Here is a 72,089-nt window from a genome sequence, read left to right as displayed (position 1 = left end):
GAAGGACATGATCCAAGGAAGGCCAACCAGGAATGCAACATACATGATCAGAACAGGTGATCAGGACAGCTTCCTTCACTCTTGCTTCTTATAGATCTCCAGATGTGACAGGACGCAGACCCATGGCAGAAGGAAACACAAGAAGCAGGAGGTGAGCCCAATGGTGATATCCATGTTCCCGAGCTGCTTCCGTGGCAGCTTGGAATGGATCTGGGCACAGAGCACCAGAAGCTGCCAGGATAGGCCTGTCAGGCCCCTCAGCAGCAGCGGTGTCAGCATGGACATGACCGCACAGAATGACTGCAGACAGTGGCCGGCAGGAGCCCAAGATCAGGAACCATTTCTTTATTTAAAAGTTCCTGCCCTGTGCCAGCCACTGGGATACATTCAAATATGAATAAGCCATGGCCCTCGCTTGTAAGCATCTTAGAAATAATTTTAAAAATGCTAAAAGAGTCAAGAGAAGGAAACAATCACTCATGATGTGATCATCAGGGAATGCAACAAGGAAGAAGTAAGACTTGAATTGGACTTTATATTGAAATGGGCACATTTAATGTAAAAACACAGTAATAGGAAGATGTAAGGTTTGGCTGAAGCAGAAACCATATATGTGTGAAAAGTGGGTGATAAATTAAAAAGTCAGAAGTAGCATAAGCTGGAAACTCAGAGCCTCAAGGCCTCTCTTACTCATGCAGTTTTTCCTTGATTGGACAGGCTCTAAAGCTCCCAGGGTCATCGCCATAAAATTTTGTCCAGCTCAGACAGGTGACAGAACCTGTGGTCTTTGGCACGAGCTGAGTGAGTGGAATATATAAGGGTAAGAAGAGGGTAAGTAAGAAGAGTATCTGCATGGAAGAGGGCACCTGATCTGGGGCTAGTTAATAAACATATTGGAGCCTAGAGTCCTGAAAACTAGAAATGGGGCATGAGATTAGAGGCAAAAGAAACACAAACTTTCACAGTACCACTCATAAATGCAAGCAGCAAAGAAGATAGTGTAAGGGGAAATGGAAAAACCATGGTCCACGGTTCTGGCTTTGCTGGAATTTCCTGCATGACTCTGGGAAGGCCATTGCTCCTGTCTTGGCTTTAGTTTCCCCATATGTGAAAGGAAAAAGGTTTTTTTTTAATGTATATGAAAATGTTTTTAATAGTTGTCTGGTATTTTTGAAGACAGGTGAGGGATAGAAAAGAAGGAGTAGCGATTGTTTCACTTTGATTAAATAAGTGTGGGGGAAAACTGACTCAAAGCCTGAGAAAGCACTGCAACCAGGTGGGGTCTCTGACCTTGGTAGTATGAATCTGTGGGCCTTCTTCCTAGATTGTTTCAATTACGGTGGCTCAACTGCTAAGACCTCCTAGTCTCTGTGACTCTCTCTTCTAAATTCTAAATTCAGGAGAGCCAGAGTCTGATTAGTTAAGCTTGAAAGTGAATGCCACTGTGGTAGAGTTTACCATGGTTCCTAGAAGCCAACTACCTCAACTGAGGGAGTCACTGGAAAATCCATGCAGTCCCAAAGATACCCTCTCTAATAGAAAGCAGGAAACAGAGTTTATGACAGAAGCTCCAAGAAGAGAGCTGCACCTCTTTCATACCTGATGATGGGAAGTCCTTTAAAGTTTTTCGTTTGCCAGCAGAGATTCTTAACATGCAATCTATAGAGTTCACGATCAGCAGTTAGGATGCGTTTTAAATCAAAGTTCTCTCTGCGAACTTGATTAATAGTGCCAGCCAGGGGTGAGATAAAATGGGGAAGTGCAAAAGTTGCCTGTTCAGCATAACAGATTATCTCAAATATGCTGAGAAGAATAGTAGGAAAGGGGAGTTAATGAATCATCGCCATCTAAAAATCATGTTGGTTCTAAAATATAGATTTTGTTTATCTTTGAGATTGCTGTTTCCTGGAGGTCTTTAAAAATAACCTAAAAGCCTATAGAAAATATCCTGTTCTTAATTAAGCAGGGAAATGCACTCCTCAGATGGTAGTTAGCAGTGCAGGTTCTATGATCTTAGAACTGTTCAAGCTTGGTTCTTTAATGTGCTAAATGTTGAACCTTTGTCAGGTACCTTTTTTTTTAATTTTATTTTTTATTTTTTAAAATTTACATCCAAATTAGTTAGCATATAGTGAAACAATGATTTCAGGAGTAGATTCCTTAATGCCCCTTACCCATTTAGCCCATCCCCCCTCCCACAATCCCACCAGTAACCCTCTGTTTGTTCTCCATATTTAAGAGTCTATTATGTTTTGTCCCCCTCTCTGTTTTTATATTATTTTTGTTTCCCTTCCCTTATGTTCATCTATTTTGTCTCTTAAAGTCCTCATATGAGTGAAGTCATATGATATTTGTCTTTCTCTGACTAATTTCACTTAGCATAATACCCTCCAGTCCCATCCACGTAGTTGCAAATGGCAAGATTTCATTCTTTTTGATTGCCAAGTAATACTCTACTGTATATATATACACCACATATTCTATATCCATTCATCCATCGATGGACATTTGGGCTCTTTCCATACTTTGGCTATTGTTGATAGTGCCGCTATAAACATGCGGGTGCATGTGTCCTTTGGAAACAGCACACCTGTATCCCTTGGATAAATGCCTAGTAGTGCAATTGCTGAGTCATAGGGTAGTTCTATTTTTAGTTTTTTGAGGAACCTCCATACTGTTTTCCAGAGTGGCTGCACCTGGTTGCATTCCCAAAAGGAAAAAGTTTATTCGGTAATCATTAAAATACCTTCCAGTTTTGACATTGTATGTTGGGTACTTGGAGACCAGAGTTGTGATGAAGGCTGAGCTTGTCTACAATGGGAGTAAAGGAGTGGGCCAGAGCAGCCCAGAAAGCCCCGGTGCCTGCCTGAAATCCATTTTGTAGAGGACAAAGCCTTCCATTCCTTTGTCATATAAAGCTAATGTCAGAAAAATCTTTCCTGAAACTCTGAAGGGTGGGATAAGTCCATAACATGGGGGCCTGTGTAACTCAATGGGCAGGGAGCAGCACAGAGAGGCCCAGAATGAAAGTGTTTGTGCACTTAAGTCAAACATCAAGTTAACAGTCTAGCTTTGGTCCTTTCTGTGATCCAATCAATCCCTCTACTCATTATAGCAAGTCAGTGGAGAGTTATCTGACTTCAACATGATTCCCAGAGGCAGGTGGACCTGGTATACCATCTAGTATCACAGGGTCAGCCCTACATATAGAAGGAATAGGTAGCCACATATACAACACCTATATTTGGAATTTCACCTTCATCAGGATTTGCCAAAATGCAAATATTTTGGGGCTTCCTGGCTGACTCGGTCATGTAGAGCATGTGACTCTTGATCTCATGGTCATGAGTTTGAGCCCCACATTGGGTATAGAGCTTACTTTTTTTTAAATATGAAATTTATTGTCAAATTGGTTTCCATACAACATCCAGTGCTCATCCCAACAGGTGCCCTCCTCAATGCCCATCACCCACCCTCCCCTCCCTCCCACCCCCCATTAACCCTCAGTTTATTCTCAGTTTTTAAGAGTCTCTTATGGTTTGGCTCTCTCCTTCTCTAACTTCTTTTTCCTTCCCCTCCTCCATGGTCTTCTGTTAAGTTTCTCAGGTTCCACATAAGAGTGAAAACATGTGGTATCTGTCTTTCTCTGTGTGACTTATTTCACTTAGCATAACACTCTCCAGTTCCATCCATATTGCTACAAAAGGCCATATTTCATTCTTTCTCATTGCCAAGTAGTATTCCGTTGTGTATATAAACCACAATTTCTTTATCCATTCATCAGTTGTTGGACATTTAGGCTCTTTCCATAATTTGGCTATTGTTGAAAGTGCTGCTATAAACATTGGGGTACAAGTGACCTATGCTTCAAAAAATTAAAAATAGATCTACCCTATGACCCAGCAATAGAACTTACTTTTAAAAAAGTTACAAAATACAAATATTTTATCTGAGAGTTGTGGACAAACTTATTAACTTATGATTGCTTAGTCATCAAAATCTTAGCTCTATTCCAGTTATCTGACTTGGCTGGATGAAATGGTGCAGAAAGGGTGGGTACAATTTGACAGAGGAGTTGGAGCTGAAGAAATGTCTGAAAGGTTCTGGAACATGGGACATTGGCTGTGTTCGATAGTATGCCAGAGTGCAAAATGGCATGAGGGAGGGGAGGGTTCCCTGTCCTCCTGAAAAAAAGGATGTACTTATTTATTTTTTGTGTAACATTATAGTTAATTTTATGGACTGTCTTCCCAGCTGAGCTGTGAGTGACTTGAGGTTCTAGTATGCTCATGGCTATTTCCACCAAGTGTCTAATCTGTTATCTCAAATTTCTGCTACTGAATTAGGAGGTAAGTTTCTAAGATCCAGATCTGAATGCCTTTCATGGACAAAGAAGCTTGTATTTTATCTTCTAAGCAGGCTTAGAAATGGCTACTTCACTTACTAGGGGGTGCTTTTTACCTTCTCCTCTCTGTCAGATTTTAACTTCCTGATGACTTCTCATTCATCTATGATCTGAATTAAGATATTAAGAGTAGGACTAGAAAGGAAAGGATGACCAGAAGAAAAGTTAGCAACTTCTTACCTGGTCTCTCTACTTGTAGTCTATCATTTTATTTAAATATTTACTTATTTTTAAAATTCCAGTATAATTAATGTATAGTGTTATATTAGTTTCAAGTGTACAATATAGTGATTCAATAATTCCAGACATTACTCAGTGCTCATCACGATAAGTATACTCTCAATCTCCTTCACCTGTTTCATCCACCCACCCCTTTCCTCTGGCAACCACTAGTTTGTTCTCTATATTTAGGAGTCTGGTTTTTTTTAAGTTACTTATAATTTAGTTAGTTAATATACATGGTAATATTGGTTTAAGAAGTAGAATTCAGTGATTCATCACTTACATACAACACTCAGTGCTCATAACTAGTGTCCTTCTTAATACCCATCACCCATCTAGCCCATCTCCTACCCACCTCTCTCCATCAACCCTCAGTTTGTTTTCTATCATTAAGAGTCTCTTGTGGTTTGTGTCCCTTTCTTCTCTTCCCCCTTCTTAAATTGCACGTATGAGTGAGATTATATATTTGTCTTTCTCTGATTGACTTATTTCACTTAGCATAATACATTCTAGCTCCATCCACATCATTGCAAATGGCAACATTCCATTTTTTGATGGCTGAGTAATATTCCATTGTATATATATACCATATCTTCATCCATTCATCAGATGATGGATATTTGGGCTCTCTCCATGGTTTGGCTATTGTTGATAATGCTGCAATAAACATGAGGGTGCATTACCCCTTCCAATCTGTATTTTTGTATACTTTGGGTAAATACCTAATAGTGCAATTGCTGGATCGTAGAGTACTTCTATTTTTAGTTTTTTGAGGAACCTCCATACTGTTCTCTAGAGTGGCTGCACCAGTTTGCATTCCCACCAACAGTGCAAAAGGATTCCCCTTTCTCTACATCCTCACCAACAACACCTGCTGTTTCTTGTGTTCATAATTTAAGCCATTTTGACAGATGTGAGGTGGTATCCCATTGTGGTTTTGATTTGTATTTCCCTAATGATGAGTGATGTTGAGCATTTTTTCATGTCTCTGTTAGCCATCTGGATGTCTTTGGAAAAGTATCTATTCATGTCTTCTGCCCATTTCTTTTTTTTTCTTTTATTTCAACTCTTTTTTTTTTTTTTTTTTTTTGCTGTTTCCCAACCCCCTCCCCCCATTTTACATCCAAGTTAGCCAGCATACAGTGCAACAATGATTTCAGGAGTAGACCGCCCAATGTCCCCCACCCATTCAGCCCATCCCCCCTCCCACAACCCCTCCAGTAACCCTCTGTTTGTTCTCCATATTTAAGAGTCTCTTATGTTTCGGGCACCTGGGTGGTTCAGTCAGTTGAATGTCCGACTTCAGCTCAGGTCATGATCTCACAGTCTGTGAGTTCGAACCCCGCATTGGGCTCTGTGCTGACAGCTCAGGGCCTGGAGCCTGCTTCAGAATATGTGACCCCCTCTCTCTCTCTTTCCCTCCCCTGCTCACAGTCTGTCTCTGTCTCTCTCTCAAAAATAAACATTAAAAAAAAGAGTCTCTTATGTTTTGTTCCCCTCCCTGTTTTTATATTATTTTTGCTTCCCTTCCCTTTCTCTGACTGATTAATTTTGTCTTTCTCTGACTGACTAATTTTGCTTAGCATAATACCCTCTAGTTCCATCCACATAGTTACAAATGGAAAGATTTCATTCTTTTTGATTGCCGAGTAATACTCCATTGTGTATGTGTGTGTATCACATCTTCTTTATCCACTCATCCATCGGTGGACATTTAGGCTCTTTCCATACTTTGGCTATTATTGATACTGCTGCTATAAACATGGGGGTGCATGTGTCTTCAAAACAGCACACCTTTATCCCATGGATAAATGCCTAGTAGTGCAATTGTTCAGTCGTAGGGTAGTTCTATTTTTAGTTTTATGAGGAACCTGCATACTGTTTTCCAGAGTGGCTGCACCAGCTTGCATTGCCACCAACAATGCAAAAGAGATCCCCTTTCTTCGCATCCTCGCCAACATCTATTGTTGCCTGAGTTGTTAATGTTAGCCATTCTGACAGGTGTGAGGTGGTCTCTCAATGTGGTTTTGATTTGTATTTCCCTGATGATGAGTGATGTTGATCATTTTTTCATGTGTCGGTTGGCCATCTGGATGTCTTCTTTGGAGAAGTGTCTATTCATGTCTTTTGCCCATTTCTTCACTGGATTATTTGTTTTTTGGGTGTTGAGTGTGATAAGTTCTTTATAGATTTTGGATACTAACCCTTTATCTGATATGTCATGTGCAAATATCTTCTCCCATTCTGTCGGTTGCCTTTTAGTTTTGCTGATTGTTTCCTTCACTGTGCAGAAGCTTTTTATCTTGATGAGGTCCCAGTCATTCATTTTTGCTTTTGTTTCCCTTGCCTCCGGAAACGTGTTGAGTAAGAAGTTGCTGTGGCCAAGATCAAAGAGGTTTTTGCCTGCTTTCTCTTCGAGGATTTTGATGGCTTCCTGTCTTACATTTAGGTATTTCATCCATTTTGAGTTTATTTTTGTGTATGGTGTAAGAAAGTGTTCCAGGTTCATTATTCTGCATGTCGCTGTCCAGTTTTCCCAGCACCGCTTGCTGAAGAGACTGTCTTTATTCCATTGGATATTCTTTCCTGCTTTGTCAAAGATTAGTTAGCCATACATTTGTGGGTCCATTTCTGGGTTCTCTATTGTGTTGCATTGATCTGAGTGTCTGTTCTTGTGCCAGTACCATACTGTCTTGATGATACAGCTTTGTAATACATCTTGAAGTCTGGAATTGTGATGCCTCCCGCTTTCTTTTCTTTTTCAAGATTGCTTTGGCTATTCGGGGTCTTTTCTGGTACCATACAAATTTTAGGATTGTTCTAGTCCTGTCAAGAATGCTGGTGTTATTTTGATAGGGATTGCATTGAACATGTAGATTGCTTTGGGTAGTATTGACATTTTAACAATATTTATTCTTCCTATCCAGGAACATGGAGTATTTTTCCATTTTTTTTTTTTGGTTTCTTCTTCAATTTCTTTTATAAGCTTTTTATACTTTTCAGTGTATAGATTTTTCACTTTTTTGGTTAGATTTATTCCTAGGTATTTTATGGTTTTCGGTGCAATTGTAAATGTGATCGATTCCTTGATTTCTCTTTCTGTTGCTTCATTATTGGTGTATAGGAATGCAACCGATTTCTGTGCGTTGATTTTATATCCTGCAACTTTGCTGAATTCATGAATTAGTTCTAGCAGTTTTTTGGTGGGATCTTTTGGGTTTTCCATATAGAGTATCATGTCATCTGTGAAGAGTGAAAGTTTGACCTCCTCCTGGCCAATTTGGATGCCTTTTATTTCTTTGTGTTGTCTGATTGCTGAGGCTAAGGCTTCCAACACTATGTTGAATAACAGTTCTTCTGCCTATTTCTTAACTGGGCTGTTTGTTTTTGGGTGTTGAGTTTGTTAAGTTCTTTTTAGATTTTTGGATGCTAACCCTTTATAAAATATGTCATTTGCAAATATCTTCTATTCCGTAGGCTGCCTTCTAGTTTTGTTGATTGTTTCCTTTGCTGTGCAGAAAAATTTTAACTTAATGAAGTCCCAATAGTTCATGTTTGCTTTCATTTCCCTTGCCTTCTGTAATGTGTCTAGTAAGAAGTTGCTCCAGCCGAGGTCAAAGAGGTTTCTGCCTGTGTTCTCCTCTAGAATTTTGATGGTTTCCTGTCTCACATTTATGTCTTTGAATTGGAAAATTAAACACAGCAAGTATGTCAATTTTCTCCAACCAATCTATGAGTTTAATAACAATCCTGTCAATATTATAGCACGTTTTGTAGACATAGACAAGATCATTCTAAAATTTATATGGGAAGACAAGCAAACCATATGTCTCACAGAGGACTAGAGTTGCTAAAATAGTCTTGAGAAAGAAGAGATTACAAGTTAGTTCTACCTGATACAGGCCTACTATCTATTTAGAGTAATCAGAATAGCATGGTATTGGCAGAGGGAGAGCCACATAGTTTAGTGGAAGAGAATAGAGAACCCAGAAATACACACAAATATGTCCAACCGGTTTTTGTTGAAGTTGTAAAAGCTATTCACTGGAGTGAGGATAACCTTTTACACACATGGTGGTGGAACAATTGGACATAAATAGGCAAAAATGAACCTTTGCCTGAGTCTCATATCTTTTATAAAAATTAACTCAAATGGATCACAGAATTAATTGTAAAATGCAAAACTATATGACTTTTAGAAAAACATGGGGGAAAATCTTTGGGTTTTAGGGTGAGGCAAAGGGTCCATATATTTGACACCAAAAGTATGACCCATAAAAGGAAATACCAATGCCACATCAAAATTTAAAATTTTGCTCAGCAAAAGACTCTATAGAGAAGACAAGCTACAGATCAGGAGAAAATATATGCAAACCACATATCTCACAAAGAACTAGTATCTAGTAAATAAACACACCAAACATTAAATAGATAATGGGAAAAAATATGAAAAGACATTTCACTATGGTGGCTATATAGATGGCAAATAAGTCCATGTAAAGATGTTCAACATTATTAGCCAATTCTGAAAAACAAATTAAACTACAACAAAATATCACTATACACCTTCCAGCTTGCTTAAAATGAAAAATAGTGACAGCAGCAGTTGCTTGTGAAGGGCCAGGGAAATTTGATCACTTATATATTGCAATTGGAATGTAAAATAGTAATCCACTCTGGAAAACCCTTTGGCAGCTTATAGACTACACATGCAAATATCACCTAGCAAATCCATTCTTGGGCATTTATTCCAGAGAAATGAAAACTCATGGTTACATAAAATCCTGTAAATGAATATTCATAACATCTTTATTCACAATAGCCCCAAAGTATAAACAATTCAGATGTATTTCAGTAGGTGAATGGCTAAACAAACTGTGATACATCCATAACATAGAATGCTATTATGCAATAAAAAAGAATGAAATATTGGTACATATGACAACTTGGATGAATTTCCACTGAATTATATTGAAAGGCCCAATCCCCAAAAGTTACATACTGTATGATTCCATTTATATAACATTCTTGATATGGCAAAATTGTAGATTAGTGGTTTTCAGAGCTCAGGATGTGTGTGGAGGGGGTGAGACAGGGAAGTGGCTAAGGATAGAAAAGGACAACAGAAGCAATTCTTCAAGGGATGGAAATGTTTTGTATTTTGACTATGTCAGCATCATTTTCTGGTTGCAATATTTTACCAAGTCTTGCAAGATATTACCATTGGATGAAACGGGGTAAATGGCACATGTTCTCTCTGTATGTCTCACAATTGCGTATCAATCAATCTATCATAATCTCAAAATAAAAAATTGACATGAAAAACTCATTTAACTCTTACTTACACTGAATTCTGGTTTTGCCTACTAGGTTTAGACCTCAGCTGGCATTCAGGGACTCGGAGTATCCTTACTCTTGCAAGTAAGGATATGTTTAATGAATGATACTAAAGAGCAGTGAAAAGATGGAACAGGAAGTAAGTTGCCAAGGGAAGGTGCACAAGGCTTGAAAAATGTGTACCTGTTTTTAAGGCTTGCAAATGGTTTTCGTTTTTCTTATTTTGAAAGTGGAAAAAGATTTCTGTGTGAGAGAGTATAAATTTGTCATGTTTCCAGGGAATTTATGCTTAAAGCCACTTGATTAATTAGAAAATACCCTTTTGGAGTACAACAAAATTTAAGTGGAACTGCATCGGAAGTGTTTTGCCTACTAGGTTTAGACCTGAGCTAGCATTCAGGGACTTGGAGTATCCTGTGATTAGGAGGCCAGTGCTAGAAATATGGTTATCTAAAGACAGGATTTTAAATGGATGGTAAACTCTGAAATCTGGAGTCCTAGGAGGTAGGAGAGAGGAGTCCCGGGCCACTATAGTGACATAGTCACCATGCTGTACATTAGATCCTCAGAACATATTCATCTAATAGCTGAAAGTTTGTAACCTAAGACCAACGTCTCCCCATTTTCCCCACCCCAGCCCCTGGAAACAGCCATTCTACTCTCTGTTTTAAAGTTTGACTTTTTTTTTGATTCTACATATAAGTGATATCATACAATATTCTCTGGCTGACTTATTCTACACAGCATAATGCCCTACAGGTTCATCCATGCTATTGCAAATGTTAGGATTTCCTTCTTTTTTATGGCTGAATAATGTGTGTGTGTATGTGTGCGTGTGTTCACAGATATGTACAATGACATTTTTTTCTATCCATTCATCTATTGATGGATACTTAGGTTGTTTCTATATCTTGGATATTGTGTAATAATGCTGCAGTGAACACGGGAGTGCAGATAACTCTTTGAGAAACAGATTTGACTTTCTTTGTATATATACCCAGAAGTGTGATTGAAGGGTTTTATGGTAATTCTATTTTTAATTTTTAAAGTACCCTCCATACTGCTTTCCATACGATTGTACCAATTTACATTCCCACCAACAGCGTACAAAAGTCCCCTTTTTTTCTGGGTGTTGAGTTGTATCAGGTTTTTATATATTTTGGATATTACCCTATATCAGATATGTTATATGCAAATATCTTCTCCCATTCAGTAGGTTGCACTTTAGTTTTGTTGATTGATTCCTTCACTGTGCAGAAACGTTTTATTTTGATGTAGTCCCAACAGTTTAATTTTGCTTTTATTTCCCTTACCTCAGGAGACATATCTAGAAAAATGTTTCTATGGCCAATGTCAAAGAGGTTACTGACTGTGCTGTCATCTAGGATTTTTATGGTTTCAGGTCTCACATTTAGGTCTTACTTAATCCATTTTGAGTTTATTTTTGTGTATGGTGTAGGAAATGGTCCAGTTTCATTCTTTTGCATGTAGCTGTCCAGTTTTCCCAGCACCATTTGTTGAAAACAGGAGCTATTTTTGAAGCAACTGTATGTAACACTTGTTTTCTATTACACTAAGCTGGTGTACAGAGCATACAACACTTTATTTTAGTTTTATTTTTAATGTTTATTTTTCTTGAAGGGGGAGTCAGAGAGAGAGGAGAGAGAGAGAATCCAAGCAGGCTCTGTGCTGACAGCACAGAGTCCAATGCTGGGCTCCATCCCACAGACCAGGAGATCATGACTGACTGGGCCATCCAGGTGCCTCCAGAGCACACAACACTTTTAATCTCAAAAGGTCAAGGGGTTAAGCTAGGATAATTGTGTCACATGTTACAAATTTTATAGAAATATGGGAAAATCAAAAGTTAGTTCTGGTCTGTGCCTCCAAGGAAGCATTCTTAGACAAGGTAAGATAGAATTAGGTTTTAAAAAGATGGAATTGGCATCTTAAGGTTTTAAGGTTTTACTGAATTTAAGGTTTTACTTTGAGTTATTTTTTCCCTTCCTGACTTTAAGAATCCACATTAGGGTCTCATGTGGCAACTTGGTGTGGTTGGCAATGCATGAGATAGGATAGCTTTTTTTTTTTTTTTTTTTTTTTTTTTTTGAGATAGGATAGGTTTTTAGAGACAATGTAAAAATAGTTCTCATATCATGGACTCTGGCATTAAGACAAACCAGGTTCAAATGTCAGTTCTTTCCATTTCTAATTTGTGTGATTGATCCTGGGCAGATCACCTCACATCCCTGAGATTGATTTCTACATCGGTATGATGAAGACTACTTATGATGCCTTTTGTAAGCATCAAGTAGAATAATATATTTAAAACTATTTCATGGAATATGTGTTCAATATATGGTGGTAATTATTATCATTGCAGAGAAAGGAAGACAACACAATCAAACAATTGGAGTAATTCTGATGCTGCTGGTTTGCAGGACCTACCACTCTTTGAGAACCACTGACCTAGTCTATTAGCCTATTAGACTGGTAGATATCAACCAAAAAACAAACAAAAAAACCCCACAACTATGTAGAATATCCCAATTTGAAGAGAATTAATCTGAGAGGTGATGAAAATAAACTGTATGTGGCTCTGAGCAGCATACATAGCCATTCTTCTTTTACTACTGATTGCCTGTACTACTCAGAATCAGTTTCTGGTGGATTATTTTATTCAAAGTTATGTTTAATTGTTGAATTCCTTTCTATGAGGTGAGCTACAATTTCTTCTCATCTCATTCTTTCTGGAAGAGTAAACTTTGATGTGCTATTGAATCACCTGGTGCTACACTATGTTTCTATTTTTTTTTGGCTTAAAACATCAACAATTTATTATTTCTCATGATTCTGTGGGTTGGCTAGGCTCAACTGGGCAGTTCTGATTTATGTGCCATTGTCTGGAGTCACTCATGCAGCTTCTTTCAACTGGGAGCTTGACTATGACTGGAAACCCAAGATAGCTTTGGTCACTGGTTTGGTACTTTAGCTAGGGTAGCTGGAATGGTTGGAAGCTGCTGGACTTCTCTCTGCCAGGGTAATCAAACTATTTAAATGGTGGGTCAGGGCCCCAATACCTCCATGACCTCTCCCATTTCTTGCCAACATTTTCTTTGTTTTTTTTTTTGTTATAAAATACATAATGTAAAATTTACCATTTAAATCATTTTAAAGTGTACAAGTCAGTGACATATAGTACATTTGAATGTTGTGCAACCATGTCCACTATCTAGTTCCAGAACATTTTCATGACCTTAAAAGGAAACCTCTTCCATTAAGCAGCTTTCCATCCCTCCCACTCCCTCCAACCCCTGGCAACCACAAATCTCCTTTCTGACTTTATGGATTTGCATTGTCTGGATATTTCATATAAATAGAATCATGCAATATGTGGCCTTTTTGTGTGTGGCTTCTTTGACTTAGCATAGTGTTTAAAAAAAATTTTAATGTTTATTTATTTTTGAGGGGGCAGAGGAGCAGAGAGGAAGATGGAGACAAAGGATCTGAAGCAGGGTCTGCACTGATAGCAGAGAGCCCAATGTGGGGCTTGAACTCATGAACCATGAGATGATGAACTGAGCTGAAGTTGGATGCTTAACCAACTGAGCTACCCAGGTGCCCCTAGCATAATGTTTTTGAGGTTCATCTACCTTGTAGCATATCTCAGTACTTTATTCTTTTTATTGTTCAATAATATTCCATTGTATGGCCATACCACATTTTGTTTACCCATTCATCAGGTGATGGACATTTGAGTTATTTCCATATTTTGGCTGTTGCACATAATATTCTTAATTTCTTTTTCAAGTTGTTCATTGTTAATGTATAGAAATACAACTGATTTGGTATCCTGTACCACTTGCTGAATTCATTTATTAGCCCTAATAGTATTTTTATTGCTTTAAGATTATACATATATATACCATCATGTCATCTATAAATAGAAAGAGTTTTACTTCTACTTTTCCAATTTAGATGTCTTTTATATCCGTTTCTTGCCTAATTACTTGGGTTAGATCTTCCAAGACAATATTGAAAGCAATGGTAAAAGTGGACATTCTTGTTTTGCTCTTGGTCTTAGGGGGAAAGCTTTCAGAGTTCCACCATCAAGTGTAATATTAACTGTGGGGTTGTTTTTTTTTTTAACTAAATGCCCTTTATCATGTTTAGGAAGTCCCCTTCTATTTCTAGCTTGTTGACTGTTTTTATGATGATAAAATGTTGGATTTTATCAAATGCTTTTTCTATATCAATTAAGATGATCATGTTTCCTTCATTTTATCAATGTGATATATTACATTGTTTGATATGCATATGTTGAAATACTTTTGCATTACCAGGATAAATTCTGATTGGTCATGGTGTATAAATGTTTTATATATGGTGATGGATTTGATTTGTCACTATTCTGCTGAGAATTTCTGCATCTATGTACATAAAGAATATGGGTCTGTAGCTTTCCTTTTTTTGTGGTGTCTTCGTCTGAATTTGGTGTTATAGAATGAATTTGGTGTTAGAAGATGTTTCCTACTCCTTTATATTTTGGAAGAGTTTGAGAATGACTGGTGTTAATTCTTTCTCAAAATTTTGGTAGATTTCCCAGTAAAGCCCTCTGGTCCTGGATTTTTCTATGTTGGGAGGTTTTTTTGTCACTGATTCAATTTCCTTACTTGGTATAGGTTTGTTTAGATTTACCATTTCTTCTTGAGGCAAGTTTGGTAGTTTGTGTGTTTCTTGGAATTTGTCTCTTTCATCTAGGTTATCTAAATTTTTGGCCTTCAGGGGCACCTGGGTGGCTCACTCGGCTAAGTGTTGGACTCTTGGTTTCGGCCCGGGTCATGATCTCGTGGTTTCATGAGTTTGGGCCCCACGTTGGGCTCTGTCCTGATGGTGCAGAGCTTGCTTGGGATTCTCCCTCTCTCTCTGCCCCTCCCCTGCTCATGCTGTCTCTGTCTCTCTGTAAATAAATATATACACTTAAAAAATTAATAAATAAATCTTTGATCTTCAATTGATCATAAGAATCACTTATTACTATGTGATCATAGTGGTCACTTATTATGTGATAATGGTAATCACTTATTACAACCTTACTAAAGTAAAAAAAGGTAAGGTCCCATACATAGGATCTTGAGCTAGTTAGAAGAACCTTACAGGTAGGGGTACTTGTACCCCAATATTTATAGCAGCACTTTCAACAATAGCCAAATTATGGAAAGAGCCTAAATGTCCATCAACTGATGAATGGATAAAGAAATTGTGGTTTATATACACAATGGAATACTACTTGGCAATGAGAAAGACTGCAATATGGCCTTTTTTAGCAATGTGGATGGAATTGGAGAGTGTTATGCTAAGTGAAATAAGTCATACAGAGAAAGACAGATACCATATGTTTTCACTCTTATGTGGATCCTGAGAAACTTAACAGAAGACCATGGGGAAGGGGAAGGAAAAAAATAGAGAAGGAGGGAGCCAAACCATAGGAGACTCTTAAAAACAGAATAAACTGAGGGTTGATGGGGGTTGGAGGGAGGGGAAAGTGGGTGATGGGCATTGAGGAGGGCACCTGTTGGGATGAGCACTGGGTGTTGTATGGAAACCAATTTGACAATACATTTCATATTAAAAAAAAAAAAAAAAAGAAGAAGATCCTTACAGGGCATGGGGCCTAACTTTTCTATCTAATGATTCTCCTCATAGCATACCCATGAAATACATCATTGGCTTTCCTACCTTCAAGGACTGGCATCTCACCAGTTCTGGGTGTAGTTTGTTCCATCTTTGGATAGCTTAGAGCATTCAGACATCCTTTTTATATAAAGTTACACAAAAAATATCTAATCATTTTCTCCCACTGTAGACAGTCCTTATGAATTGTAAAGAGTCCTTCCCCAAGTATTCTCATGTCCATAATATGTCTTAGTTCCTTTAATTGCTTTTCACTAATGATGACTTTTAGGGTCCCCACCAGTCTGTTAATTTGACTTTGAATGCTTTATGAAAATCCTCTTTAAGGGGCATGGCATTAAAGTCAAGGACAAACTCCCACTCAGGGGACTATTCAAATTAGAGGGATTTGACTATTTTTCTTTCACTCTTTCTTCTGTTACTGAACTTGTATGAATAAGATATTTCCCCCTTCAATTCAGACCTTAGTTGAGGTTGGTATTAAGAACTTGGCTCCTTTCGTGCAGTCGGGCTCAGTATTTCTTTGATAATTTCATGCTGCCATCTACTGGCTAAATCAGGTAGTTCCTGCCTTTTTGTTTTGTTTTTTGTTTTTTGAACTAATGGAGCAGAGGAGAGGAAGTATAGGTCAACAAAATACAAGGCTAGAAGTGGTATATTTGAGATCTATTAGGAAGAGGTCTTGATTTCTTCACTCCATATAATTCCTATTGTATGCCATGTATTTGGGAGCCCAAAGTAGAAGTAATGTGGACACAGCGCGGGTATAGCTGCAGAAAATGTGACTGGAACATTCCCATTCGGTCCAACTCTGACTAGCTAATTGAATTTGAGCAAGTCACCTATTTTTTGTGTGTTATTTTCCACAAGCTGTTATCCCAACAAGTTTATATGACAAAGCCAAGTAGCAGTAAAGGCAATGGAAGAACGTGAAGTGAAGGACTGAAGTCTCAGGGAGAGGGGGTGGGGTGGGGGAGGAATAAGTAAAGCCCAAAGGTGATAAATGACAGGAGAGAGCAGGGTTTCTTCAAAGCACATGGGACTTTAGGCAAAAAATTCAGAGAGTCTCTTCCTATTTAAGTAATTTGATTAAATATATTATAAAAGGGCCGCCTGGGTGACTCAGTCAAAGCATAGACTCTTGATTTCGGCTTAGGTCATGATCTCATGGTTCATGATATTGAGCCCCACATTGGGCTCTGCACTGACAGCATGGAGCCTGCTTGGGATTCTCTCTCTCTTTCTCTCTGCCCCTTCCCCATCAAAATAAATAAACCTTTAAAAATAATATAAATTATAATATTCATGAGCCTATATGAGGTATAGTAGTTACTGTAGCAATGAAGATTTAGAATATTGGGTAGTGGGGTGTAGCAATGAAGATTTAGAATATTGGGTAGTGGAGTGCCTGGGTGGCTCAGTTGGTTAAGTGTCTGACTCTTGATTTCAGCTCAGTTCATGATCTTACAGATTGGATCGTGAGATTGAGCCCAGCATCAGGCTCTGTGCTGAGCGTGGAGCCTGCTTAAGATTCTCTCTCTCTCGAGGGAGGGGAGGGTGGGTGATGGGTATTGAGGAAGGCACATTTTGGGATGAGCACTGGGTGTTGTATGGAAACCAATTTGACAATAAATTTCATATTTAAAAAAAAAGATTCTCTCTCTCTCTGTCATTCCCCTCTGCCCCTTTCTCCTGTGTGTGTGTGCTCTCTCTCTCTCAAAAATAAATAAATAAATAAATAAATAAATAAATAAATAAATAAATAAATAGAATAATGGGTAGAAAGAGGTAGTTACATATTTGTTTATTCAACAGTTCATGTGAAAATTCTTCCTAATGTCCTTGTACCATCTCTTCCTTTCCAGGTCCAGAAACCACTTGTTCAAGTTCTTTATTGTCAAATGCGCTATACCTGGCTAATTTTATACCTCCCTTTAAAAGAAAAAGTAGCAACACTGTGACAACATCCAATCCAATGACCTGTTTGTATCAAAATAGTATAGTTTCTTGCCTCTGCAGTTCTTTTATCTGTATCAACTGTTCTTAGTAGCCTAGAGCCTGAAAATGTCCTGTGTCTGATGTGAGTGACAGTCATCCAGAATCATCATGTTGTCACCATTTTGGCAGCCTAATCTCATCCAATCCCCTGAAAGAAATTACTATGAGAGCCAATGGGAGTAATCTGCTAGCCTGGCTGCTCTCCAGGAACCAGGGCCTGGCTGCAGAACTCCAGGATAACCAGTTTATATCTTGTCTTTTTACCTTTTAAGGTGTTTATGTGAAATAAAACATTTTAATTTCAGAAAGTCAAATTTATCAGTCTTTTGCAGTTGATGATCTGAGTCTTGTTTAAGAAAAATTTCTTTAACCCAAGGTCTAAAAAGTATAGAACATTACCACAATTGTAGAAAATTCTATCAGACAGAGCCGTATTAGGCAGGTCTAGTTATCCTAATGATTGGTAGCCTAGGCTAAAGACACAATAAGCTGAAACAGGTAAGTTCTAGAGTGGAGTCAGATTCCTGGTGATACTATTAGTTCATGGCCTATAAAGAAAGAGTTTAAGATTTGTCCAGGTGACCTGAAGCATTGCTGCTGATGGTAATTGGCTTGCTTTTTAAGTCCTACTGGTTAGGCTATGCTGAGAGCCCAGGTGTTAAGGGAATACTAATCATATAATCACCTTTTTTCTCTAATGACTGAGTGATATCAAAGTGGTTGTAGCTACTAAATTTTATAGGTATAATTGTTATTTTTCAAATATACCATGATCATTAAAGCGATTTAGAACTCCACACAAATTACATAATTCTCACTAGAGAGATCTAATACACAAGGCAGTCTTGTTAACAGAATTGTTTTACTAAAGCACCACCAAAGCTATGGGTCCAAGGACCTCTACTCTGGGATCCTCATGCTGTCACTAGCTTTTAAACCAAATGCAAAGAAATCAACATCCCTCAATCTCAATTTACTAACCTATAAAATAAGACTCCTTTACCCCTGTTCCTTTCACTAGAAACTTGTGAAAGCTTAAATTAGAATGAAATCTTAAAGACATTCAGAATTATAATCCCACTATCTGCCCCAAATCTGGAAAGCACAGCAGGTCTTGCTTGTAGGGGTTTGCTCCATAGTTAATTTTTGGGTATTCAGGAAGTCTCCTGTGGAAAATTATCTTCCAGACTGAAATTCTGTTACTAGATTCTCTTTGTGTTAAGCATTGTCTTCTCAGGGGTACCACATGTACAACACAATTTCCCTCATTTTGAATAACAAGTCAGATACTTTTTTGTGTGTGAACCAAGAGCACTTAGAGGATGGAGTGTATCCTAAAGGAAGACAATTTTACATACTTTATCATTTATCTGGAGACTGGAGGACATGCTTACCTGGTAGTATTTGCCTTAATAGTTACATTTTCCAGTTTAGCCAGTAGGAGGAAAATGTATCCTTTGACTTTCTAGGAGTTGTTGTGTGATATTTAGTTTACATTGTCTCCCTCTGGTTCTCCATTATTTCTTTGATAAACAATATAGGAGAGTTTATGAGATTAAATGCTTCTCACTGAAATAGCCAGGTTTGTGGGGTCAGCTTTGGCTTTTATACGAGCTTTTGCCTATCAGATACTGCCAGTGGGTGAACTTCACTTCTGTGCCCTCATAATTGGTTCAACGTTGGGGGTCATCAGATTCATGGAGGAAGTAGGGAAATACTAAAGATTAAGGACTCACAGTTAAAAAATTACAAACAGGTCACAAATAGTATAGCGTCTTGATTAATTAGGGGTCAAAATTACTTTCTGTGAATTACCTTCTGTTCTTTCCTTTGTCTTGCTCACCAATTGACTTAAAAGTACTTCTAATCTCTACGATCAGGGGCCATACAAAGGCTGAGTTCTGGAGTAGAAAAGACACTGGCTCAAAATACTGCTGTGTGACCATACGCATATTACGTAACAGCTTCATTATCTATCAAACAGGAATAAACCGGTATTATCTCATTAGATAATGGAAGGGAAAGTCCCTCAGAGAGGGTTCTAACCTTAATGTAGTGCTCTTCCTAACTTCCTTGGTTCAAGAGTTTGGTGGGGTAGTTATACATTCTGGCTGAAAGAGGTATTGGGATTCTTTATCAGCATATCAAAGCTTTACTTCCCCCTTCTTCCCATTTCAAAACCAAGCTGAACTAAAACCCTTTCATTTGTTATGCTGTTTGTGGAGAATCTTAGCATCCGTTATCTAATTTGTTTTACCTAACGTCCCTATGTATAGATAAGAACCCATTGAAAACCCATTGAAGTTGTGGTCAATAAATGAAGCCTACTTCTAGCCTAGTGTTGTCTTTCTAATATGTTGCTGTTTTCTCTAAATCTCCCCTTTTTTCTTGTTACTGGTTAAATTTTGAACCAGTTAAACCACAAAGATGTCTGGCCTTCAATCTTCTAGGCCACTCCTCTTCTACTCCTTCCCGCCCTCAGGTCCCCTCCCCCTCACTTCTTAAAGCACTGCAATTTGCTGCGGCCGCCATATTTCTTCCTTTCCCGGGGTGGAAGCTTGCTAACAGTGGATATCTTTGCCCGTGTGGTTCTTTCTGGAACATTTTCCAGCCCCGACCACTCCTTATGGCGTATTTCTTTTAAAAAATTCACGAAAATTCCATAAAATATTTTAACAATTCTAAACTTTCTCCGAGTGTTCTCTTGACATCTCCTCCCTATTTTTTCAGGTATTTGGAATATTTTTAGGTAATTTTCCATTTTAAAGGAATTTTTCACTGGAATGGTTTTTGGTTGATGCCTCTGCTTTGTCGTGGTTTAGTTTTTTTCCCCCCTTCTCTTTTCTACATTTTGCCCATCGGGGCTGTGGATACCAGGTTTTATTATCATTTTTTTCGCCCAACGGGGCTGTGGATACCTGCGTTTTAATTCTTTTCTTTTATTTATTTTTTTTAATTTGCCCATCGGGGCAGCGGATACCTGCTTTTAATTTTTTTTTTTTTTTTTTTTTACCCTTAGCCCATCGGGGCCTCGGATACCTGCTGTGTCTCCTTCCCTCCCCTTAACCCTCTGGCCCATCGGGGCAATGGATACCAGCTTTAAAAAAAAGTTCCTTTTTGGCCCATCGGGGCCTCGGATACCTGCTTTTATTATTTTTTTTCCCTTGCCCATCGGGGCCTTGGATACCTGCTTTATTTATTTATTTTTTTTCCTTTGCCCATCGGGGCTGTGGATACCTGCTTAGATTTTTTTTTTCTCATGGCCCATCGGGGCCTTTTATGGATGGAAATGTTGGCTTTTGTGGTTCGTTGTACTGTCTGGAATGTCTACAAATTTATGCTGCTAATCAATCGTTTGGTGTTGTGTGAGTGGACCTACGGCTTTAGCTGGGAGATGACTTAGCAGTTAGGCCAAGGAGTTAGGCTGGGGAGGAAAGATGGCGGCCACTTCAGCCGCTTGGCTGAGGGTTAGTTGTGCCAAGTATAAATTAGGGAGCTAAGATGGCTAGCGGGACAGGCAGAGGCAGTTACATGCATTGCATTAGCTACATGTTTTGAATGAGCTGATTTGGGGCTTGTTAGGAGCTTTGCATGAACTGTGGTATCATGAGGTAGAAAAACAGGATGGTCTTCTGTCATGTTACAAGAGGATGGTCAAAAATGAGAGGGAGAAGGTTAAGGCATAGGGTTCAAAATGGCGATTTTGGGTTTGCAGTATTGCTCAGCATGGCTCTCTGCTTTGTTAGAGTGTCCAAAATGGCGGACCCAGTTTTGCCGCAGTGTTCATGTGGCGGGAAGGCTACATCATGGTGGTGTCTTTGTTCTAGTGCACAGCATGGCGGTGCAAATATTCTGTTACATAGTAAAAGATGGCGGCTGGAGTACTTGCCGCAGTGTAAAACATGGCGGGCTTTTGTCTTTGCCGTGTGCATTTCCTAACAGGTTTTGCCGCAGGGACAATATGGCAGACCTTGTCATTTGGATGTCATGGCAATTTGTCACGTGGACGTCTTGGCGGGGATTTTTACCGGTACATTCTTGGCGGGCTTTGCACCAGATGGGCCTGCCGCATTGTTAAAGATGGCGGGCTTTGTCGTGTTTGCCGCGAAAAGTGAGAGAAAGGTGGGATGGCCAATGTTGGATTGCCGCATGACCCACCCAATCGGAAAGGGTGGAAGGATTGGGCACAGCCAATTACTGGAGGAGGGAGTTAGATTGTGTGAGTTAGCATAGCACTTCATCGCGGTCTTTATTCATCCAGTCAGGAGGAAGCAGAGGAGCCATGTTTGTACGTCTTCTCCCAGTGGGTGGTACTCAAGGTCTTTCCAAGGACACTTCCTTTTTACACTTCCCTCCCCTCTCACTTGCTCCCTCCCCTCCAGCATTGCCTCCTGCAGTGTTGGATATTTGGCTCCGTTGGCTGAACCTTACCTCCATTTTTCTGCATTGGTGCCATGGCCCAAGGCTAGTTTACTCTCCCCCCCAACCCCCTCCCCCCACCTCCTCCCCCTCCCCTCCCCCCACCTCCTCCCCCTCCCCTCCCCCCACCTCCTCCCCCTCCCCTCCCCCCACCTCCTCCCCCTCCCCTCCCCCCTCCTCCTCCCCTCCCCCCTCCTCCTCCCCTCCCCCCCTCCCCCCTCCTCCTCCCCTCCCCCCTCCTCCTCCCCTCCCCCCCTCCTCCCCCCCTCCTCCCCTCCCACCTCCTCTCCCCCCCCCCCCCCCCCCCCCCCCCCCCCCCCCGCCACCGCCTTTGCTCTTCTGCAATTTGGCCAGGGGCAGTGCTCCAAGCCACTGGGTGTGAACATGGTGGCAGTCCTGGTAAGAACCACAATGGATCACAGATGATGGTTGGCCAGCAGGTGGCAGAAGAGGAATCCCTGCCTTCCTCAAGAGGAACACCTACCCCGTGGCTACTGCTGGGGTCGGATTTTGATTTTTATTTATTTCTTGGATTACAGTCCTATGTAGTTTGATTATGTGGTCTGCTAGCATTAGTTTTAGGCTTTAAGTTACTATTCTGGAAATGTAGTTAGGGGCTTTGCTTATTTGTAGAATTCAATTACATTTAATGAGTTTTTATTTTTGAGTTCCTTAAAATAAGTTAAAATTTTTAATTTGTTTTACTAATTCCTTAAGTTTTTTTTGGCTTTAGATATTCAAATTCAAATTGCTATTTAAAAAATTTTTACTACTTTTTTACTCTGAAATTGACTTAATAAACTACATCTTTTTGGATTTTGTAAGAGTCTTATAGTACAGAAGTAGTTAATTAAAATTTTAACTTTATGACCAAATGTAATAAGGAATATTTGAAGGTCCACTCCAGTCCAGGCCTCGCTTTGTTCCCATCCTGAATGCTGCACGAATTGAGTAAAAACTATCATGCAGGAAACTAGACTTACTGTGGACTTGTTTCCTCTAGTGAAACGTTATATTTGAGTGTCAATGCCCATAATTTTAATTTTCTGTGGTGCCTTGCCTCCATAGTTCCCATTTCCTCCCCAGCCCTGCTCCCAGCAACCGCCCCCCAATCTAGCACCAGCCCTTCCCCTGCCCTGTGTCCAGCCCTGCCCCTGCCCTGTGTCCAGCCCTGCCCCAGCCCTAGCTCCAGCTGCCCAGCCCTATCACCAGCCCTATCCCTAGCCCCAGCCCCAGCCCGAGTCCCAGCCCCAGCCCCAGCCCCAGCCCCAGCCCCAGCCCCAGCCCCAGCCATCACCCTAACCCTGCTTCTCCCTAAAGTCACTCCAATTTGCATTGATTTGGTGCTAAAAGTTGTCCATTGCTCATCCATAAGACTGGAATGACCCTGTGTGCCTCTAGCATTTGCTGACTTTCCGAGTTGACTACCTGAGTTATCATTTTCAATTAATGTACACAGTCCCATTTGTCCACTGTCCCACGTTAGAACAATCAATCTGTTCACCTTTGTGTCAATGTTAGAAATGTTAGTTAATTGAGTTTAATATCAGATAACTATTGTTCATAATTTTAGTTACTCATCATCTCTATTCCCTGCCCTTAAGGAAGGAGAAACCATTCTTCTGTCATTGCTGCAGTAGTCACAGTCCCCGTTTTCTGGGCAGTGCTCATAATATTGTGCTGGTCACCTGAACTCTACCCTGAGTGAAATTTTAATTGTCCTGCCCATTGGATTAGATCCCAGTCCTTTTGCTGAATTCAGGACTGGGTGCAGAAAACACGAATCTTTTGTTCAATAGTTAACATGCTCAGTCCCAAATTGTATTAGCCTTGTCCATTAAACAAAGGCACCCTACCATTTTTGTCCTGCTTCTGGGATGGCCTGCTGTTCTTTGACAATTAAAGTACCAAACTGTAATTGTATGTTGTCTTGCCCAGTAATCAATGACCCTTCATCCCCTTTGCATTGCCATTAGGCAGTGCTGACTACCTGGGACCACGTTCCTTGAATGATTGATGAGTATAATCCCAATTGTCCACACCCCTGTTCATTACACAAGTCCTTTGCAACTCCTTTGCACTATAGCAGATGGGCTCATCTTCAAAGTCCTTTACTTTGGGATATTGATGAATACAATCATTAATATTCAAGATCCTGCCTAAAAGGTAAGACCCACCCATGCTCTCTTCTCTTTACTCCAGGTAGTGCAGACTACTTACTACCCTGCATTAATATGTAAAATCCTCATTGCCCACTGTCCCAACAGTTAGTCTAGGATATAACTTTATCTTTATGCCATTGCTTATGAGGGGTTCTGATTACCCAAGGTCACTTAAACAGTTGATGTGCATAATTGCATATGTCCATGGTGCTGCGCAATAAAAAATGGAATCCCACCCCGTCCTAACCACTTTGGGATATTGCTAGTGAGTGCAGATTATTCAGGAACTCAGTTGTTGGACAGTTAATTTGCACAGTTGGAGTTGTGCAGAGTCCTGTCCATTTGAAAGAGCCACTGTATTCCATTTGCATACTATAATGTGGGCTGATCACTCAAAGACACTTCTCTTGAATTGATAATTTTCATAATTGCATTGGCACATGTTCTGTGAACTAGCCACACCCACTCCCTTTGTATTCTAGCAGGGGACCCTTACTACTCAAGAACAATACACTAGGATATTTTATGTGTACAATATTAATTGGCTAGACTGAGCCTTTTGTATCAGGAACCCTGCACCATCTCTATATCTAAAAAGTGCTAATTATCTAAGGCTCTTCTCCTAAAATTGTTCATGTGCAAAATTGCAATCCCCAATGTCTCCTACTGTTAACCTAAAATCCCATTTCCACCTAACTCCCTTTGCATTATTGCAGAGGGCACTTGGGTCCTTTAAGGTGCTTAAGGCAGTTATGGTCCCTTCTGTTAGTCTGGGATCCCATCCCCTCCTACTTCCTTTGCATTACTGCAGAGAATACTTGGAAACGTTAATGTGCTTAACTGCAGCGATAATTCCTTCCATTAGTCTAGGATCCTATACCCTCCTACTCATTTTGCATTAGCACAGATTGTACATGGGACTGTTAATGTGTTCACATGCAGCTCTGTCCCTTATGTTAGTGTGTATGAGTCTATCCTCTTTAACTCCCTGTGCATTACAGCAGAGGGTAGTTGGGATCTTTAAGGCCCTCAAAGGCAGCTATGGTGCCTTCTGTTAGTCTAAGATCCCACCCCCTCCTACTTCCTTTGCATTTCTGCAGAGGATATTTGGGACTGCAATGTGCTTAATTGCTGCCAGAGTCCTCTGTTTGTCTAGGATCCCAATCTCCTCCCTCTTACTGAGTTTGCATTACACAGAGTACAAGGGACTGTTAATGTGCCTAAGTGGCAGCTATCGTCTCTTCTATTAATCTAGGTTCCCATCCCAATCTAAATTCTTTTGCATTACTGCAGAGGGTACTTGGGACTGTTAATGTGTGTAATTGTAGTTACAGTCCCTTCTGTTAGATCCTGTCCTCACCTACTCTCTTTGCATTATCATGAAGGGTACAATGAGACTGTTAATGAGCTTAATTGCAGCTATAGTTCCTTCTGTTAATCTAGTTTCCCACTTATTCCTGCTTTGCATTATAGCAAAGGGTACTTGAGACCTTTAAGGTGCTTAAATGTAGCTATGACCCCTTCTGTTTATGTTCCCATCCCCTCCTACTTTGCATTACTGCAGAGGATACTTGGGACTCTAAATGTGCCCAATTACTACTTTCCCTTTTCTTTTTCTTTGTCCCATCCCCTCCCACAGTTTGTATTATCATAGAAGGTACAAGGGACCATTAATGTGCTTAGAGGCAGCTATGGTTTCCCTTGTTAACCTGGGATCCTGTCCCCACCTAACTTCCTTTTGCATTATTGCAAAGGGTACTTTGGACTATTAATGTGCTCTAAGGAAGCTGTGTGGTTCCTTATATTACTGTAGGATTCCATTGTCTCCAACTCCCTATGCATTACAGCACAGGGTACTTGGACACTTTAAGATGCTTAAATGCAGCTATAGCCTCTTCTGTTAGTTTTATACTCCCATCCCCTCCTATTTCCTTTGCATTACTGCAGCAGCTACTTGGGACTGTTAATGTGCTTCATTGTAGCTACAATCTCTTCTATTAGTCTAGGGTCTCATCCCTTCTAGTTCCTTTGCATTAGCACACAATATACATGGGACTGTTAATTTGCTTAAATGCAGCTCTGTCCCTTATGTTAATGTAGCATTCCATCCAACTCCCTATGCATTAGAACAGAGGGTACTTGGCACCTTTAAGGTGCTTAAATGTAGCTGTGGTGCCCCCTGTTAGTCTAGGATCTCATACCCCTTCTACTCCCTTTACATTAATGGCAGGACATTTGGGACTGTTAATGTGCTTAATTGCAGTTACAATCCCTTCTATTAATCTAGTTATCCTATGCCTTCTCACTTCCTCTGCATTAGAGCAGATGGAGGATTTGGGACTGTTAATGAGCTTAATGCAGCTATAGTCCCTTCTGTTAATCTAGTTTTCCATGTACTCCTACTTCCTTTGCATTACAGCAGAGGGTACTTCAGACCTTTAAGGTGCTTAATTGCAGTCATGGTCCTGTCTGTTAGTTTAGGATCTCATATCTTTCAACTCCCTTTGTATTATCTTTGGGACTGTTAAAGTGCTTAGTTGCAGCTGTGGTCCCTTTTCTTAGTCTAGGGTCCTATCCCTTGCTACTCACTGCATTACCTGGGAGTGGATTTGGGACTAGTAATGTGCTCATTTGCAATTGTGGTCCCTTTGGTTAGTCTGGGGTCCCATGTCCTCCAACTCCTTCTGCATACAGCAGAGGCTACTTGGGACTCTTAATATGTTTAATTTTAGCTGTGGTCCCTTTCAGTACTCTAGGATTCCACACCATTCTATTCACTTTGCATTAGCACACAGTGTATATGGGACTGTTAATGTGCTTAAAGGTAGTTCTGTCCCTTATGTTAATGTAGGATTCCATCCTTTCCAACTCTCTATGCATTAGAGCAGAGGGTACTTGGCACCTTTAAGATGCTTATACATAGCTGTGGTCCCCCCAGTTAGTCTAGGATCCCATCCCCCTTCTACTCCCTTTACATTACATGGCAGGGCATTTGGGACTGTTACTGTGCATAATTGCACTTACAATCCCTTCTGTTAGTCTAAGATCCTATGCTTTCCCATTTCCTTTGCATTAGAACAGATGGTATTTGGGACTGTTAATGAGTTTAATTGCAGCTATAGTCTCTTCTGTTAATCCCATGCACTCCTACTTTTGTGTTATAGCAGAGAATACTTGAGACCTTTAAGGTGCTTAAGAGCAGGTATGGCCCCTTCTGTTAGTTTATGTTCCCATCTCCTCCTACTTCCTTTGCATTACTGCTGAGGCTACCTGGGACTGTTAATGTGCCTAACTGCCACTATAGTCCCTTCTGTTTGTCTAGATTCTCATCCTCTTCTACATGGATTACATTACCACAGAGGATACAAGGGACTGTTAAGGTGCTTAAATGCAGCTACTGTCTTTTCTGTTAACTCAGGTTCCCATCCCCACCTAATTCCCTTTGCATTATTGCAGAGGGTACTTGAGACACTAATGAACTTATTGTAGCATTGGTCCCTTCTGTTAGACTGGGAACCCACCCTCACAAACTCCCTTTACATTTTAATGGAGAATACACGGGACTGTTAATGTGCTTAAATGCACCCACAGACCCTTATGTTAATGTAGGATTCCATCCTTGCCAAACCCTCTATGCACTACAGCAGAGAGTAGTTTCTACCTTCAAGGTGCTTAAATGTGGCTATGGCCCCTTCTGTTAGTTTATGTTCCTGTCCTCTCCTACTTGCTTTGCATTACTGCAGAGGATACTTGGGATGTTAGTGTGCCTAATTGCTGCTACAATCCCTTTTGTTAATCTAGGATCCTGTCCCATTCCACACTGTTTGCATTACCACAGAGGGTACAAGGGATTGTTAATGTGCTTAAATGCAACTAAGATCTTTCCTGTTAATCTAGGACCCAATCCCCACCTAACTCTGCATTATTGCAGAGGCTACTTGGGACTGTTAATGTGCTCTAATGCAGCTGTGGTCCCTTTTGTTAGATGAGGATCCCATCCCTACCTGCTCCCTTTGCATTATCATGGAGGGTACCTGGGACTGTTAATGTGCTTAAATGAAGCCATGGTCCCTTAAGTTAGTGTAGGATTTCATCCTCTCCAACTCCCTGTGCATTACAACAGAAGGTACTTGAGACTTTTAAGGTGCTTTTAAGCTATGGTGCTTTCTGTTAGTCTGGGATCCCATTACTACCTAACTCCCTTTCAATTACTGCAGAAGGTACTGGAAATCTTTAAGAAGCTTAAATGCAGTTACAACCCCTCTGTTAGTGTTCCCAGCCCCTCCTACTTACACTTTGCATTGCAGAGGATACTTGGGACTGTTAATATGCCTAATTGCCACTACAGTCCCATCTGTTTGTCTATAATCCTAGCCCCTCCTAAACGTTTGCATTTCTACAGGAGGCACAAGGGACAATTAAGTGCTTAAATGCAGCTATGGTGTCTTCTGTTAGTCTAGGATCCTATCCTCTACCTACTTACAAAAGGTACAAGGTACTGATAATGTGCTTAAGTGCTGCTATAATCCCTTCTGTTTGTCTAGGATCCTGTCCCCTCCTACAGGGTTTGCAATACCACAAAAAGTACAAGGGGACTGTTTATGCTTAAAGGCAGCTCTTCTTTCACCTAGGATTCCATCCCCACCTAATGCATTTGCATAGTTGCAGAGGGTACTTGGGACTGTTAATGTGCTTAAATGCAGCTGTGATCCCTTATGTTAATGTAGGACTATCCTCTCCAACTCCCTATGCTTAATAGCAGATGGGACCTTCAAAGTGCTTAAGTATACTTACAGTGCCTTCTGTTAGTCTGGGATCCCATCCCCACCTAACTCCCTTTGCATTACAGCAGAGAGTACTCGAGATCTTTAAGATGCTTAAAATGCAGCTATGCCCCCTTCTGTTAGTTTATGTTCCCATCCCTTCCTACTTTGTATTACTACAGAGTACACTTGGGACTGTAAATGTGCCCAATTACTGCTATAGTCCCTTCTGTTTGTCTAGGATCCCATCCCCTCCTACAGAGTTTACATTATCACAGAGTGTACAAGGGATTGTTAATATGCTTAATTGTAGTTATAGTCCCTTCTGTTAGACTAGGATTCCATCTCCACCTACTCCATTGCATTATCATGGAGGGTACATGGTACTGTTAGTGTGCTTGAATGCAGCTACAGCCCATATGTTAGCATAGGGATTTCATCCTCTCCAACTTCCTATGCATTATAACATAGGGCGTTTGGGACCTTAAAGGTGCTAAAATGCAGCTATGGCCCCTTCTATTAGTTTATGTTCCCATTCTCTCCTACTTCCTTTGCATTACTGCAAAGGATACTTGGGACTCTTAATGTAGGTAATTGGTACTACAGTCCCTTCTGTTAATCTAAGATCCCATTCCCTCCTACTTGCTTTGCATTACCACAGAGGGTACAAGGGACTGTAAATATGCTTCAATGCGGCTCCTGTCCCTTATATTAGTATAGTATTCCATCCTCTCCAATTCCCTATGCATTACAGCAGAGGGTAGTTGGTATCTTTAAGGTCCTTAAAGGCAGCTATGGTGCCTTCTAGTAGTGTAGGATCCTATCCCCTCCTACTGACTTTGCATTACTGCAGAGGATACTTGGGACTGTTAATGTGCTTCATTGCCACCAGAGTCCCTTTAATTTGTCTAGGATCCCATCCCCTTCTATTTGCTTTGCATTAGCACACAATGTACATGGGACTGTTAATTTGCTTAAATGCAGCTCTGTCCCTTATGTTAATGTAGCATTCCATCCAACTCCCTATGCATTAGAACAGAGGGAACTTGGCACCTTTAAGGTGCTTAAATGTAGCTGTGGTGCCCCCTGTTAGTCTAGGATCCCATTCCCCTTCTACTCCCTTTACATTAATGGCAGGACATTTGGGACTGTTAATGTGCTTAATTGCAGTTACAATCCCTTCTATTAATCTAGTTATCCTATGCCTTCTCACTTCCTCTGCATTAGAGCAGATGGAGGATTTGGGACTGTTAATGAGCTTAATGCAGCTATAGTCCCTTCTGTTAATCTAGTTTTCCATGTACTCCTACTTCCTTTGCATTACAGCAGAGGGTACTTCAGACCTTTAAGGTGCTTAATTGCAGTCATGGTCCTGTCTGTTAGTTTAGGATCTCATATCTTTCAACTCCCTTTGTATTATCTTTGGGACTGTTAAAGTGCTTAGTTGCAGCTGTGGTCCCTTTTCTTAGTCTAGGGTCCTATCCCTTGCTACTCACTGCATTACCTGGGAGTGGATTTGGGACTAGTAATGTGCTCATTTGCAATTGTGGTCCCTTTGGTTAGTCTGGGGTCCCATGTCCTCCAACTCCTGCATACAGCAGAGGCTACTTGGGACTCTTAATATGTTTAATTTTAGCTGTGGTCCCAGTAGTTTAGGATCCTTTGTATTACCTTTGTATTATCAGATGGTATTTGGGACTAAAAAATGCTTAATTGCATCTCTGGTCCCTTCTGTTATAGGATCCCAATGTTGTCCAACTCCCTGTGCATTACAGCAGAGGTCATTGGGGCTGTTAGTGGGTTTAACTGTAGCTGTGGTCCCTTCTGTTAGTCTAGTATCCCAAGCCCTCCAACTGCCTTTGTGTTACCTGGGAGTGTATTTGGGACTCTAAGTTGCTTAATTGCAGCTGTTGTCTCTTCTGTTAGTAGTTTCCCATGCCCTCCTATTATCTTTACATTATAACAGAGGGTCCTTGGGATTGTTAAAGTGCTTAATTGCTGCTGTGGTCCCTTCTGTAATTCCGGGGTCCCATCCCCTCCTACTCTGTTTACCTGAGAGGATTTTTGGGACTGTTAAAAGAGACCACATAATTAAATTAGTATAGTTTCCCATGCCCTCCTATTCTCTTTGCATTACAACAGATGGTACTTGGGATTGTTAAAGTGCTTAACTGCAGGTGGGGTCCCCTCTGTTAGTCTAGGATCTCTTGTCCTTCCCCCTTTACATTACCGGGAGCAGATTTGGGAATGTTAACATGCTTATTAATTACAGTTGTTGTCCCTTCTGTTAATCTAGTTTCCAGTCCCTTCCAACTGGTTTTCCATTACCTAGTAACAGATTTGGGACAATTAATATGCTCATGTGCAGCTGTGGTCCCTTCTGTTCGTCTAGCATTCCATGCCCTCTAACTCCCTTTCCATTATAGCAGAGGATATTTGGGACTTTTAATGGCTTAATTGCAGCCCTGGTCCCTTCTGTTAGTCTAGGATCCCATGTTCTCCAACTCACTTTGCATTACCTGAGAATGTATTTGGGACTGTTTAAATGCTCTATTGGAGCTGTGGTCCCTTTTGTGTGTCTAGTTTCCCATGCCCTCCTACTCTTTTGCATTATAGCATTGGATACTTGGGGCTGTTAAAGTACTTAATTCCTGGTGTAGTCACTTTTGTTGATTTAGGATCCCATTCCCTTCTACTCCCTTTACATTATCTGGGAGGATTTGGGGGACTTTTAAAGTACTCATTTGCAGCTGCGGGTCCCCTTTGTTAGTCTAGGATCCGATGTCCTCCAACTCCCGTTGCATTATAGCAGATAGTGCTTGGGACTGTAAATGTGCATTACATACAGGTGTGGTCCATTTTGCTGGTCATGACCACCTCTTCCCTTTATATTACCTGGGATCAGATTTGGTACTGAAAGGTGCTTAATTGCAGCCTGTGTTCCCTTCTGATTAGGATTCCACACCTCCATCTCTATTTGCATTACAGCAGGGCGTACTTGGGCCTGTCACATGCTCTGTTGCAGCTGTGGTACCTTCTGTTTTGTAGGATCCCATGCCCATCATCTCCTTTTTACATTATCTGGGAGTGTATTTGGAACTTATAAAGTACTTAATTTTAGCTGTGGTTCCTTCTGTTCATATACTTTTCCATGCCCTCCTACTGTCTTTGCATTATAGCAGAGGGTACTTGGAACTGTTAAAGTGCTTCATTGCAGCTGTGTCACTTTTGTAGTTTAGGATCCCATGACTTCCCAGCCCCTTTACATTACCTAGAAAGGCATCTGGGACTGTTAAGGTGCTAACTGCAGCTGTGGTCCCTTCTGTTAGTCTAGGATCCCATTCTCTTGTACTCCCTTTGCAATACTTGGGGAAGGTTTTTTGGGACCATTAAAGGGCGCTGTTGCAGGTGTGGTCCTTTCTCCTACTGTGAGATCCATGCCCTTCAAACTTTGGGTTACTGCTGAGGGCACTTGGTACTATGAATGTGCTCAAATGCAGATTTGGTCCCTTTTCTTAGTCTCAGATCTCATGCCTTCCAACTCCTTGTACATTATCAGAGAGGGTGCTTGGGACAGTTTTTATGCTCAGTTACAACAGTGGTCCCTTTTTTAGTCTATGATTTCATCCCTTGCCTCTCGCCCCTCAACTCCCTTTGCATTACCACAGAAGGTACTGGAGACTGTTCAGGTGTATCTCATTCTCTGACCCCCTGTTAGCATTATAGTAAGGGGTGCTGAATACCAAAACCCCCTTTTTTTTGCATTGTTAATGTGCATAATTGCATTTGTTCATCTTTCTCTGCAGTCGATAAGATTTCACTAACTTCCCTTGTATTCAGCAGTGAATGCCCTTTATTCAAGACCTTTGTACTACAATAAAGTGAACCATGGTAATTGACCACACTGTCATTCATTTAAGTCCCCCGTACTCTCTGTATTAATTACTTTAGTTATTTTTTGGGGGGATTATTTGTAGCAAAATTCCAGTGTTTATAGTCCTTCACTTTTAACTAATTTCCCACCCTTTTTGTATTGCATCAGGGGATGTTAGTATCTCAAAGTATTCCTCTTAGGACTCTAAATGTGCATATACCCTCTTGATAAGCTAATATCTTTATTTCTTAGTATTATAGCAGGGGGTACTAACCACCTAAGGTCCTTCTTTTGGACAGTTAATGTGCCAGATTGCACATCCCCAAATTGGGGATCCCACCCCCATCACACCTTCTCTGTGTCAGGCGTGCTGACCAACTATAACTGCTTCTCCTTTATAGTTTAAATGTGCATAATTACAGTAACCAATGGTCCCTTATGTTAGAATGGGATCTCATTTCCTTGCCCAATTTACATTACTGTGGGGGCTTCTGACTAGCCAAGAGTCACTCTCTTGGACTGTTAATGTGCATACTTAAATTCACTCTTATACCTAGATAAGGATTCTCCCCATACTATTTATATTCCAGCAAGAGGTGCCTACTACTTAAGATTTTACACACTAATGCAGTTAATGTGCACAGCCTTTGTTGTCTTGTGCATACTCAGTTGTCCACAACTGTACCTTTTAGTTCAAGACTCCTGCAATTACTGAAGCAGAAGTGACTGACCACCTTAAAGCCTTTCTCTTGGGACTCTGGATGTGTGTAGTATTGGTTGTCCACTGTCCTTTGAGTTAACTTGGGTCCCTGAGTCTTTTCACAGCCTCTAAGCTTTACTTCATGGGGTACTTACTGTCCATTTAAGGCCCCTTTCTCAAACTGTTAATGTGCATAATGACAATTACATTGGGATTCTTCCCCTTTACACTCCCTTTGAAGTACTGCAGGGAATTCTGACCCATAAGGTTCTGTTTCATGGCCTGTTAAGATGCATGTTATATTTATCTGGGTTCTTATGTACTAGAGAAGAAAACCTCTCTCCACTCCCTGTATCTTCAAGCAGGGAGTGCCCACTGTACAAGACCGTGCCCTGTACAAGACTGTTGAGCAGTCAAGGAAGACAATTGTAATTGACCACAGCCATGCACCATGGACATTAATGTGCATAATTGCACAGGCTCATCCTGTTTGAATAAGATACTACCTTCTCAGACCCCAGAAGGGGTACTGATCATTAAGACCTTTTTTTCATGCCTTGTGATTATGCATAATTGCATTTGTACATTTTTCTGTACACCAAATAAGGACACCCCTCTCCCCACTCCCTTTATCTTTAGCAAGGAGTGCCCATTATTTTAAGATCCTTGTATCTGTACAAGATACATGGTTTAGTTGATCATACCATGTCTGTTGGACATTAATGTACATAATTGCAACTTAGTTCATCCTACTCTGTTGTATGTCATTTGCTGTATGCTAGGGTTGCTGATCCCTAACTTATCCTGTTAATGTGCATAATTGCATTAGTCTGGGTTCTTGTGCACTAGATGAGGACATCCTCCACCCCTACTTCTATGCCTTCCAGTAGGTGGTGCCCACTGCTGTGACATTTACACTTGGATGGTTAATGTGCAGAATTGTAGTTTCCACAACCCTATCACTTTCAAAACTAACGTATCTGCTTTGCACTGCTGCAGGGGATACTGTTTTCTCCCCAAGTTCCTTCTAGTAAACCATTAATATTCATAATTGAAATAGTTATACACCCTCAGCTTCCCTTTGCAGTACAGCAGTGTGTACTGATCAACCAAGGCCCTCTTTTGGAGTGGTAATATGTGCAATTGCATTTTTTCCTATTTTGTGCACTCAGTAAGGATCCTGCCTACTTCCTTACCAGGTTCAGCAGGTAGTGTCCACTACTTAAGACTCTTTCACTTGAAAAGTTCATGTGTATAAATGCAGTTTGCTAAGTGTGTCTTATACTAGAACCCCTCTTTGCTTTGGAGTAAGATGTTATTTACCTAATGCCCTTTCTTTTAGACTCTAATGTGCATAATTGCAATTGTCCATCTTTTCTGTTGGACTAGGGTTGCATTCCCTCAAACCCCCTTTGTATCAGGGGTGTGTTAACCATAAATGAGCTCTTCTCTTGAGATTATAATTGTACAGACTTGTATGTGTCTGTGGATTTGTGTAGTGTGAAAGGATGCCCTATGCATTTACCACTATCTTTGGATTGCTGCTGAGGAGTGCTATCATGACCTCAGCTCTTGGACAATTAATGTGCACCACTAGCAATGATGGGACCTCTGTACCCGCTTTGTATACATCAGGGGTACTAAGGCCCCTTTCTTGGACTGTCAATGTGCAATTGTCTATGTTCCCTTCTGTTAGATTTAGGATAACATTCCCTTAAACCCCCTTTGCATTAATGCAGGGGTTGCTGACCACACAAAACTCTATTAGTTTAGAGTTATTAAACTATTAGTGGGCACAGTGGCAATTAGTGGGACTATTAGTGGGCACAATGGCAATTAGCAATGGGTTTTTCCTCCCTGGCCTTGTTAGGCAAACACTCCCAGCCCCAATTTCCCTTGGCATAATAAAGTATAAACATGGCAGTATGCTGTGAACTTGTCCATCAAATAGTACCCCATACTCCCTCTCCTTTTGTATTGCTTCTATGTATAAAATTCCAAGTAGTCATGATCTTCTCCTTCCTTCCCTCTTCCCACCCCTTGCTCACCCTTGGACCCATCCAAGGTGCATAAGCACCATTCTCACAATTTCAGGTGTTCATGTATTGGGCCACTAAATAAGATTGTGTTCCTTTTTCCCTCCCAACGCCACCCTGCCCCTTTTGCATTATTGCTGGGGAATGTTGACTGGGCAAGTCCCTTTCTCTTGGATTTAAAACATTAACAATCCCAGATGTCATTGCATTACTCACTTTGTATTGCTGTAATGCCTCAGTTGCACTATCCTTGGTCCCTCCCATCAGACATGGACCCCTCCACTTCTTTGCATTGCTTCTGAGTAATGCTGAGTACCCAAAGTCTCTTCTGTGTTATTAACACAGTACTGATTGTCCCATTTTTTTCAGGTCATCAGCCCAAGATTTTCCTACCATTTTGATGTGTTTGTGCAGTGTTGACTACCCAAAGCAGGCCTGAATTAGGTGGATGGACCTTCACGCCTTTGTCTGCATTTGTTAATAATCCCAATTCCAGTTGTTACATTCTGGGATAGGAACCATCCCTGACCATTTCTGTTACTGCTTCACTGAGCAAAATGCTCAAGGCAAGTCAGGCCTAGAAAGCTGGATTGCCACCTTTTATTTTAGATTTCCAGTATAAGTATCAGTTGAAAATTGTCTCCCCAGGAAGAAAGATTAGCATTGTCTGTGTATTCTTCCTTCCAGAGCAGATTGCCTGGCCAAGAATTTCACTTCTCCTCTTGTATATTGCTATTGTACTGTGCCAGTTGCCAGCGTACAATTAAAAAAAAAAAATACTGTTTGCAAGGTGGAATTGTAAACCTGGTCATTGAATTTTGAGGTCCAAAAACCCATTTATACCATGTACCTGATGACCAGTGTCTCTCATTTTACTAAGGGTGCTGGGTCTGTGGATAGACCACTGTGACTCTTGCTATTTTGGTATTCCCAAAAGACTTCTAGAGTGGAACTCTTAAGAGCAATATCTTTGGGTTCTACCACCATTTTAAAACCCATTATTTATTTGGGCTTTACCACTGTTCACTTTTAGAAAAACTACCTAAACATTCTAATCCTTAAATTTCTTCATCTGAAGCATCTACCACCCCTTACTTATTTCAAGAAGATTGCTGTAAAAGAATGAAATGAGAGAACATATGCTGAGGCACTTTTGAAAACCATAATTCATCTTACTTGATTAATCTATTACATAAATAAAATGCACACTATTTAAATCTGCTAATTTAAACTAGCCTGAAGCACTACACTGAAGTGAGGGATTAGAAATGATGGGTCCAATTTCCCTATTTTAGATTGAAAAATAAGCCAAGATCTAATCATTCTTCTGGACATGAATTTCAACAGCTGCTTGGTAAAATGAATAATATCCTAGTCTCTAGTGTGCAGGGTGTGGCAGATAAGTGTTTAATATGGAACTCCTGAAGCAAATAACTAGTGGTCACAACAGCAGTTCTTTGTAATCATTGAAAAAGGATACTATTCCTCTGACAAGGATGTCAAAAGATCGGCCCAGCTCAGGGTGCAGTATGCACTACTAGCTCCTTGGACAGCTGTAAGAAGAGTCTCTGGCTCTTTAGAATACTGTAAGTACTACTTTGTAGCTATTAAGTAATCTTTTCCATGTTCTATTTTCTTTCTCTTAAATGCTAGTGGTAGAAAAGTCAGAGGGTCTCCTTCCTTGTTCCTGTCTTATCTGCAATTATATATATATATATATATATATATATATATATATATATATATATATCACCATATGAGTTAACCAACAGAAATATTGTATACCCCACTCTATGCTAGTTTACACTGAAGTGAGGGGTAGAAATGATGTAGTCCTATATAATCTCATTTCTGCGATGGTTGTATTTCTGGGAAGCTAATATAAGCACACTTGAAATACTTTTAGGGAATGATAATCAAGTGCTGTGTGGTGTGAATTGTAAGTTACAGAGTTTTAAAAAGGGATCCCACTAGGCTTTGAAGTTAGTTGGATCAACTTAAAGAGGGAGGTGGGTTTACTTTTTCTCTTTGGTCTACGATATGATTAATATTGCAGCCATATGTGTAGTCCAGTTGGTTTATTTTAGTGTCATTTTGTTTTTACCTCTTTTAGAGGTATGAAAAGTGATTAAAGAGACAAGACCAAGCTTGTTGTGTTTGGCTATATGCCAAGGCTGGGGAATTGTTGATTGTCAAATCTCATTATAAGCTTGAACTTTTCAAGGTTCAGGGATTGGGGGTATAAATCTGATACGTTGGCATTTTGTACCTTTTTATTCTATCTCTGCCCCAAAACATGAGAGTAGTGATGCCTTTTTAGTTTGAGATATTTGTAGAACCTACTTTGCAAGAAGGCAATGGAGAAATGTAAGTTTTATAAGAAAACCATGGCATTGCCCACTTTTATGAAGTTAAATATACCATTTCCCCTTCCCCTTTTCTCAGCAGATGTTTTGATAAGCTAAAAAGCTTAGCCTCCCTGGTATGAAACAAACTGAAAAATGTCCAGCTGAAAAAAAATATTAACATCAAATTTGAAACTTTTGTGCATACCCATGCATCCTGGCAGGAGCAAGAAGAACCATACTAATGAGTGGAGCTTCTCTTACTGCTCATTTTAATTCCTATCCATATTTCCTCATGGCTTGTTTTCCACCGATGCCTAAAGACATCCCCCAGTCTGACTGGTAGTAGTATACAAATGATTCTGAGCCACCTTGGAAATGTGGTCTATGCCATTGTTTCTCAAACTGAAGTAATTAGTCAGGATAAAATGCATTTTAAAGGAACAAAATTTCTTGAGATCCTAAAGAATATATGTTTTGAGAAACAGTGACTTAACAAGGTTATTTGAAATGTAAACGTGTTTTCCAATTTTAAGATATCTTTATTAAAGGCATATGATGTTTTATATAATTTATGTAGGATTTGAGGATCCCTGAGAATATATCCACAAACCCCCAGGGTTCTTATCACCCCAATTTGAGAAACACTGGTCTATGCTTGAGACCTTTTTTTGTTGCTAATAAAATTATTCAACATTGATATACAACTATAAATATTTATTGGAATTTGTTTTAAAGGGATCAATTCTGAGCTGGTTCTATACCCCCACTGAAGAGGAAGGATGGATCAATTTTAAGTGGATTGAAGCCTGCACTAGACAGCATCCAAAGGTGAATCTTGGATATTATATTATATTATAGTTATAATATAATTAATTATATTATATTTCAATTCATTGCTTGAAATAAAGTCTCTAGCATTTATAAAATGGGATGCTCTGAAAATGTGGGCATCTTCAAAATTGATATAATCTTTGTGTTAACTCAACAAATACTTATTGGGTTATACACTGGAATAAATAACAAAACCATAGATACGATTCCTGTCAACAAGGATGCTAAAATGAGCAAATAATTATGCTGTTGGGCAATTTGATGAGTAGCATAAACATGTTGGGAAGTTCTGTGGGGCACAGAGGAAGAAGAGTGAAAGAAACACTCTTATTGAGCAAAGTGATGGCAAGGGGAAAATGCAAAGTATGACTAGGGAGCACTTTGATCAGTTTACTCAGGATATGTAGGCTAAAGGCTTACAGACACAATTTCAGTATTTCTTGCTTTTTGCAAGTGTATTTTAATGAAGCACATGTTTTCTTAGATAGAGTCACTTTTTTCATGAGTTTGGGGACAGAAGGAATGAGATGCTGGCAAATTTATGAAAAAGTTCAGAAGTGGGAATAGGAACATCTAGCCTTTGGTCCTGGTCCTTGGATAAAATCACCATCTGTCTCAACTTCAGTCTAGGGATGGCTGATAAATTAAGACAGAGACTTGAATCGAATGTCTCAATCCCTGAAAATGACATTTTGTCATTTGCAAAATTGGAAAGCACTTAAGGTTTTTTTGGGGCATTTCTCTAAGTGGTTATTGTGATTTCATTTCTGACTTTCTTTCTTATAGAACCTTAATATATAGGATTGGAGGAAGTTTTCTGATCCTTGTTTTGTGCATCTTTTCCCAAATACCCCTTTAGTTTTTCTAACTTTCTACAACTTATCTACCCATTTCTCTAACCACCTCCCTAAATTGTAGGAAAACATAAGACCTAGGGCTGCTATGATTAAGCATTCATAAGTTTTTTCAGGATATCGGCCCTGGTTAGCAAATGTACACCTGCATGGGAGTTTGACTTGAAGTAAATAATTTAAAAAGTTAATCTGTGGTGTCTGCTAAAATATTCTTATTTGTGAAAGTGTTCTGGGAATTTACCATATTAAAGAGAAGAAAATTGATATCTGAACTGAGGTAACTGTTCCCCCGAACCTTATAAACTTGGTTGGTGACAGAGTATTGATGGTGTATGGTTAAACAGAGCTAATGCCTTCCTCTGTCTCAAGCCTTGCAGATTGGATTGGAAGAAAGCTTGATATTCTCAGTACCATAGTTTTGGCATAGACAAATAGCACTTAACACTGGTTTCCCTCAAAATCCAACTCAAGTTGAATCTTAAGTATTTGTTTGAGACTTAGCTGACCCAATGAATTTAACAAGTTAAACTTCAATGGCCATGCGCAGTTATATATCATTATATTGATGATATTGTGTTGACTTTTTATTGGTGATTTAGGTTTTACTGGATTGCTTTTCCTTGATCTCTCCAAATTAGAGTACTGAGACATCGAATGTTAGGCTCCTTGTGCTCCCTGTGCAAATGAATTTGTTAAAGAACTCTATCCTTCATTCTGATGACTACGTTGGAAATGAGCTTTTGATTTCTTCATGATAGGATGAGAGATTGAAGCAAATTTTAAATTTGGCCAGTGCTAGATTTCTTAGATGTTGGGTAGACTTATTATTTTGTTTGACCAACTAGAATGCTATTCTAGTTCCCCCAGACATGTTAGAGGCTATGCAGCAGATCCAAGTAATACTTTCTTATTGCATAAAATATGTAACAATGTTTGTAACAGTTTGGAAGTAAGGATATTGCTGGGAGATCAGTGTACATTACCATGTCTCATAAAATTTCTAGGTTACCTTATCCATAGAGGTGAAAACTTTTGTCATACTCTATTTTTACATTACTGGACTCATTACCAAATACCTAGGTTACTTTAATTCATAGCTTTGAAAACTTATGGCATACTATATTTTTTGTTTGTTAGTATGCTTGCCATTGTTTAGCATTGGTATGCAATTATTCTATGATCTATATACCATTAGAATTTTTTAGCCTTACATGTTTCCCTGACTGAAAACTGTCTATAACTCACTGCCTTCGTTTTGTAATGGATTGACTGGGTCCTTCCATAAAGTCTGATGAACAAGAACAAGAGTTTAATTGCTAATTTTAATAACTTTGACATTGTGGATTCTTCATATTTGGGCCTCATATGTTTCAACTTTAAAACTAAGTACAATTAAATCCTTATAAACAGAAAAGAAAAAACAAGTCTTTAGGCCAGATTTGCCAACAATGATGATACCTACTGTAGCAAAATCTGGAACACAGAATTACCAGTTCTCAGGTCCATTTTGCACTTGCTTTAAAAAAAACATGTTGTATGGAAACCAATTTGACAATAAATTTCATATTAAAAAATAAATAAAACAAAACAAAAACCCTGCGATTTTTAAGCCTTCAGCATCTGGTTGGAAGATTTAAAAGAAAAAAAAACTTGCTTATTTTAGAGGTTTACAGAATGGTTTTGAAGATAGTACAGAGGGAGTTTCTGTATACCCCACACCCATTTTTCCTTACTATTAACATGTTATAGTGCTGTGATACATTTGTCACAATTAGTGAACCAGTATTGCTACATTATTATTAACTAAAGTCCATACTTTATTTACATTTCCTCAGTTTTTCTTTAATGCTTTTTTAATGTTACAGGATCCCATCCAAGATACCACATTTTATCTAGTAGTCATGTCTTCCTTAGGCTCCTCTTAGTTATGATAATTTCTCAGACTTTATTTTTTGATAGCCTTGACAATTTTGAGGACTAACGGTCAAGTATTCTGTAAAATGTCCCTTTATTGGATTTGTCTGATGTTCTTCTCATGACAAGACTCAGCATGAGTTTTTGGGTGGAAGACTACAGAAGTAGATTGCCATTTTTACTTCTTGAGTACATACTATCAATATGACATATCATTGTTGATATTGATCCTTATCACTTGGCTAAGGTACTGTTTGCCAAGTTTCTCCACTTAACATATAAAATTATTTTTTCCCTGAGGCTCCTGGGTGGCTCAGTTGGTTGAACATCTGACTTTTGATATTGGCTCAGGTCTTGATCTCAAGGTCATGGGATTGAGCCCCACATTGGGCTCGGTGCTGAGTGCGAAACCTGCTTGTGATTCTCTCCCTCTGTCTCTGCCTCTCTCCTACTCATGCTCACACTCTCACTCACATACGCTCTCTCTCACAAAATAAATAAACATTAAAAAAATTACTTTTTCCCTTATCATAGTGTATTTGAAAGGAACTCACTATATGCTTAAAGAATGGGGAGTTTTGCTCCACCTCTTTGATGGTCAAGTATCTACATAAATTATTTGGAATTCTTCTGCATAGAAAATGTATCTTTTCTCCTCCAGTTTATGTATTTATTTAATAGTTCACATATACCAATGTGGACTCATGAATATTTATTTTATATGCTGGATAATGATTCACTATTACTTATTTTGGTTCATATCGTTTCAGCTTTGGCCAGTGGGAGTTCTTTCAGTTGGTTCCTTGAATATAACCCCATCCTTGTGAGTTTTTGTTTTTTGTTTGAGCTCTTTCTGGCACTACAAGATGCTGCAGGCTCATGTGTATGTCTCTCATCCCAGAATCTACCATTTCTCCAATGAGTTCTATTCTTTTTATTGGAGAGCAGTATTAGAAATTGAGATGTGGGTGCTATGTGTGCTCATTGCTACTGGGGTGTTATTGCTTCTATACCTTCTGAATTGATAAGAGCAAAAAGATATATATATATATATATATATATATATGCATATTAACTCATGTATATGTACATATCTGTTAGTATTTATATGTGTAATAATCTCTAGTTTCAGCTGAACATGGGTTTATACAGAGATTTCCAACTATAGCCCATTATCCCATGAATCATTATAGTCTCCTCTCGTGCATTATCTGTTACTTTCCACTCCAACAGCCTGGCTTGGTTAGGAGATTTTTTTTTTTTTTATGTTCATGTTAGGGTAGGTGAGTACATTGACAGTTGCCTCTATGGTTGAGTTTAGGGAGAGTTTAGCTATAGGTTGATTAAAAGTTTCTGAAATTAATTATGACTGTTCTACCCTAAATATTTCTCTAAGTTTTGAAACTTACAATAGGTTGCAGAAACAAACCTTTCTTAACAACTAGGCTCTATCCCAATTTCCACATTTGCACCTCATTTTCAGGTTAAATTACTCTAATAAAGTTAGGTAATCTGTTTCTTGGGTATGCATTTATTTTCTCAGTATTTTTTTTGTGATTAGCTATAGTACCTTGAGAACACTGGAGGCAGGGAGGGAAGAGAAGGGCATGTTCCTATGTGAGGTAGAGAAAATCCATTTAGTGACCTCCAGCTAGCTCTCCAAAGTACCTACATAAGACCCAAGGAGTAGATTTTTTCCTGGCAATTTGTAACCCAAATCCAATTTTCAACATTGTAATTTTACTGAATTTTATTCAAGCTAATTGGTGTGCTAATTTTTAAGTGTTCTGATTGATGTGTCACTTGTATTGCATATGGAGTAGTAACATGTTAATTTGTATTGGGCATAATTTTTATATTTTATGTTAGATATTTGAGACACTGTTTCTGAAATCTGTACAAGTTTGACAGTAGGGAGCTCTTGTCTCAATTTTTTCCTCTTTCCCCTCCAACATTTATTATGAACATTTTCAGAAAAGTTGAAAAATTTGTTTAGTGAACACCAATATACTCACCACTTAGATTCTACAATTATCATTTTGCTCTATTTGATTAAACTTTTCTTTAAAAAATTCTTATGCCCCTTCTGAGTTCATGGAAATAATTTTTAAGCTAAAGAGCATGAAAAAAATAAGAGTAAAGTCTTTGTGCTTAGATCGATAATAAAACTGTAAAACACAGCAAGTATACAAAGTAATAGTATATAAATGGCTACTAAAATGTGAAAATGTTACTATTATCATATTGCTTCTTTGCAGCATGGCATGTCTTTTCTCTCATGTGCTGTTAATACCCTTAACCAAATTATTACCCTTTTCAAGCTGCTGCAAGATCTTGTTATAGCACATAGAAGTGCTATTTGTCTTTCATTTGGCACAATACTCATTTATATATTGTTTTCCTCTGTCCTTTTCTTTAAACTCCAGGCAACAAAAGTAGTACCACTTGCCACTAATTTGGCACTGGAATTTTTCCATTTAAAGGTAGTCATCTAAATGATCTAGACTATTTTTATGAATATAAATGTGGTAAAAAATTTTGTAGAAGTCTCCTATACCCCTGAGTATCCTTGCCCATACCCCACAGGCAAAAGACCTCTGAATTGAGAGATAACCTGGGTTTAAGTACCACTTGGCCACCTACTAACTAGTTGTATAACATTGATGGAATTTCATCTCCAGGGCTCCCAGTTTCCTTATTTAGGGAATGAAAATGTCCAATTATATGATCAATAATACCCCTTCTAGCTGTGATGATTCTGTGACTTGGCTAGTGTTGGAGTACTTGAACCAGTTGGCCAGCTATGACACTAGGGTTTTAGGTCTAAAGTACGTTGATGTTTTGTTGAGCTATGAGATGACAGAGTGAGAGTCTTAAAATTCTTGTCAATGAGTATTGAATCCTAAAATACGTTTTTTTTTTTTTTTTTGTTTTGCTTTTTTCTTTTTTACCAGTTCCAAAATGTAATCACTTTCTCTGGCTTTAGCTTCCCTTTGATGGAAAGGGAATGCTTCTTGAACATGTCATCAGTGTAAAAACAAAACTAGAAGGCTTTGGTCTAATGTAGCCATACTCAGTAAATATGGTTCAGAGTGGATCAGAAGATCTGGAGAGATTGGACTAGTCATTTCCTTTTAGGTATCTTAACTGGGGTGTGTATAAATGAATTTGTATTTCAATCCATTAATTTAAAAATTCTTTGAGTAAATTTACTTGTACATGGAATGCCCATTTACCATCATTAATGGGGTTTCAAGAAGGAGCAGAATAAATATGTATAGATATGCATGAATTGCCATGTTTAACTGGAGGCCTGTATTAGGGGATAAAGTATCTAATCTTAAGGATGGGAAAGGATGTTGCCAAGAGATTTTGAAGCCTATTCTGCTCATATTGAGAAAGAACATCATAGAACACTGGTTTGGTTTCACTGGATATCTTATCTAGGGAGTAGAGTTGAATAAGTGATCTTTTACATACTACTGTTAGAATTTGTTTGATATTGATATAAAGGTACTTATCATATAGTAATTCCTGATCAGGAATCTGGAAGCCATACCTGGTGCTTTCCATACCATACCATATAAAGTACTTTGTTTTTATTGTTGGATTTCTCAACAGTTTTGGTGTCTTCCTGAGTCCTGTCTTTCTTCTCAAGGACGTTCTGAGCATGTGAAACCTGAGGACTGCAAGTAGCTCTAAGCAGCTTCACATTCAGCAGATCTTTCCTTTTGAGAATCTGGATAAACTCCAAATAATCTAAGATGATGGCTTGCAGGCCACCTGGAAAAAAAAAAAAAAGGTAGTTTGGGGAGCTCATCATTATGGGAATTCTGTCTTTGGCTTTATGGACTTTAACTTCTTGCAGCTCTGCTTTTAAAACAGAACATGAGCCAGTTTTTTTTTTTTAATCAATTCCTACATTTTTTTTTGGTCATATACACATATATTTTGACTTTACAGATGAGTGTGGCCTATTATTTCATTTATCCCTCCAGAGCTAAGCTCCAGTGAGGTCTATAAGGGCAAGCATACTTGATCCCCATTTCAAAAACAAAGAATGAGAGACGCAAAACAATAAATCACTTCCTTTTGCATATCATAGCTACTTAGTAGGAAAGATAGAACAAACCTATCCATTCTGATTAGCAAGCCTTGAAATTGAAATTATTTCCACATTCCTTTGACAGACTAGTAGGTAAGTGTTGAGTATTTGTTGATGCATAGTACCAACTTGATATGTGTCCTAGCCCTGTTTTGGCAGTCCCAATTCCATTGCCACTGTCATTCCCTTGTTTTAAAAAGTTGAGAATTTGTTAATTTGAAGAACCATAAAATTGCTGAAAGGTAGAATAACAGAGATCCAAGGGCCTGTGTAAGCTATTTACTGGATTCCTAGCTTTCTGTATCTTGTTTTTCCTTTTGCATAGATATGCTTAGATGTTGTTATAACAGGTGTTTTATATGCCTGTAACCATTATTGATTTCTCTGAATATCCTGGGATTCTGGTGGTGCCCCATTTATATGAGCTGTTCAAGAAAATGTACTATGTGGATTGAGTAGAAAACAGTTTTGTTTACCTTGGCATTGTTACAGTATGTTAATACTTGATATAAAAATTAAAACAGGGAAATGCTATATAAAACTAGATGGAGAGGCACTTTGATTGAGGTAGATTGCTCAGTTCTTAAAATAGTGCTTTATAAAAGCCTGAGGCAATGTGAAGAATTCTTAATGAACTCAGAGTCAGATCACATGCGAGTTTTTCTAAGTGACTCGATGGCTCACTTGGTTGAGAAAACCTTACCTCTCTTACTTTCAAGCCCTTGATTTCTTGAACCCCATCTTATTTTATGATGAGAATAACAAGGTATTAATAATACACCCTAGAGAAATGCTCATCAATGGATACTGTAGAATAAAGCACGGTATGGGAATTTGGGTAGTTACTCAGTTTTAAATTGCTCTTGGAGATGAAGGGAAATGCAAGGAATGGAACTGGAATGAATAGAAGCATTTGCATGTTGTTAGGCTGGTAGGTAGGATATGGAGTGCTACACAGTTTTAAATTTTCACCCCTCAATCCATCTGAAGAATAGGGCAGACAAGGTTTAATTTAATGACTAATTGCTAATTGGGACAGACTTTTCCAGTGTTCTGCATTTCAGTAACTTATTTTTCTTTTATCTCTTCTCCAGATCTTCCTCTGAAGAATAGGCTTGTTGCTCTACAGTGTTAGTGACCCATTCCCTTTGACGATCCCTAGGTGGAGATGGGGCATGAGGATCCTCCAGGGGAAAAGCTCACTATCACTGGGCAACAACCCTAGGCTAGGAGGCTTTACCAAGATTCTTTCCTGAGCCCAGGTAGGAAGTCTCACAACAACTGCCACACATCAGAGGTGGGTAAGTTGTCCCTAAAAGCATAAGTAGCTTTTAATTTTGATCTTGTTTTACGTTGCACTTAGTTTTCCATTAAGATTTTTTCCATTATTATCAACTGTGTATGTTTTGGTCAAAACAGCTTCCTAACTAACCTGGGAAGCAACTGGGTGTGAGATGGTTGAAAATAATGTGAAGACAGTAGTAGGCTGCATGAGTTAGGATGTTTAGGGTAGGACTAGTGTGTGGTAGAGGTTTATAGTTAAATTGTTCTTTTTTTAAAATGTTTATTTATTTTTTAGAGAGAGAGAGACAGAGTGCGAGCAGGGGAGGGACAGAGAGAGAGGGAGACACAGAATCCGAGGCAGGCTATAGGCATGGAGGCCGATGCGGGTCTTGAACTCACCAGCCGCAAGAACGTGACCTGAGCCAAAGTTGGATGTTTAACCGACTGAGCCACCCAGGCTCCCCTAAATTCTTTCTTTAAGGAGAGCATGGGAAACAACTGCTGCATCTGCACCATTTATCATGGCATATCATCATTTTGGACCCTTTGGTCCCCAGAGTCTTTCTTGAGGCCCTATTGGGGAATCTTGACAATCATTTACATATTTCAAGATGCCTTGGGCTGTCTTTGAGATAAAATGCAAAACAAACTGTTTGCGAAGATACATAGGAGCTGTATCTTTTTATGCTGTACTTGCTGGTTGATGGAACCTGACCAGAAATGGCACAGTTATCTGTCGCCACACATCTAGGATGTAGGGTCTAAAGAACCAGGACCCTGCATACTCTAGGTTGGTGATAAGAGAAGCTGATTAGGGGGATGTAGGTTGGGAGATGGAGGTAAGCATCAGTAAGTAGTAAGCCCTGATTATATAGATTTTGTACAGATTATTCAACCAAAAGAATAAGACTGGGATTGATGGTGTTTGCAGTGATTCAGTGAGTGTTATTAGGCAAGATAGTTTCCTATTTTTGCCATAGTTTCCTATTCTGTTGAATGAAGAACGTGTGTTAGTTTTATCTCTAAAGACATAAAAACCTCAACTTTATGTTTCTAAGCTTTGTAGAGACCCGTTTCTATAGCTCATTAATTTGAATTTTCCCATAACTCTTGCCTAGTACTCAATTAATACTTCTTTATGGCATTTACATTGTTTCCCTCTCATTTTTTGTAGCTCCTGATTGTTCCCTTCTTATCTGCCAAATCATTGTATCCCCAAAACAATGCAGAGAGCAAGAAATTTGAACACATCAAAGGAAGATCAACATGCCTGGCATGCTAACATTTTAGAACAGCAGAATGAAGTAAGTCGTTAGTGTTATAATCCTGTGAGGATCACTTTAAAGCTAATAGTTGTTTGTTCCAGGATTGTAAAGGATGAAGTATGATGGTTTAACGTGCAGGGGGTGCCAAAAGTGAGTTCCGAGGATAACCAATAACCTGTATTACCAACTAGGTTCACTGAAGCAATTCAAAGTATTACAGTCTGCATACAGTTGTGTCAGAGTAATTGAGTCTCACCTTGTCTCTTCTTATCTTCACCGCATAAATGCCTTGATACTCTTAGAGATGTAAACTATAGAAGCCTAAAACAAAAAAAATGTTTTTTTTTCTGAAATGTTTTTTTTTCCTCCATGGTTCTTCTCTTGTGAAAAGCATCTACTGCAGTTAAGATTTAGTGTTAAAGGAAGCCCAGTCCCTGAAGTTGCCATTATAATTGGGAAGGGTGTGAAAATGAAGTCAGTTTTTTAAAGGGATGGGGAAAGGTGATGAAATAAAGTGAGGGGATTGACTAGATGCTCTCTAAGAGCCCTTTATCATAATATTCACTCATTTGTGGCATCTTATTTGGCTCTTTTGAAAATCCTTGTAAACAATTGAAGCAGGATATTAAAAGGTACACATTCTATTTAAATCTTCTGCTACTCAATAGGTGTATGGCTTTTGTCAATTTAGTTTGTGGTTAGACTCGTATGTGAGGCTTAAGTGAAATCATGTATGTAAAGTGTTTAGTACAGTGTCTGGCATATGGTAAGTAAAAGGCAACCCAAGAAGTTTTGTAAGTTCATTTGACACGATACAGGTGACCATTAATACCGTCTACTGGGAGGCAGAGTTGGCATGTTTTGATTCTATGTAAGAAATTTGTAAGGTAAAAGTTTGTAAATAGAAAACATCTATATTGGTGGTGGTTGTTATAATAATTATTGTTAGTAATATAAGTAGTATTGGTGCTGATGATAGCTTATATTAATTATTAATGCACTTTTTGGTTTTCTTTTGTTGTCTTCTTTTTGTGATGCTTCTCATATTCCTGTTGTGCCCCTTACTTTATCTTGTCTTTACTTCTTAACCTCTTCCTCTGAATGTCTACCTTTGCTTACCTCTTTCACTCATAAGTGTGTATTTCTTTGTCTATTTTTTTTCTTGAATCTCTTTGGTTTTCCTTCTCTGTCTAAAGTGTGTCTCAGCCATTCCATGATTCTCTTGTTAGTTTCTTCTCTGTGTATCTTTGTCTCATTTTCTTGTTCCTAAGAGTTGTCTGTGCCTTGTCTTGGATGTCTCTCTCCAGTTTTTTCATTTTGTTAGTGATTCTCTTTGTTCTCCTAGATCTGGCTCTTCTTTCACTGTTCTTCCTTTTGTGTCTCTGTGTCACATGATGTGTGCTTTTTGTTCATTTCTTGTTCTGCCTATACCTCTCTTCTTGTTCTGTTGTGAACTCTGATTTTTTGTTTTCCCTTACCCTTCTTATTGGTTTCACATTTCACCTTTTTCTCATTCTGCCTTCCCTTCTACTTTTTCTACTCATTATCTCAAATTTCTGTGTCTCTTGGGCCATTTTCTCTCTATTTTGTCCTGCTTTGTCTCAGTGTCTCTTTTGCTCTCTGTTTTTTTTCCTGCTCTGTCTCAGTGTCTCTTTTTCTCTGTTGTTTTTTTTTTTCTGCTCTGTCTCAGTGTCTCCTTGCTCTTGGTGATTTTTCCATTTCAGCATTCATCTCTGTTCTCTTGTTTCTTCTCTGCTTTTCCCCTTCTACTCACCTTTGAGTATTTCAGCCTGTTTGTGAGTCTGTGATTCCCCCTCTTTGACTTTATGCAGTCCTCTATCCTTGAATATTTTTGTGCATTTGTATGATCATGTGTGTGTCTTTGTGACAAAGGGGCTTCCTAACCCCTTCCCAATAGGTACAGTGTGTCAACTATCAAAATACACATTGCAGAGCTGTTCGTTATGCCAGGACACCCTGTGAGATGACCCAAGACCTATGATGGACAGAAAGTGGAAGGCCCATAATGGAGAGAAGGCCCAAAGTAAAAGACAGATGGTTTGAGACTTGAGACCTAAAGACAAAAATGGAAAACCTGTCTCAAGATAGGTGGAAACTTCAGGCTTGAGACCATCTAAAGTCCTGACAACCATGATGTAAAAAGGTGGCCCTTGTTGGATAGAAGACCTGACTGAGTTGGATGGAAAGTTCAAGACTTGAGTTAGATAGAAGTCCAAAGACCCAGAGTAGGAGACTGAAGGCCTAAGAATGGGGACCCATCGAAAGCCTGAGACATAAGACACCATGTCTAAGACCTGAGATAAAAACTTTAGCTTGAAGATCTAAGATCCAAGGATGGAAGGCCCCAGACACACATAAAGACCCAGGACTCCAGCCTCTAGATGGACAGAAGGTCAAAGAGAGAAATCTATCTCAAGGCTAAATTAGGTGGGAAGCTAGAAGCCCATGACACAGAATCCAAGAAGGATAGAAGCCCCAAGACCAAAGGAAATCCCAAGATGAGAACGCTAAACCCCAGCTTTTTTCTATTGCCATCCTTCCTACTCTTGGACATTTTCAGTTCTCCCTTGACAGTTCTTATGTTTCCATTTAAACCCACTTTTTTGAGATGCCCTTTTAGATGTTGCCATTACCTTAAGGAAACATATCTTTACATTGGCAATATTATGCTTGGTCCAGTCTTAAGCCAATTTTTATCACAGTTTTGGGCCATTTATTGTTTGTTTTTTAAATTTCCATTTGTCTTTGCCTCCAATTCACATGAGAGAGACATATAGGTAACATTGTATTTCAGTTGTCCCTTTTCTTTAGGAGCTATAGGCTGATGAGCAAAGGCAAGCATCAGGCTGTTGTGGGAAAAAAGGTGCTAGGCTATTTAGAGAAAATGTGAAGAGATGTTCCAGGCCAGTGAGAAGAATTAGACAAGAAATACCCAGATGTGCCAGACTGTTGAAGCACTAGCCAGAAACACCTTACTTCTTTGAGCTTGGGTGAGCAGGATTCCTGGGGTTTGGGATTCCTAGTGATGGTTAAAAAACAGATGATTGGTCCTGGGACAGAGTGAGGCCCCAAGGAGGCAGTTTGAACTCCCTGCTCATAGTAGTGGCCTAATAATTTGGTAGACTGTGCCAGTACTGCTCCTGGGTTTAATACCCACCTCAACGTTTAAAGGTGAGAGAACTTGGGAATATTTACTTAGCAGGTTTAATCCTTTCCTTGATTCCCCTCCATGAGAGAAAAAAATTTAAACAATTGAGAATATATGTGAAAGCATTGTAAAGCAGAGAAAAAAGTGCAAGGCATTCTCATTAATAGTATATCAGCAGCCATGCACAGCTGACATTTAAAGTGTACTGTCAGTTGTGAAGCATTATGTAAATCAGGGGTCATCACACCCTTTCTGTAAAGGGTCATATGGTAAATATTTTAGGTTTTGTGAGCCATATGGTCTCTGACACATTTTTTAAAATTAACCCTTTACAAAGAAAAACTACTGTTAGCATGTGAACCAAGTAGATTTGGTCTGTGGGCCATACTACCATCCCTGATGTACATACCAGGGACTGTGTGCTGAATAATACTTGTGTGTGCCTGTCCCTGAGCTAGACACTTAAGGATGCAATAATTATTTACTATTACATCCAGGTGACCTGAAGAAAAATATGTGAATGTGCTTTGTAAACTGTAAAGCACTTAAAGATTTATGAGTTTCAGAGTTGATGAATGAATATTGACTACACAGTATGTACATTCTACTGTACATTCTACTAGACACTGTGAATACAAGGATTAAAAGAAGCCTGAATAAAGTACTTTGTCAGAAGTATGTAATACTATGAAGATATTAGGAATTGTTTGATAAATGAATAATTCATATATTTGTGGCCATCATGTTTCCGCTGCTCTGGTAATTTTAAGTAAAAGTACAGTATTCCAGGTAGCAGAAAAGCAAACACATGGAAGCTGCTTTTAAAGCATAAAATATACTACAAACACAAGGGATTAAGCTATTGTGAAAACTTATAACATGTCACATACCATGCTAGGTGCTACAGATGTCAAAGGGAAAACAGTGTCCTCAGTAGGGAATTAAAAATGTCAGATTATGAGGTGCATATTAAAGTACTTTGTAAACTAAAGTACTGTATAGATACCAGTGTGTTACATGTTTATGAATATTATTTGCCTTTTATGGGCCAGGTATATTTTGGGTACTCTGAAATCTAAGATAATGCTTCCAAGTAATAAGAGGGGGGCTTATGTCCTAGACTATTTAGATGTAAAGAATTGGATATTGCTTGTTTTAATCAATCAAGACTTTAATGGTGATGTCAAATTAAATTATCACCAGTATATTTTACCAGGTAACAGGTAAATGTAATGATTGAGATTGCACTTGCACTTTCTAAAGTGCTATATAAATACAAGACATTAGCTGTTTTCTGTGTGAATAAAACTTTCTGTGAGATAGACATTGTCTCCAGAAAATTCTCATTGTGTTCCTGACATCCACTATGACAAAGGTAATATAAATAGTTATAGAAACTGAGGGTTTAAATACTTGTTGAATGAATGAATGAATATCAGTTACTTACTATGTGGACTCACTATTATAGGCACTAAAGAGGTACAAAGATTTATCATTTCATTGTGCTTACAGCTGAGAATAAGCCGATACATGTGTCAGCATTTTGGGAACTCTAAAGCATCATATAAGTGTAACTACTGATTTTCTGATTTGGTGCTGAGTACTGGGCTTATAAAATTATATCACACTTATTATACTATGAAAAAAGTTGGAAAAATCTGAGGAAGAGTTCTTAACTATTAAACACTCTGAATATGCAAAGGATTAAATATCTGGTAAATGCAAAACTGGTTAATAATTGTCTATTACATGCCAGTCTCCTTGCTAGGCATTAAGGATGTGAAGATAAACCATCTTTATTGTGTCCTGGGTAGCAGCAGATAATGTATAAAATCAATTTATAAGTCTTAAACTGCCATATATGTATAAGCAATATCTGCTGAATTAACATTGATTATTTACTCTGTCTTATCTGTGGAGACAACAAACGGGGATGCAGAAATTATCATTATTATTGAACTTACAACATAGATCTGTGTAAATTTACAAGCCTGCTGTTCTATACAGATATAAGGAAATAACTTGGCTTAATGAATGATTACTTTCTATGAGGCTTACAACTATCCCATGCCTTAGGATATAAAAATGATTTTATTCTTATGAGGTGTTCATAGGAAGAAATAAGGAAATCCAGTGAGAAATAAGGAAATAAGTGAGATCCAGACTAAAAGTTAAGCACTACTAAGCTTATTTAATAAAAACATGGGAAAAATGGAATTGTGCCAGGAAGTATGCTAAATGCTGAACTCTGTGGAAAGACAATATCTGAATCAGAGGGTGTCCTTCCTCTCTAGCTAGACTGAAGAGATGGGAAATGTTTTTAAAAAAGATGTTATAGTTCTTTATCAGTCTTTAAAATGTTGAATGCTGAAGGTGGAGGTGAATGAGATCCACCCTGCCTGGCTTAAAATTAAATGGCTCAGGTTTGGTTTTAGATTCATATAATAAACCTAGAGCATCTTTTATGTGGAATACATCATTCTAGGTCCTAAGAGAAGTGAAATGGCTAAGACAAAAGGGCATCAGAATACAGATTATAGATGAAGATAAGAAAACATCATTGATTTTTAAGTAGATATTTGAGTGCCTGTTTTCTGGACAGTATTATGCTAGATAAATTAGTTGAGTTGGCCTGGTCCAGAAAACTTATCGACATGCCTTAGAGATTAAAAAAAAATAGAAAAATAAGGCATGATTCTTTTAATGTTAAATGAAGACTTTTTTCCTAATTCTTTCTAATTTTCACTTGCTCATTGACCTAGTTTGAAGCCAGAAGACTGATAATAAGGGAGCTTAGGGTTTGTCCTTTAATTCATTACTTTAACATTCTGTTTTGATTATAGATGGATGGTTTAAGATGAGAATTAAGATAAAACAACTGGTTTTAAAAATATTTGCTTATTGGCCTGGCATAGAGTCAGGAAGCCACTTGAGCAGTAAAGATTTTTTTCTAGATTTTCTGTATTTTGTAAAAATTTATTTACCCTGTATAATGTTCTCAAATGCAGAGAATGAAGAGACTTAAAGGACCTATACCAAAATGTACTTTAATCTCACTAGTTTATGGTGGAAACATAGGAACTAATTTAATAAGAGACTGCAGTTCTTTCAGTTTATTGAGCCGCTGTGATAGTAAGACACTGAGAACAAATGATCACCTTCTCCTTGGCATGTTTTATAGAGTGGGAATAAGAGAGAACTTTTCATTTATACAAACTTTGAGGAAGGTGATGTTAAATTGGAACAGATCTGGTAAGAAAGGCACTTATTTTGTCTTGGAGATGCAATAGGACAAAACAAAAACAAACTAACAAAACAAAAAGGAATGAAATTCTTCTTTAAATGGAAGTGTCTATTTCAAGGCATTGTGTTAATTGCTAGACAGAAAACAAAAAAGATCTTGACTGAAAGATACTTTTTAGTTAGCTTTGAGACTAGAATATAAGAGATTACTGTTCTTCATTTATTCATTCTACAAGTACATTTGAATGCCTATTATGTATAAAGCTCTTTGCTATGTTCCCAGATAGCCCGAGAGACATGAAAAAAACAAAAGAAAAACAAAAAATAAATGCTTTCCTAGAGAACTTTTAAAGCTTTTCTTTTGGCCTGTTTTCTGGTTAGGGGCATGGCATAGTCCGCAAATAATGTTGTGGGTTTTAATTGCTGTTCCATGTATCTTCTACCACTCTGGCCACTACAATAAGCAGGGTTTTCTATTGAGCTTGCTCTTTAAGTTGCAGGAACTTTCTTTATAATAGGCACTTTATTTTTCCTGGCCCATCCCTAATGAAAAATGACTGTGACCGCTGCTGGACAGAAGGAGGGATGACAAACAACTAATTCCCAAATTCCAGCTTCATTGGTACCAGCATTGGGGAAACACTTATACTCTAGCGACAATTGGTTTTAAAATGCATTTACCAGTTTTGTCTGTTTTTAATTGTTTACATTTTTACATTCTGACAAATATGTGCTGCCTAAATAGATCTCTTTGAAATACATAACATAATTGGAGATGGAGACATGATTTCTCTTTTGCAATAGTATCTCAACTTAACCTTTAGAAATCTCACCATCAAAACATGTTCAAGAAAGGACTTCTTAATAGTGGAATAATATCAGTTAATTAAAATAGCTTAACAATTTTACCATGTTTAAAATTTCAGAATAATAGAAATTGGAAGTAATTGGCAAAAATTGGAGGGAATCAACAACAATCCTCAATCTAGGCCCAACTGGGTTTTGACCTTTTCTATTTTTAAATCACTCACAGAGGGTGGGATAGGAGGAAGAGTGAAAGAAAAGGTCAAACCAGTTTCTAAGGGCAGCCTGCCTGTGTTTGGTATTGGTTTTAAGAACATTACTACCTCCAAGTCTAACTAGGGGATTGCTTTTTTTAGTTTAATGCAATTCCGATCAGTAGTCCTTACTGAGATGAAGACATGGTACTTTGTCCCCCACTAATTTCTGTAAGTCTTTGAGAAACAATTTTGAGCTAGTTATCAACTAAACCTTGAGTTAGATAATTATGGGATTTGTTAATTAAATCAATGTAACCTCCATCAGAAGGTAGTTTTAAAGTCAACATTCACTGCAAAAGAGGAGGACTTTATTGTTCACAGTAATTTATATAACTTTTAGTTTACATCTGTAAATGAAGAAGGAAATAGGTGAATGGCAAAAGATAATTGGTGGAGGGAACAAAGTTGAAGACAAATTGGGTGTGATGTTTCTAGTTTTCACTTTGTACATTTTTATTTAGGCATCAGATATATCTGAAATACTGTTTGGCCTTTAATACTGTGGTATCAGATGGATTCTGTAACACCCATATTTTCAAGTTGGGGTCGGGGAGTACATTATTGGAAATTAGACAGGAGAAAGTAACTAAAAGCCTTCCTTTCACAGTTCCTGACATCCTAAGACTACTGCTATTGATAAGAATAAGAACATACTATCATCTGAATTTTTATGGCATAAATGAAATTATGAACAAATACATTTTTAAAGGAAATGGCTTCATCTCTACCCTTCTGCCTAAAAGGGAATCTATGCCAAATGTTCCAATAAATGGGAAGATACACTTTGACTTGTGAACTGATGTGAAAATGCAGAATCTTTGATTTTTGAGTGTTTTGAAGATTGAAAAATCTTGCTCAGCATGGGTGACTACCAAAAGCAATCTAAAGCTATCGACATGTCACAACTGAGACAAATTGGGGAATGTGTTGTCTAATGTGAAATAAAATGTACTGTTTTGAAAATTTTGTATTTTGATGTGACAAGTTCTACCTCACTGTTCCTAGGTACGCTAGTAATCTCCTTTTTTTATTACCTTAATTACCCAGTTTACATACATGGTTTGAGGTCTCATTTCTTTATTCCTTCAGTTGCTTTGGTCAGCGACACTGAGAAGTAGAAACCCAATTAAAAAAATGTGAGAAGCAAAAAGTTATTAAGGTACAGGGTGGTATAGGAGTAAGGTATAACAAAACTTTTTGTAAGGATGTGGGAAGTAGGATGTATTTGTGCAGGAAATCACTATAATTAAAGAAGTTACAGTCCCAATCCCTGAGTAGGTGAAGAGATCTTTGGTGTTCCTAGAATTTTGAATGATTAAATACTCAAATGTTAGATTGGTGACTTCATAGGTGTATGACTCCCTGCAGTGCTTACAGGCAATAAATAATTGTCTTTGAAGAAAGTCTTAAGTCCTTAAGGGCCAAGTAACTTCAGTACATGTGCTTTTAATACTGATGCCTGGGAAACTCATTTAACCTTATAAATGAGTATGGTGTCAGATCATAAAATTGGCCCATATCCTGATGTGTTGCTTCTGAAAGGGAATGTACGTAGGTAGCCCTTAGTGGTTATTTTCATTTCCCTGCAAGACTAGGTGTGTGGGACAGGGAGAAAGCTGGTGGGGAAACTGGAGAGGTTAGGAAAGAGCTCCTTGAGGTTATTCTTGGGTGTCCTGCAAGGCTCTGTTTCCTTAGGTAGCTCTGATTCCCTCATGGGCTGACTTACCAGTCTCCTTGTCATTTTGCTCTGCTTGCTCCTGGGTTTGTCATACCATTGGTCCTCAGAGTTCTCAGTTACAATCCTCTGATGGAGAGGGAATAAAAAGCATCAAGTCTTGCTTAATGAAAAAAGGTCAGATATGCCAAGTTTAATGAGGCAGCAGCAATATTTAGAAAATGACAAAGCATTTGGTAGTATTTTCCACCTTTCATATTTTCTGTGGGGTAAGGATGAGGTGATCACTGTGTGCTCCTCTACTGTTTTGTTCCAGGCCAAACAAGATTAACTTGATCCTCCTAAATAGGTCACTATTTTGCCTTTGGTTATAAGTTTTTCTCAGTTATTTCTTTGGAAAAGGTAGTGTTACTGGAACTAGTAGACTTAGGAAACCTAGCATTTCAATTTGAACATTGTGTAATTTAAGTTGGGTCTAAAATCGAGCCAGCCATTCTGTTCACAATGAGTGGGCATAAAAACTGCTAGTTATAGGTGCAACTTTTAAAAAGATGAAGGAGGAGGGGATTTAAGATGGCAGAGAAGTAGGGGACTAAGGTTTTCCTTGTTCCTCAAACACAGCTATATTGAGGTAAGATCACTTGGAACACCCAGGAAATTGATCTGCAGAGGCAGAAAGATCACCACACTTGGAGGGAGAAGGCTTGGCAGGATCAAGGTGTGTGTATGTGAATTGCAGATAAAACAGCATAAGCATGGAGGGGAGGGAACGCTTTCTGTGCAGTCAAAAGCGAGGGCTTGTAAAAGTTGGCATCTAGTTAGCACAAGAGGGAAACCTCTGGACCACGACTGGGGAATGAGAAATACTGAGAGTGCCAGTTTCCATTTTGCAAACAACCTTCTTTAATCCTCATCAGTGAGGGCGAGTTAAAAACACTTCATTTGGTATGTAGCTACTGGTCTAGAGAATACATTTATTTTGCAAACAATCTTAGGAACTGAAACTCAGAGGTTTCAAAAGTGTGCAACTTTCTCCGGAGAGAATCCTGGAGCAGCCACACTCCTGGGGAGGAGGGAGCTGGCCCCAGAACACCAGGCGAGGTGTAGCATTTCTCAAGGGTGCACTGGGAGAGAACAATCTCCTTCCTTGAGTACTATGGGAAGAGGGTTTATTGCCTCCCCAAGGACAAAAGACCTTGCAGGTGCCAGCCAAAGGCTTTCTATCAACAGGGTGGAGTGGCTCTACATCAGAACAGGGTCCACGTGGTGCTGGGTCCTTTAAGACACTGGGTTTTAAAAAAATGGAGGCCATGAAAGTCCACTGAAGGACCTTGATACAGTTCTTAGGAATTATGCCAAATGATGGAGCATTAAGACAGTTACATGGTAAATGGGGAAACCTAGGAACAGTTTCCATACTTTTAACCTTTTAACTATATTGCTTCTCTTGGCTTGATAAAGGAGATCTTTAAAAAAAATTGGGTGTGGTTCACCCACAGTGTTACATTAGTTTCAGGTTTATAACATAGTAATTCAACTTCTCTATACATTATGTTATGCTCACCACAAGTGAGCTACCATTTATCATCATAATGCTATAACAATATTATTGACAATGTTCCCTGTTCTAGTGATTTACTCATTTTATATGAAGCCTGTATGTCCCACTTCCCTTAACCCATTTTGCCCATCTCCCAACCCCCTCCATCCTTATGGCTGCCATCAGTTTGTTATCTATAGGTCTGATTCTGCTTTTTGCTTGTTTATTCATTTTTTTGTTTTTCGTTTTGTTTTTTGTTTTTAGATTCCACATGAGTGAATTCATAGGGTATGTGTCTTTCTCAGTTTTACTTATTTCACTTGCACAATACCCTCTAGGTCCATCCATGTTGTCATGAGGCAAGATCACACCACTTTTATTGCTGTATAATATTCCATTGTATACATATATCGCATCTTCCTTATCCATTTGTCAATGGTAGGTGCTTACGTTGCTTCCATATCTTGTATAAAGGTAATTCTTGAGGGGTTTTTATTGCCCTCAGTTCCTGGGTTTTGCCACAGTCTTTCTTCCAGTACTAACCAGCATTCCTAATGGTGATGTTCCATTTACCCACTCTGATTTCTTTTCCATGTGTACTCTGGATCAAAATAATAACTTCTCTAAAGTGCTAAAGTGATGAAAGTTCTCATCATTTGAATGCATAAGAGAAGATCAAAGGAATAGGGGAATGTAGACTAAGGTAGGAAAGAAGTTGGATTTAAGCAGACTTGCAGATAGCTACTTACATAAAACCTATCATTTCTGTGGGGAACTTGGTGGTGAGGAAGCAGAATTTACAGGTATAATGAAAAAACCTTTGTTTCTCAGAAGAAAAATACATGGAAGAAGAATGTTAAAGGTAGGATGACTTTTGAGGGCCTCACTTTTATAATCTACAGGAAATGATTAGATACATCCTCCCAGACTTAGAATAAATCCCCTCATCTTTTCCTTTCCCCCCAAAATTTAAGTCAATGATTCTGACAATATCCCTGGAATGACATCTACATTTTGAGAATAGAGGAAGAGATGTGGGATCCATCTATAATGGTGAACTATGCTGCCCTCCCATTATCAGGGGACATTTGACAATAATGCTGGAGGTTAAGAAACTGCTCCTTTATTACTGCAGATAGTCTCATCTGCAGTGTGGAAATTTTATTCCCTCACTTCAATTAAATTCCATTGGATTTTGTACAGGAGGGTGTTAGCCATGTAATTCTCAGAGTATTTAGAATTGTATACAGAGGTGCCTGGGTGGCTCAGTCCCACTTCAGCTCAAGTCATGATCTTGCAGTTCACGAGTTTGAGCCCAGCATTAGGCTCTGTCTTGACAGCTCAAAGCCTGGAGCCTGCTTCAGGTTCTGTGTCTTCCTCTCTCCCTGCCCCTCCCTTGCTTGCACTCTGTCTCTGTCTCTGTCTCTCTCTCAAAAAAAAAAAAACACTAAAAAAATTGTGTATATAAATGCACATAATAAAGATGAGGCATCAGAAGTCCAGGGAACTTAGTGTCACAATAGAAATCTAGCTGCGGTGAATCCAGATCTAAGATCACTTGATGTCTAAATTAGTGCTTTTCTCACTATATATTCCATATAGCCTCTTTTATGAGAAGGGAAACATTCTTATGAGAAAAGACTTTGGACTATGGATACCTTATAGTTGGGAATAGTGCTCCCTAATTACAACTAACCTCCAGCAGAGTACTTCATGTCATTATGATTATGGAGAAATAAAATTTTACAGACTACCCAAAGAAAGATTATAGCAATTGTACAACATTTTTGGGAATCATTGCCTGAGTTCATATTTTGCTGTTGCCACTTACTGAATATGAAGTCATTAAATCTCTGCTTTTGTTTTCTCAACATGGAGATGATGACAGTACCTATCTCATGGAATTGTACTGGGTTTTAAATTAGAAAATACATGTAAGTACAACAGTGTCACATAGTAAGCAAATGAATGCTAGAAATAATAATTTAACTATAAGGTTGAAGTGGGTATGACTACTTTTTGGTAATTCACCCTGGCTCATTATAAATGAATTCTTATTGGGATTGGGGGTTGAAAGACATATGGCGAGCATTTTCCAAAGGATAGGCCAAAAAGCCTTGGAGAAGCCACATTTTGCCTATGATTTTAAGGCTATTTTTATGCACATGGTCATCTTAGATCTATAAGGAAGAAGTTGCCATTTTCCTGTGTGTAATAACATGGTTCCAAGGCGACAGATTCTATTCAAATGAGAGAATTGTGAAAAATATGTTAGCCTTCTATAAAGGACAAGATTCAAAACTTAGAGTATTTTTTATATCTCTTCATGGGGGACTCATATTTTACCTCAACTCAAAGCAGATGCAGGAGACTTCCCAGCAAATCCTGTTAAAGATCAAGTGGGAAAAAATGCAGTGACCTCCAAATTATTATGAGAATGAGGCACCTTTAATTAAGATGAATCTTTCAATTTTGGAACAGGATTGAACCTGGAGTTGAAAGGGAAGAGGTTATGAAGGATCTCCTTTTGGCATTTATATAAATTCCTAGCCCTGAAGACATCGACAAAAATGGGTGATTAAAGATCCCCTATAAGAGGATCATAACCTTTGATCTCCCAGACACTAGAGGGTCCTGCAAATGATGTCTCCTGCCCTGCTGAGTCAGGGTGGTTGTGGTTCCTTGTATTGGTGCCTAATACAAAGAAATCTGAACAGCTTGAAGGAAGGTAAAATGTTCTCTTCATCCCCTTTCCTCCTATCCTGACCCATACTTCCTTTTGTTCAGAAAGGGGTAAGGTCTGAAGCAGGGAAAAAATAATTTTTCTTCTATTACTACGAGGCGGCTGAAACTATCAAATTCTTTTTTCTCGCTCCACTTCCTCATTTTTACATCTCTTTTTATATCCATTTTTTTTTTTACTGTTATATCACTACAAAACAGGACAAGAAGTGGCTGCGGGTAGGCAAGAATTGAACTGAGAACAGTCTGAGGTACACCCTTGTACTTGCTCAGGTGAGAATCCAGTCATTGTGCTAGAGTACTCTCAGGTGCTATTGCCTGAAGAACTGGAGGCTTTCTCTGGTTGAATATCCAACCAATGGTATTTGGTGTGTAGGAGGAAGGTTTAAACCTGAGTCTGCAGGGAGGTAGTAAGACCATGAGAAAGAGGTAGTTGTCCGAGTAGCTTGCATGAAACCGTTTTATGATCCCAAATACATCTTCTCACATCACCCCTTCTTGCTTGAATAATCATTGGAAAGAATAAGGCTTAGCTGGTAATTAAGTTATTCTTGAGCTCCAAGATGTAGTGAAAGATACAGAAGTGGTTTTAGCTATCTTGTCTTTACTAAGCTATTGCCTTCAAAAAGGAATGGAGAAAAAATATAGCTGTGACTGACTGATATTGGCTCATCCACACTCTGAAAGGGGAGACCTTCTCTAAAAGATACTACCTATTTCTTGATATTACAACTAGACATTATTTTTGGGTTCTAGGACAGTGGGTCATGGGCAGCTAAGGCTTGAGAAGCTGGACATAAGATTTGGGACTTAACTATTGCCAAATAGAAATTACCATTGATACTATAGATGGCAAGTTGGCTTTGGGGAAAATTCAGGATAAATAGTAAATCCTGCCATTTTCAGCAAAAAAAAAAAAAAAAAAAAGAGTGTGCTGGAATTCTACATGGTTCACAGAAAATAGCTCTAATAACAATGGCCCACTTAAGCACTAGATTGATTACTAGCACTCAAATGTACAATAGTCATACCATTAGCTATTCTGGAAAGGCTAATAAAAAGCCAAAGCAAAGCCCTAATCACGGACTTCCCTTCCAAATCTAATCTGGAATCAGAAGTCCCTTTATTTTGTCCCTTCTATTTCTTGTCCATTCCCTACATTGCTAAGGAGAGTGCAATGACCAGAAGAAAGTCTGGATGATCTACAAGCAGCCCTTAGATTAAACAGTGTATAAATATACCACGTGGAGAAAAAGAAATAGAGTAGTCAATATTAGGATTATGCTTCTAGTCAATATCAATGATTATGTTAAGTCAGGCACTTGTACCATCTTATGCCATTCTTAATTGAGCCAGAAACAGTGCTCAATTACCTCTTTCCAACACCAATCCCTGTACACTTTTTCCTCCATCAGGTTTTTTTGTTTTGTTTTGTTTTGTTTTGCTTTGCTTTGCTTTGTTTTGTTTTTTACCTATGTATCTTTGGAATAATACATGCTGGAGAAATGGCCAGTGTTAGAGGACTTAAGCCTGTAAGGGAAGTCACAAAACGGGCACCAGGCTTTAGGAAAGCAAGACAGAGAAGGACCCTGTTATCAAGCAAGGACTCCCATATCCTAGAAGCCCAAAACATGTTAATTTGTTGGGGAGGAGAGTCTGCATGTTTATTTGATAGGCTGATTAACCAGGTACCAATTCCTTTTAGTTGCTTCTATAACCCTTGCCTGTATTCTGATCCTTTCTCACCTTGGTATTTGCAGCTTTTACCTTGCCAAGTGCTTCCTGTTCATTTCTTAATACCTCTGGAATACCACAATCTCACTTTTATAGGGCTATGCTTACATATAGGGAAAGCTGTATATTGTCTGTGTGGTGTGACTTCCAAGGGACAAGAATGGTTCATTACTCAAGTCCCTTCCTCATAGCTGATGTCTGAGATCCCATTATTTAGAGATGAGTCTTTGATTCTTTAATATGTGATAAAGCAGGGACTATGTTTATTTTGGTTTTGTACCTGCCAGAATCTAACAACAGTGCCTTGCCCATAGGTGATGCTCAACAAATATGTGTTGAATTTGACTTAAACTTCAGAACACTCTAGGAGAGAAAACATGATTTTCATTCCACACATAAGCAAGATCAGCAAATACATCACAGTTTCTTTCTCCCAACCCATGGAAGATAGTATTAAACAATTTTGACACTTATTCCTGCTAAGCTTATTTCCTAGAGATTGCTAGTTGCTCACAAAATTACAGTCTCCCCTTCTTGGCTTAACATGTGGATGCTAAGCTAGACTACATTTCCCAGCCTACTTTGCACTTATGTGTATCCAGATGATTGTTATAACCACTAAAATGTGAGTGAACGTTATGTAGGCCTGGCTTTTAAAACTTAGTGTATAATTGCCTCTTCCCACCAGCTGCAATATAGACATAATAGCTATCTACCTTCAGCCATACAGATGACAATCATTCCCTACAAGATGGAAATATGAGGTGGTAAGAAAACAAGTCTCTGAATGACTAAGAAATAGAGTTTCCCCTCTGACCAGAATTTTCTACATTGGGACCATCACGTAAGAAAAAGAATATTTGTTTACACCACTGAAGTGTTGATTTTCATTCTTACAGCAGCCCATTCTTCTTCCCATAACTCAAAACAACTGGACGCAGCCCCACAATCCTTCTTACAAAGCATTTCAGGTAACTACTATTAGTAATTAAAGAGTTGGCATGCAAGATGAAATTTATTTATTGTCCTAGCACTAAAGGATACATTTTTAAGAGAAGATCATATTTTGAAAGAAGATTGTGAGGAAGCTGGAGAACAGAAGGCCTTCAGTCTCTGAATGGACAGGAAAAGGGATTAAAGGAAACTGGAATAATACAAAACAAGATAAGTAGTTGTAACAGAAATCATATCACCCAAAAGTTTAAAATAATTACTATCTGGCATTTTACAGATAAATTTTGCCAATCATTGGGCTAGAAAGTAAGAATAGTAGGTGATAGAGTTGAAAAGGTATGGCACATACCTTTATATAGAACGTTGGAAAAGCTCAGGATCACCAAATAACCACCACCTTCAAGAAAGGGAGATACACAGGGGAAGATGGTGGTGGGGGAGGAGGAGGACCCTAGGCTTACTTCATCCTACAAGTACAACTAAATAACTAACAAATTGTCCCAAATATCCAAAAACCTGATTTGACGACTGGCGGATCAGACTCCACCACTAAAGGTAGAGAAGAGGCCACATCAAAGAAGGTAGGAAATGTGGAGACCAGCTTGGGAGAGAAATGGATTATAGCTGCCATGGTGGGGAGAGAGCCATGGTTGCAGAGAAAGGCCAGAGACAGACTAGCACACAGTGGACTGCAAGGGGAAAATGAATACCCACAGCAATTGGCTTGGAAAGTGAGAAGGGGTAAATTTTGTGAGTTCTGGCAGCCAATAGGGCTTAAAGCTTGGAGTTTTAAAGGTCAATGTTCTTGGCTCTGGAACAACTGGGAAGAAATTGGGGCTGCTGTTAGAGAAAAAGCAGGGCAAACAGCCTGTGAACATACAGCATGGAAACAGCAATCTGAAGAGTACCTGGGGCACACAGTGGGAAGGTTAGTTTCTCACCTCAGAGCATGTCCCAGAGAGGCAGCATTCAAAGAGAGGCCATTCTGGGAACAAAGGAACTGGCAGATGCCATTTGCCTCCCACCCCTCAGCCTAAGCACAGAGCCACGGAGCATGTGTAGGAACAAATGAAGTGCTGACCCTTGCTACCTAACTTGTTTACACCACGACTGCCCCACCCACAGCCTGGAAGAACCACCCTTCCCAGTCATGCTTGCCTCAGTCTCAGCCTGGTGGGCCTCCTCCCCCAGAAGACCACCTCAAACCGCTGCCAACACCAAATCTTCTGACCCAGGAATTTTATGGAGCCTCGGTTCCAGTGGCAGTGGTAACAGGTCTCATTTCATAAGCAGACCAGGGCACACCTAGATAAACCCCACCACATTCAGGCCAGGGACCAAACACTGCCCATAACAGGGAAAGAGAGACTCTGTAGAAGACTAGCCTGAATGATAAAGCAGTCAGGACACAATAGCAGAGCCCATAGCATACAATGGAGACACTCCCAGGAGCACCAGGCCTTGGGGAGCAGGGACCACTACACTACAGGGCACCATTGGACCTCTTCTTCATAAATCCATTACCGTGAAGAATAGGAGATATAGATCACTTTCCTAACACTCAGAAGCAGACACAGAGATTTAGACAAATGAGAAGAGAGAGAAATTTGTCCCAAACAAAAGAATAGGACAAGGCCACAACCAGAGATGTAAGCAAAACAAAAATAAGTAATATGCCTGATAAAGAATTCAAAACAACGGTCATAAGGATATTCGTTAGACTTGAGAAAAGACGGGAGAACATCAGTGGAACCCTTAACACAAATAAGGAATAACAAAGCAGAGATAAAGGGTCCAATGAAAAAAAAATAAGAAACACACTTGGAATGAACAGCAGGATGGAATAAGAAGAGGAATAAATTAATGGCTTAGAAGACAGAGTGATGGAAAGTTATCAGGCTGAACAAAAGAGAGAAAAAAGAATTGTGCAAAACCAGAATAAACTTAGAGAACTCGGTGACTCCATCAAATGTAATAATGTTTGTATTATAGAAGTCTCAGAGAAAAAGAGACAAAAGGGCACAGAGAATGTATTTGAAGAAATAATACCTGAAAACTTCCCTAATCTTGGGAAGGAAACATATCCAGATCCAGGAGGTACAGAGGATCCCCAACAAAATCAACAAAAAGCAGATCTACACCATGACATACTGTAATTAAATTGGCAAAACATAGTGATAAAGAAAAAATATTAAAAGAAGCAAGAGCAAAGAAGACAGTTACAATACAAGGGAAACCACACAGGGTTATCAGTGGATTTTTCTTCCTTTTTTTTAATTAAAAAAATGTTAATGTTGCTTTATTTTTTCAAAGAGAGAGACAGAGTACGATCAGGTAAGGGGCAGAGAGAGACAGTGGGCAGAGAGAGCACAGAATCCCAAGTAGGCTCCAGGCTCTGAGCTGTCAGCACAGAGCCCGAAGCAGGGCTTGAACTCATGAGCCATGAGATCATGTCCTGAGCTGACGTTGGATGCTTAACCAACTGAGCCACACAGGTGCCCTTATCAGTGGATGTTTTAGCAGAAACATTCCAAGCCAAAAAGGAGTGGCATGATACATTCATAGTGCTGCGTGGGAAACATCTGCAGCCAAGAATACTGTATCCAGCAAGGCAATCATTCAGAATGGAAGGAGAGCTAGATGGATAACAGACACATGAAAAAGTTCTCAATATCACTCACAATCAGGGAGATACAAATCAAAACCACAATGAGATACCATCTCACACCTGTGAGAATGGCTAAAATTAACAGTTTAGGCAACAGCAGATGTTGGCCAGGATGTGGAAAAAGAGGAATCCTTTTGCACTGCTGGTGGGAATGCAAACTGGTGCAGCCACTCTGAAGCAGTATGGAGGTTCCTCAAAAAATTAAAAATAGAACTACCCTGTAACCCAGCAATTGCACTACTAGGTATGTATCCAAAGGATACAGGGGTGCTGATTTGAAGGGGCACACGCACCCCAATGTTTATAGCAGCGCTATTGACAATAGCCAAAGTGTGGAAAGAGCCCAAATGTCCATCAACTGATGAATGGATAAAGATGTGGTATATACATACAATGGAGTATTACTCAGCAATAAAAAAGAATGAAATCTTGCCAGTTGCAACAATGTGGGTGGAACTAAAGTGTATTATGCTAAGTGAAATTAGTCAGAGAAAGACAAATATCATATGATTTCACTCATATGTGGAATTTAAGATACAAAACAGATGAACTTAGGAAAGGGAAGCAAAAATAATAAAAACAAGTAGGGAGACAAACCATAAGACACTCTTAAATACAGAGAATAAACTGAGGGTTGCTGGAGGGGTTTTGGGTGAGGGGATGGGCTAAACAGGCGAGGGGTATGAAGGAGGACACTTGTTGGGATCAGCACTGGGTGTTATATGTAAGTGATGAATCACTAAATTCTATTCCTGAAATCATTATTACACTATATATATTAACTAACTTGATGTATATTTTTTAAAAAGTATGTAAAATATGACACCATAAGACTAAAATGTGGAAAGATGAGTAACTAATGAGTTGAAACTTAAAGGGCCATCAACTTAATACAGACTGCTATATGCAGATGATGTTATACATAAACCTCATGGTAACAACACATCATAAACCACTAATAAATATGCAAAGTATAAAGAGAAAGAAGTCCAAATATATCACTAAAGAAATTTGGCAAAACCATGAAAAAGAGAAGAGAAAAGATCAGAGAAAATCTTCAGAAACAACAACAGAAAAGGAACAAACTGGCAATAAATATATATCTCTCAATAATTACTTTGAATGTAATTGGACTAAAAGTTCTAATCAAAAGACATACAGTGGCACAGTGCATAAAAAACAAGGCCCATCTATATGCTGCCTACAAGATACTCAGACCTACAGACACCTATAGATAGAAAGTCAGGGGATGGAGAAACATTTATCCTACAAAAAGATGTGAAAAGAAAGCCAGAGTAGTAGTACTTATATCAGACAAACTAGACTTTAACAAAGACCCTGGGTGGCTTAGTCAGTTAAGAGTCCGACTCTTGGTTTTGGCTCAAGTCACAATTTCACAACTTCATGGGTTCGAGCCCCACATCAAGCTCTGTGCTGGCAGCATGGAGCCTGCTTGGGATTCTCATTACCTCTCTCTCTGCTTCTTCCCCCCTTGTGCTGTCTCTGTCTCTCTCAAAATAAATAAACTTGAAAAAATTTAAAAAAAAAAGACTGTAAAAAGAGACAAAGAGGGGCACTATCTGATCATAAAGGGGACAATCATACAAAAGATATAACAGTTGTAGGGGCTCCTAGGTGGCTCAGTCAGCTAAGCTTCCAACTCTTGATTTTGGCTCAGGTTATGATCTCATGGTATGTGAGTTTGAGCCCTGCATCAGGCTTTCTGCTGATAGCGCGGAACTTGCTTGGGATTCTCTCTCTCCCTCTCTCTTAACCCTTCCCCCATTCACGTGTGCTCTCTCACTCTCAAAATAAATAAATAAACTTTAAAAAAAGATACAACAATTGCAAATATTTGTGCACCAAACACGAAAATACCCAAATACATAAAAGTTAATAACAAACAATAAACATAAAGGAACTAATTTATAATAATACAATAATAGTAGGGGACTTTAACACCTCACATCAATGGACAGATTATCTAAACAGAAAATCAGCAATGAAACAATGACTCATTTCAATAGATGCAGAGAAAATATTTGACAAAGTATGACATCCATTGATGATTAAAAACTCTCAACAAAGTAGGTTTAGAGGGGACATACAACATAATAAAGGCCATATATGAAAAACCCACAGCAAACATCATACTCAATGGGGAAAACTGAATGCTTTTCCCCTAAGGTCAGGAACAAGACAAGATGTCCACTGTCACCATTTTTATTCAGCATAGTAATGGAAGCAGTAGCCACAGCAATCAGACAACAAAAATAAATAAAATGCAGGTATATTGGTAAGGAAGAAGTGAAATTTTCATTATTTGCAGATGACATGATACTATACATAGAAAACCTAAAAGACTTGCCCCTAAAATTACTAGAACTAATAAAGAAATTCAGTAAAGTCACAGGATAGAAAATAAATGTACAGGAATCAGCTGCATTTCTATACACCTATAATGAAACAGCAGAAAAAGAAATTAAGAAAACCCCTCCCATTTACCACTGCACCAAAAATAATAAGATACCTAGTAATAAACCTAACCAAAGAGATGAAAGACTGGTCAATGAAAGAAATTGAAGATGACACAAAGAAATGGAAAGACAGTCCATTCTCATGGATTGGAAGAACAAATATTACTAAAATGTCTATATTACTCAAAGCAATTTACATATATAATGCAATCCCTATCAAAATTACAACAGCATTCTTCACAGCACTAGAACAAACAATCCTAAAATTTGTATGGAACCACAAAAGACCCCTAATAGCCAAAGCAACCTTGAAAAGAAGAGGAAGGCTGGAGGTATCACAATTCTAGAGTTCAGTTTATATCACAAAGCCGTAGTAATCAAGACAGCACAGTACAGACACAAAAATAGACACATATATCTTTAGAACATAATAAAAAATTCAGAAATAAACCCACAATTATATGGTCAATTAATCTTTGACAAAGCAGAAAAGAATATCCAATGGGGAAAAGTCTCTTCAACAAATGGACCACTCTCTTATACCATACACAAAAATAAATTGAAAATGGATTAAAGACCTAAATGTAAGACCTGAAACCGTAAAAATCCTAGAAAAGAGCAGACAGGATCTTGTGTGACATCAGCTGACATTTTTCTAGATATGTACCCCGAGGTAAGACAAACAAAAACAAAAATAAACTATTGGGACTTCACCAAAATAAAATGTTCTGCATAATGAAGGAAAATCAACAAAACTAAAAGGCAATGTACAGGATTGTAATATATTTACAAATGACATATCCGATAAAGGCTTAACATCCAAAATATAAAAAAACTGATGCAACACAACACTCAAACCCAAACAATCCAATTAAAAATGGGAAGAAGACACGAACAGACATATCTCCAATGAAAACATACAGAATGGCCAACAGACACATGAAAAGATGCTCATCATCACTCATCATCAGGGAAATGCAAATAAAACCTACAATGAAATATCAACTCATACCAGTCAGAATGACTAAAATCAACAACACAAGAAACAGGTGTTGGCAAGTATGTGAAGAAAAAGGAACCCTCTTGCACTGTTGGTGGAAATACAAAGTGGTGTAGCCACTCTGGAAAAGAGTATGGAGCTTCTTCACAATATTAAAAATGGAATTTCCCTGTGATCCAGCAATACACTACTGGGTATTTACCCAAGGAATTCAAAAACACTAACTGAAAGAAATAGAATAATGCTGTTTATAACAGGATTATTTACAATATTGAAGATATGGAAGCCGCCCAAGTGTCCATCAATTGATGAATGGATAAAGAAGATGTGAATATTATTATTCCATAAAAAGAATGAAATCTTGCCATTTGCAACAACATGATGGAACTAGAGTGTATTATGCTAAGCGAAATTAGTCAGAGAAAGACAAATATATGATTTTGCTCATATGTGAAATTTGAGAAACACAACAGATGAACATAGGGGCAGGGAAGGAAAAATAAGATAAAAACAGAGAGGGAGGCAAACCATAACAGAATTAAATACAGAGCACAAACTGAGGGTTTCTGGAGGGGAGGGGGGGATGGGCTAAATGAGTGATGGACATTAAGGAAGGCATTTGTTGGGATGAGCACTGGGTGTTATATGTAAGTGATGAATCACAGGGTTCTACTTCTGAAACCAATACTATGCTGTATGTAAACTATCTTGAAGTTAAGTAAAATTTTAAAAAAGAACCAAAATAAAGGAGCAAAGGGAGAGAAAAAAGACAGAGAGGAAAACAAAGAAACAGACTCTTGACTATAGAGAACAAAGTGATGGTTACCAGAGGGGAGGTGAGTAGCAGGTGGGTTAAATATGTGATGGGGATTAAGGGGCACACTTGTGATGAGCACTGCATGATATATGGACATGTTGAACCACTGTATTGTACCCCTGAAAGTAATGTAACACTGTGTGTTAACTAACTGGAATGGAAATAAAAAACTTGGAAAAGAAAAGAAAAGAAAGAAAGAAAGAAAGGAAGAAAGAAAGAAAGAAAGAAAGAAAGAAATTATGACTGGGACAAATTCCCAAAATTAATGATAGGCACCAAACCACAGATACAGGAATCTCAGCTGACAATAAGAATGCAAAATTTCTACACCTTAGGGTACCATATTCAAACTGGAAAAAATTAAAGGGAAAGAAAAATATTGAAGATATTTAAAGGAATAAACTTATTTATAGAACACCAAGGATATGAATTACATTGGATCTCTCTTCAGAAACCATGCAAGCAAGAAGAAAGCCCAGTACAATATTTTAAGGCAATAAAAGAAGAAAACTCCCTGTCTAGAATTATGTATCCAACAAAAGTAACTTTCATCGGTAAAGGAGAAATAACACTTTCTCAGGCCAACAAAAATGGAAAGAAATTGTTGGAAATAGAGATGCCTTTTAAGAAAAGTTCCTCATGAAAAGGGAAATTTTTGTAAGTCAGAAACAGACCTAGATAGAGAAAGAAATAACATTACAGAAGGAATAAATGAAGGTAAAATAAGTACTTTAACCAGAGAAAGTGGAAAACCTGTGAATGACAAAGAATCAAAAAGAAAGAACAGGGGTTCCTGGA

The 72,089-nt window shown here is 38.7% G+C and overlaps 1 long non-coding RNA gene across 14 annotated transcripts; it reads left to right on the top strand.

The window, feature by feature from the left end:
* The first annotated feature begins 22,386 nt into the window (after window positions 1–22,386).
* On the top strand, window positions 22,387–56,647 carry LOC106984063 (uncharacterized). Of its 14 annotated transcripts, XR_008290137.1 has the most exons (9): window positions 22,387–37,196; window positions 38,694–38,786; window positions 39,760–39,920; window positions 42,328–42,380; window positions 44,512–44,709; window positions 45,179–45,359; window positions 46,757–46,963; window positions 48,121–48,250; window positions 49,347–56,647. It is a non-coding gene; the product is annotated as an uncharacterized LOC106984063 (long non-coding RNA). The 14 variants fall into 14 exon arrangements; XR_003418235.2 differs by lacking the exon at window positions 42,328–42,380 and having other exon boundaries at window positions 22,388–37,196; window positions 45,216–45,359; XR_003418233.2 differs by lacking the exon at window positions 42,328–42,380 and having other exon boundaries at window positions 22,388–37,196.
* The last annotated feature ends 15,442 nt before the right edge of the window (window positions 56,648–72,089 follow it).

This window comes from Acinonyx jubatus, chromosome X (genome assembly GCF_027475565.1).
Source record: "Acinonyx jubatus isolate Ajub_Pintada_27869175 chromosome X, VMU_Ajub_asm_v1.0, whole genome shotgun sequence".
NCBI classification, from domain to species: domain Eukaryota; kingdom Metazoa; phylum Chordata; class Mammalia; order Carnivora; family Felidae; genus Acinonyx; species Acinonyx jubatus.
This window is presented reverse-complemented; position numbering and strand designations above follow the sequence as displayed.